General features: G+C 40.7%; 2 protein-coding genes across 2 annotated transcripts; both read left to right on the plus strand.

Moving 5' to 3' along the window:
• The first annotated feature begins 3,368 nt into the window (after nt 1–3,368).
• Nucleotides 3,369–4,046, plus strand: LOC137620364 (zinc finger protein 862-like). Its single transcript, XM_068350591.1, has one exon. The coding sequence runs from the start codon at nt 3,369–3,371 to the stop codon at nt 4,044–4,046; it is 678 nt and encodes a 225-aa protein (XP_068206692.1).
• A 6,708-nt stretch (nt 4,047–10,754) lies between these two features.
• Nucleotides 10,755–30,205, plus strand: RpS26 (ribosomal protein S26). The gene is made up of 4 exons (XM_068350455.1): nt 10,755–10,848; nt 20,651–20,828; nt 22,247–22,380; nt 30,160–30,205. Exons 1-4 carry the CDS (start codon nt 10,846–10,848, stop codon nt 30,181–30,183), a joined length of 339 nt encoding a protein of 112 aa, XP_068206556.1. The 5' UTR covers nt 10,755–10,845; the 3' UTR covers nt 30,184–30,205.
• Nucleotides 30,206–72,089: the final 41,884 nt, after the last annotated feature.

Raw genomic sequence — 72,089 nt, forward strand, 5'->3', positions numbered from 1 at the left:
TACAAAATACCGCTAAAACAGTGAGACATTCCGAAAATATGAGGCACGGAAGAAAATGTATCTACGGGGCTGACAAGTTAGATTTGTGACTACACTAAGGAATAACTAGGACTCACTTTGTTTACATGCCAAACTGTGTCCAACTTCTTCTGTGACACTTCATTTGTCCATTTTTGGGCACCATGCACTGCACAATGAATTGCCGAAGTAAAAATTCACTTAAATACTAAGCACCAATTCAACTAATGTTTGTTTTCAATGGCGGGCTCCAATACTCGTGTCACTCTGGTGGTCACAAAACAAACTACGTAGCGCATGCGCAGTTGCGCTCACATGTACAAGCCCGGCCATTCTATTTCCTTATCTGTGATGCGATAAGATTGTCCCACACGTGTTTGGGATTCGTGATTTTGCGATAAGATTGTCCCACACGTGTTTGGGATTCGTGATTTTGCGATAAGATTGTCCCACACGTGTTTGGGATTCGGGATTTTGCGATAAGATTGTCCCACACGTGTTTGGGATTCGGGATTTTGCGATAAGATTGTCCCACACGTGTTTGGGATTCGGGATTTTGCGATAAGATTGTCCCACACGTGTTTGGGATTCGGGCTTTTGCGTTAGCAAGCCGTAGATATATAAAAGAGTTGAGATAAGATTGTCCCACACGTGTTTGGGATTCGGGCTTTTGCGTTAGCAAGCCGTAGATATATAAAAGAGTTGAGATAAGATTGTCCCACACGTGTTTGGGACTCGGGCTTTTGCGTTAGCAAGCCGTAGATATATAAAAAAGTTGATCAAAACTTCATATGCGCAAGAGTTCATAGTTGGATAATGGGGAACGACAACCGTGCTTAACCTAGACGGGGAACACGGAAGACTGGCAGGAACCCAGGGCTGCCGGATTCTATTATCCGTATCGATGACGTAAATTCCAAGTTTCGGCAGCTGTGGAGAATCCGGGATCCCAGGGCTGCCGGATTCTCCACAGCTGCCGAAACGTGGAATTTACATCTTGATCAAGTGTGGAATGTGTCATCGAGTGTTAATAAATTCCACACTTTGTAAAGAGATGATGTATGTCGATTAAAATGTAATAAAAAGTAATAAATAATTAATATGAGTGTTTTACTATTTATAAAGAAAGAATGAATAAAATGTTCACCAAAAAGTATATAAATTATTGTTTTTGAGTAACTAAAAATTAAAATCAAGATGTGATGTTGTAAATTGTTAAATTAGATGGATTTGTTTATAGAAAAATGCAATTAAATGTAATTATACTGTAAATATTGTGATTGTAAAGAAGATGTAATTTAACTTTTTAATAAAAAGATAAAAAAAGAGATAAAAGAATTATTTTCCCCGTGATATCTTTAAAAAAAAATTACAATAATTGTAAAGTCTGTGAAAGTGTGGATGCTATGGGACTAGGAGGCTCAGAAAAATCTAAAGTTTTTTCTTTTTCATGTGAGTGTCTTTTTGCAATTTCTGTAGACAAAATACTGTGAGGATTATATGAAATAGGCTTACCTACTCATACTGTCGTTTCATAACTTTAATTTGCTCCTATGAATGCATTTTTATGGTTTGCACTATACAAAGCTCTGTAATAATGTAAAAAGTGATGTTCGTGTAAAATTAATTTAATCACATCACTACTATGATATTTTAATATGGACGAATTATAATATTTTTTTTCTGTAAATGGCTAAAAAATCTTAGCCTAAAATACAATATAGCAGTACTCTAGAAGTTTTATTCCAGCTGTTACCAAGATGTGGAATGATCTTCCTAATCGGGTGGTTGAATCAGTAGAACTTCAAAAGTTCAAAGTTGGAGCAAATGCTTTTTTGTTGACCAGGCGGACATGAGTCTTTTATAGTTTGTTTATGACATATTTGTTTTTGATGTTGTTAATAGTTTATATTTAACATGTCTGTTTTGACGTTGTTACTGTTTTTAGAATGATTTATTGTTAATTTGTTCTCTTCATTTATTTATTTCCTTATTTCCTTTCCTCACTGGGCTATTTTTCCCTGTTGGAGCCCCTGGGCTTATAGCATCTTGCTTTTCCAACTAGGGTTGTAGCTTGGATAGTAATAATAATAATAATAATAGTCTAATTGATGTTCATAATCTATGTTCGTACTTCCATTGTTAATTTTAATTGCTCTTAATAATTTTATATAGTTATGAAATTGAGTTATGTCATTGCAATGTCACTTTTATGATAATTTATCTATAGTAACGGCATTATATGATGTAGGGGTTTAGAAATACAGTAGTTACTTTCTTACGTAAACTTATAAGCCAAAGGCTTTTAGCTTACAGTATGCCTAGGCCTAATCTATATCCGTTTTTCCTTTATTAATGGTCATAGTTTTCACTATATTTGTTTGGTTATGATGTCATGCTATAAAATTTTCTCTAAAGGAACAGCATTCCTCAATTCAGTGGTAATCATTTCCTTACGTAGACTTATATGGTTGAGTTTTAGTCTACGATATATCATCGGCCCATTCCTCGTTGTTGTAAAAACAATGCTGATTCCATCATAATATTTTCGCTTGGAAGATGTAATCATAATGCCTTATATCACTGATCTTAATACTGTGAACGAAATGTAGCAGACATAAGAACTTATTGCTCGCATTTATATAGGAGATATTTATTGTTGGTACTCTTCTTAGAATATTTTATTTTCCTTTTTTCCTTTCCTCACTGAGCTATTTTCCCTGTTGGAGCCCCTGGGCTTATAGCATACTGCTTTTCCAACTAGGGTTGTAGCTTAATAATAATAATAATAATAATAATAATAATAATAATTTACTGTCTTTAAATGTAAGCCATATGCCACTCTATTCGCCTGTGTTCTTTAAAGGCTGCCAAAACTCTAACCCGTCATAGAAATTAGGAACTAGGTTCACGATTTGAAGTCAAATATGTATGTATATTATCTGTTGAATTTTAATTAGGTTCCCTCTTCATTCTTATTTTACATATGCCGTCACATCTCAATGAAACATTGCTTACAGCTAGGTATGCCTGGTAAGCGGAAGTTCAGAGAAGCATGGATACAGCCAGATTTTCACCCATGGTTGAAACAGGTTGAAGGAGACCCAGAGAGGGCTTTCTGCACTGCCTGCCAAAAGGCATTTAATGCCGAATTAACATCAATCAAAAGGCATAGCATCAGTAAGATTCGTCTTCAAAAGGAACACGAGCTTGATCTTGGGCAGAATGAGCTGGAAGGAAACATAAATGAAAAAACACCCCATGGTGTAGTAATGGCTACCATTCTATTTGCGTGTTTCATTGCAGAACATAACTTGCCTTTCACTACTGCTGACAATTTGGTGGATTTGATGAAAAGGATGTTCCCAGACTCTGCCATAGCTCAAAGTTTATCCATGAAACGTACAAAGTGTACGGATGTAATCAAAACCATGGGGAGGACCATGACAAATAGCCTAGCAAAAAAGTTGAGGACCAGCAAATTTTCTGTCATCATGGATGAGTCAACGGATGTGAGCGCAATTAAGCCCTGTGTTGTAATTGTTAGGTTTTATGATTCCTCTGTGCAGAAAATCACCACTGCTATGCTAGACCTTGTTAATTTAAATGACTCAGACAATAATGCCCAAGGGTCTACTGGACAAAATTTATATTCCCTACTGATAAATACATTAACAAAGTATGACATCCCCCTTAGTAATTTCATAGGGTTTGTAGCTGATGGTGCTTCTAATATGATGGGCGAGCATAATTCCCTATGTAGCAGACTTAAACACTTAGTGCCTGGATTTACTGTCTTTAAATGTATATGCCATTCTATTCACTTGTGTTCTTCAGAGGCTGTCAAAACTCTACCCCGTCACTGTGAGGATTTGCTTCGCAGTATATATAAATTTTTTGCCCATAGTTCAAAAAGGCAGTATGATTTTAAACTCTCTCAGGAATTTTGTAATACTAAGCCTCACAAAATACTCCATCCCAGTCAAACGGCTGGCTTTCGTTACATGAGGCAGTTAGAAGAGTTCTAGAGCAGTGGCAGCCTTTAACCTTGTACTTCAGTCGAATTGAAGGTAGAGAACGGTTGACAGTAGTACACCAGATAGTTGAAAGGATGAGAGATCCTGCTGTCTTTTTATATTTTACCTTTTTAGATTACATTTTACCAAAATTTAATGCCTTCAACTTACTCTTTCAAAGAAATTCCCCCGCATTCCATTTGCTTTTTGACAGAATAACAAAATTATATAGATCAATATTGGGCACTTTTTGTCAGCCACACATTCTTCAGAAACAATCATTAATGACAATTGATCCATGCAATGAAAGCAACTATGTTCCACTTCACCAACTTTATCTGGGAGCAGAACTTCATACTTTGTTTCAGAAAGAGTCCTTGAAGAATCCTGAAATGTTACTGGATGTTCAAAACATCTTAATTCTGAATCAAACAAGAAGTCCTTCTCGTTATCCCTGTGTGTATTAGTTATATTGTAAAATTGTGCGTATTATAACACATAAAGACAAATCATTTAGTATGATAGCACATTCCTCCTCAGTTCAATATAGTGTAACTGACAAACGTTATCAAGTGAGACTTAGGGCTCGGACAGACCAAGCGCGGCTAGCGGCGAGGTTAGCGGCAAGAGGTTCCAGCTGATAATTGAAACCTTAGGTATCTTATGTAGGTGGCCAGATAGGAGTCGCGGAAGCAAGAGGTTCCAGCTGATAATTGAAACCTTAGGTATCTTATGTAGGTGGCCAGATAGGAGTCGCGAGCAGATAGGAGTCGCGGAAGCCTCGCGACTCCTATCTGGCCACCTACATAAGATACCTAAGGTTTCAATTATCAGCTGGAACCTCTTGCCGCTAACCTCGCCGCTAGCCGCGCTTGGTCTGGCCGAGCCCTTAGAGAGGTGAAACTCGGACTAATCGGCGACACCGCTGAGCGTGGAGTTGCTAGTGTGGAGCAGGGTTAAAAGAATACTGGTGTGGAGGAGCCCGGAGCCGCAGGATTATGTCTTGACTTGACGTGATGAATATAGCCAGAAACAATCGAGGGGTGATGGCCGACGAGAGTTCGGAAATGAATCAAGGAGGTTATTTGTTAACCTCCTTGAACTGAAGTCTATGGGTGCTGGCTTTCACACACAAATAAATACACGCTTTACCCGACACCTCTCCTGTAATGATGAAATTTTCTTTTCTCATAGGACTAGAACGTCCTCTGTTTCTTCATTGGACTAAAGTAGACAGAACTGTGAAAGTATAAATGTTGACTATAAATTCGTTTTGGTATAACTAGACTGATATTAGTGTTTAGTAGTGGTAAGAATTTCCTTTGAAACGGTTCCCTCATAAGTTATAAGTTGCTGGTAGGAGAGGTTGTTAGTTTGCTCACTCTCTGGTAACGTACCTTATTATAAAAGTTTTATGAAGTTGTTTCGTATCTAAACTTCCTCTTTAAATAAATCTGTGAAAAGTAAGGTATTTGTTATGATACCATCCTTATCTTTTGGGTAAGCTTATATTTTTGCAAACATCAACATTAGTTACTAAAAATAGATAAAATGCTTTATTTATTTCCTCCCTTGATAAAATGCAGTTCAGTTTCCTGTTAATATATTCCTGTATGTTGGACAAGGCATGTCTGTGGGTTGGACAAGGCACCACCCACCCGTTGAGATACCATACAACGGCTAGAGAGTTGTTGGGTCCCCTCTAGTTACGGCTCATTTTTCCTTTGCCTACACATACACCGAATAGCCTAGCTTAATCTTTACACGTTCTCCTCTTTCCTCACACACCTGACAACGCTAATATAACAGATTCTTTTTCACTCAAGAGGTTAAATACTGCACTGTAATTGTTCAGTGGCTACTTACCACTTGGAAAGGATAAAAGAGACCCGAGCTATGGTAAGCAGCTTCTTTAGGAGAAGGACACTACAAACTCAAACCATTGTTCTCAAGTAACCTCTGTACCATGGTCTTCCACTGTCTTTGGTTAGAGTTCTCTAGCTTGAGGGTATGCTCAGGTACACTATTCTATGTTTCCTTATTTCCTTTCCTCACTGGGCTACTTTCCCTGTTGGTGCCGTGCTTTTCCAACTAGGGCTATAGATTAGATAATAATAATAATAATAATAATCATCATCATCATCATCTCCTACGCCTATTGATGCAAAGGGCCTCCGTTACATTTCACCAGTCGTCTCAATCTTGGGCTTTTAAATCAATACTTCTCCATTCATCATCTCCTACTTCACGTTTCATAGTCCTCAGCCATGTAGGCCTAAGTTTTCAAATTCTTCTAATGCCCTGTGGAGCCCAGTTGAATGTTTTGTGTAGTATACATATTGCTATTTCTATCTTTGTTGTTCAATTTGTTTTCAAGTATAATGAGACCTTTTAATTGGTTTTAATTCTTATTCTGTCTGGAGTCATTGAACAAAATCTAGGACCATTGCATCCTAAACTTCGCCAGTGTCGTCTAGTGTATTGCAATATTCGTGGACTACATGGTAATATCAGAAACCTTACGGCTGCCTCCAAACAGCAGTATGATCAACAGCAACAACAACAAATGTAGCCGTTTCTAGTCCACTGATGGCTAGGGTCTGGCCAGTTCCATCACCCCGCTGACCACTATCCACTATAGATTGGCCCTTAGATCTAGTATGGGTGGCCCTTCCTAGTACAGCTTAACTAATCCTGACAATATACAAACCCTTCTATCACGTTAAGATATTCCCACTCAAAGAGGAATATAATAATTTGACTACACTCCTTGTATTAAATTGTCTTTTTAAATCGTTGAGTTTGTTACAGATTGTACGGAATTGCGGCCAGATACTGCTAGGCCAACATTACAATCCATCTGTTCCGAGTAGAAATTTGAATATGGAAAAGTTTATATTGTCCTCATGTGGGTCTTGAACAGCAAAATCCTTCTTTAATCATCCGATGCTCCCAGCACTAGTCTTTATTTTCAATCCAGGAATGTATTCCTCATTTGGTTAAGTTGTCGAAGCTTATTTGCAATGAAACATTTTTACTAGCTATGGCTGGCCCCTATAACTACAGAAAACGTGAAAGATCGTATTATAGAAAATGGAAATTATATCAACAAATCGAAGGCAAAATTTGACAAGTTGTGTAAAACATCCAAAGTTCTTAACACTTTTACTTAATAGATACATATAACCAGTATGTTTTCTTTTAAAAAACAGTTATTTTGTAAAATTACTAGTTATTGAAAGCCATCATTAATATAATTGGCCCGGCTTTGCCTACTAAAAGGCCAACAGAAGGCCCTGAAAATAATAGGCCTAATATCCGGAGAATGATTGTACGCTTTTATGAAATAAACAATTATTCCTTCAACGTTTTGCTCTATATATCAGGCCTCTCTGGCATTTGCATTATAATCTAACGTACCAAATAGCTTATATGGGCATGGTTCATTTAAAATTAAAGACCAAGCCTACTTAATTCTGAATCAATTGCTGGACCATTTGCAAGTGGTTGAAGCCCTTCCAGATAATCAGTCTGCATATAAGCGACTGTATTCGACAGAGACAGCTTTATGTTCAGTGATGAATAACTTGCTATTATTGATGGATGAAGGGCAGTGTGGAATTCTTATCTTATTAGATCTGAGTGCTGCCTTTGATACTGTTGTACACAGTCTACTACTTGAAGACTGCAAAGCAGTTGGTATAGATGGAGATGCATTGCTTTACCTAAAGACTTACCTTGAAAATAGAACTTATTGTGTGCAGATTGGGAAGTCATTCTCAAGTACTAAACCCCTGATGAGAGGTGTTCCTCAAGGAAGTGTATTGGGTCCAATTCTATTTTGTATTTATACTATTGAACTATCACACTTGTTGAGAAGACATGGAGTCGATTTTAAGTTGTTTGCAGATGATACTCAATTCTATATGTCCTTGTGTAATGTGGGCGAAACAGAGGAAAAGCTAGATGAAATAATGAGAGATGTTAAAAACTGGATGGATGCTAAACAACTGAAGTTAAATGAAGACAAGTCAGAATGTTTGCTTGTGGGAAAGAAGAACGATCTGAGGAGACTTACGACTGCAACTCTACGAATGCATGGTACCACAATGGAAGTGAAACATGTGGTCAGAGACCTAGGGGTCTTGGTTGACTGTCATCTCTCATTTCATGATCAAATTAATAACGTAGTGAAAGCAACTGGATATCATCTAAAGAATATTGCCTTCATTAAGAAATATTTGGATGAGAAGACTATAAAAATGCTTGTTCACAACTATGTTATTTTCAAGTTGGATTATTGCAACTCACTTTATTATAGACTACCAAACTATCTGTTGAAAAGGCTACAAAATGTCATGAACAGAGCTGCCAGATTGATCAAAGGTTTACCTCGCCGAGAAAGAATAACACCAGCGCTGATTGATTTACATTGGCTGCCAATTAAGGCAAGAATTATTTATAAGATATGTCTTATGACTTATCAAGCTCTACATTTTGAAAGACCAAAATACATGAACAATTTACTGAGTGCCTTTCACCTTGACACTTCTATGATCTTGAGACATAGTGTAGATTGTCATAGATTGATTGAACCAAGATGCAATTCAGATATTGGTTTTAGAGCTTTTGCAACGTGTGCACCAAGGCTGTACAATATGCTGCCTGAACATATCAAGAATAGTGAAAATTTGCAGATTTTTAAAAAGAAGTTGAAAACCCACTTATTCACTGAATGCTACGATTTGAATGAAAAGGGCATTAAATAAGATTATAGATTTTAACTCAATGTGTACGAGGGAGGCCCTGCGGAGCGCTGCGTCAGCAGCGGAGCGGGGCCTTGAAGACTACTCACAAGTAACAAGTAACAAGTAAGTAACTTATATACACGGTATAGACTTAGTTTTTCTACAAAGAGTCGCCTGATATGTGAATGCATAATTATATGCTATTTCCAGTTTGTATGGAACTAATGGTAGTTGATTATTGTACTATCAACGTTATCCATACATTACAGAACTTTCATCTGCAATGTAAAACAAAATACTTAGGACGGGTATCAAGCATGTTCAGAAATCAAATAAGTTAAATAGTCCACATACAAACAAATGAAAATATACAGATTATTGTCACTATTATGAATTAAATTTCTAAGTTCTTCCCATTCAAAAAAATAGCAGAATCAGTTGAACTTCAAAAGCGCAAACTTGATGTAAATTCTTTGTTGACCAGGTTGATATAGCTTTCCTCTCATATTCTTTGTGTTATCTTTTTAAAATAATTATCTATCTTATTTGCTTTTGTTCTTCTGTTATTCCATCTTTATATTTTATTCTTTACTTCTCTGTTACTTCCCTCATTCACTTTGGGAGCCCTTTTCCAGTACAGTACTTACTTTAAGGACTGCTTTCCTAGTCCTATCACGCACGGGAACCCACCTCACAACAGGATTTACACGTTCAATTTATCGTATACATCCTTAGATGTTTTGCATATTACACAACATATCTGGTGTTTATTGTCAAATCCACATCATCGAAACACTTAGAGAACAAGTATGTCTTATTTCCTCTTGAATGAAATATTTCTCATTTATCAATTCCCGAATTTGGATTGTTTTGTTACCAACAGATTGAATATTTATGCAGCCGCCATTTATGACACCCTTAGTATCCATGGTCCATAGCTTCTGCTAATCTCTTCAATTCTAAATCATGAGCTTTGCAATTTCTTGAAATCACTATATGGTCATAAAATTTGTTCAACTTAGTGCAGTTCATACATTTCATCTGTTGTGAGTTGCATTCCTTGGAGGCGTGATTTCATGACAATTTCCCACAAACGATAATTAGCATTATTCCTGAACTTGTAATCTTTTTCAAAATGTCCATACCTCTGACAGTGGTGGTGGGTGACCACATGGTACCTATCACTAATATTATAATTACCCCATGGTAGCATAACTTTGTCACCATTATCATGAATAGCCTTCCGAACTTCAGGATCAGTTTAGCAACAAGTAGGCCTAGTCCTAGTGGTATGGTCCCACCTGCAACACTCATCTTTAGAACCAGACTTAAAGATACTATATTTTGAATTGGTCTAGGCAACGACTCCTTTGAATCAAAGCATCTAATATTTCATCGTCATCATGAGTGGAGAGAGAGAGAGAGAGAGAGAGAGAGAGAGAGAGAGAGAGAGAGAGAGAGAGAGAGAGAGAGCATCACCGCACTGCTGATACGTATGGACATAAAAAAATCATTTGAATACTTTTATAGTATCTATGGACAGTCATCACTTAGTTTATACCTCTTATGAAGAGATATTTGACCCAAATTAATCAAGTTGTATTTAAAGCATCCGTATGTCAATGACATTGTTAACAGTCGACAAGAGCTCCGCCGAAGAAATAGATAGATAGATTCATAATTAAACAAAAGATAAATAGATAAATATCCAAATAATTTTATATATCCACCAAGAAAGGATGAAAGAAAGCATTTATGAAAATATTTATCACATGACTCTTAGTAAGATGGCGGCTAAATCAACAAACTTTGAGATCATCGACGTCTATCACTTTCATTTTGTTTTATAATTATCCTATGGTTATTATAATAGCATATTTTTATATAAATTAACAATTATAAAAAATTAAAGTTTATAATTGTAGCTATTATATATTTTTTGATATATAAATAAAATTTACAAATTATGAATAGAACCAACCGTAACTCTCCCATCCACTCACGTTTTGTTTTCGGTCTCTTCCCAACCTCCGAGTGTATGGTGACATCGTAGCCACTAAGATATGGTTAGTGTTTAACTTTATGGTAATTTTAGAAAGACTTATTAAGTTAAACTCATCTTAACTTCACAGGAAGATGTCATTTTGTAGTTCAATCGGTCTTATTATGCCATAAATGGTGTATAATTAGAACAATTTGACGTTTAATAAGAGTTACGGTACCGCATGGGCCATGCTTTATGTTCCACGGCTGTTGTTTAGACGTGTTTATGATTATTTTTTAGCAATGTTCGTCATAAGGTTCTGTTAATGGCTTGAATTATTGTTATTCATGACTTTGGTCGTTATTAACAATAATAATATCTACCAAGGAGGTCGTATGAGTTTGAGCAAATGTCTTGGTGGCTCATCGTCGTCAAACTTGTCTACCCTATTTTCCGATATATGCAGAAGTTGATTGGCTTGGTTTTGATAATATGTTCATATACTTGCGCCAGATTTACGTGTTTATTGACATATATTGCATGTAGATCTTCTCTTGGTACCTTGAAAACTTTAAATCACTTGTCGAGCCCACCGAGGATGATTGCAAGATAGCTTGCCTACCATTCTATTTCACCGTCATAGACTTGTGTATGCGAATTGGGAAGCCAAGAATTGGGTTATATGATTTGTTTAAGGATTCATATTAATCTCTTGTTTGATATGACTGTCCAAGAACATTATGTACTTCTGAGAGGCATGTTGGGTTACATTTTCTTTTTCCAGCGGTTAGGGGGTTTGGTTAACATAATCATTACCTGGCATATTTTGTAAAATTTAAGAATAAGTGCAATAAATGGTTTGTACAAAATAGGACATGTATTTTGAACGTTTTAATGTCTTCGGAACCTTTGTATATCGGTGGCCAGTTCCTCCCTAGTGCATAAAAATTGGACGTCATCCCTAACCTAACCTACAAGCTGTGCACTTACCTACTTACGTAAGGGGGCCTGACACCTCCCTGCAACCCCCCTTACACTATCATTAACCAGCCGTCGTCATATATACGGTTTACAGTCGCTACGGCCGTTAGTTACACCGGCCCTCAGTCACTGCGGCCCCCAAACCTAGTCACTCCGGCCAACCACCCTAGATAAAGCCTCTTCTTGATAATTCTCCGGGGTACCATCGTAAGAAGCAGGTTTAAGTTGCATACTCTTAGCCATAGGGACATCATGGTGAGAATCAAACGCCATGTCTTCCTCTTTCATCACTGTAAAAGATATGAAATAATGCAAATATAAAAAAAAGATATTAAAGAAAAAAGGACGGAGGGGAGATTTCTCACTATACCGCCAATATGTAAAAAATGGAAGATAGTACTTGATATACTGACGTACCTGTGGCTTCTGACATTGAGCACTTTGTACAAAACCATGGTTCGTTGACCATAAGTTCCCCACGTATGATGCGACGGTACTCATCCTGATTAATGCCAGTGTTACACTTCCGGTGTTGCCATTGGTCATACTCGTCACACTTAAAAGCGTGCTGGCGTGGACGGACTTCCTCAGAACAGGCAACACATGGAAAGGAAACCATGGTTAGAATGGATGGTATGCAAGGTTTTGCTAACAAAAAAAGTCGTTTTGTGATTCGAAACCTCGGTACCTCAACTCTGAGGAATGAGACATCGTTAACGACTATTGTCTATTACGCAAACTCAAATAGCTAGTATGTATTGTAATAGCAGTATGGTAGTAGTAGTCGTAAATTTCTACTACTACTAGTAGTAGGGGTAGTAGTAGTAAATTTCTACCTCGACTGTCATAATCGTTATTATCATTACTAATATTCATTATTACGGAGGAAATGAGAGAGAACAGGGGGGAGGCCGGAGTGACCGGAGCCGAAAAAACTAGGGGCCGGAGTGACTCGCTACCATATATACAGGTGGTCGCTGTCATACATAACCCCATGTTTCCTGGTGAAAAATGGTTGGAGGCAAAGGGGGTTAGTATCTCAACAGGAAATGCTATTGCTTTGCACTATCGTCATCAATTAGTTGGGAACACCTTAGTAGCGTTTGTATATCAGCGGTCAGGACTTCCCCCTTGCATAGTTGTTGATAAGGCGTGGTAGCTGTTCTTTAAGAATGGTCTAGGAACCTTGCCTACTTGACTAAAGGGCCACTAACACCCCCCTCTGGGACCCTCCTAACACTGCTATAGTCTTAGATGGCCACTGTCATACATACAGATAAGCACTATCATGCATACACCCCACAGTCATCAGAGCCTTTGTATATTTGTGGCCAGTTCCCCTTGCATAGAAAATGATACCTACTAACCTTAACTACTACACCTATGCTAACCTACAAGCCCTGTCTGCTCTGCAAAACCTCTGCACACTACCAAAACTGTGAGTGTTCTGCAAAACCACTGCACACTACCAAAAAAATTGGGAGCCTTTGAAGTTTTTGGGGACAGGCCTTTGACTGGCCGAAAATCGAGTAAAAAAAAGTCCAAAATCGGCTCTTCTTTACGGGAATGATCACGGAATGAAATAATATTAATTTCACTAGTTTTGTAATTGCTTGTCCCAACAATCTACATACTAGGACCACTCTGGTCATGGATGTCGGAAACGTGCGAAAAAAGAAGTTCAAAATCTGCTCTTTTTCGCGGGAATGATCACAGAATTAAATATTAAACTCGCTAGTTTTGTAAATGCTTGTCCCAACAATCTACATACTAGGACCACTCTGGTCATGGATGTCGGAAATGTGCGAGAAAAATGGACAACTAACCCAAAATTCCCCTCCCAACCTGACCTACAAGCCATGTCCTTACCTTCCTCGTGAACTAACCGGGGGGGCTAACGTCCCCCTGCGACTCCCCCAAACACTGTCGCTAACATACAAACCCAACCTAACCAAACCTAGTAGTTCCCAGGTCACTACCCCTACCCTGGGCCAAGCCCCCGGACCCCCTTCGTAAGTCTCTCTCCTACACAAAAAAAGGTATGGGCAGCACTGAAAATTATATCTTAACCACATTGTCATAATAAAAAAGTACTCAGGCTTACCTTAACATTCGATGTCGCAACATCAATTGTACACTTCTCACATGGACCCCTAAAATCCCTTAAGAGGCCTTCTCGAAATAAATAATGAAAGAATTCGGGGTAACTCGAGTAAAATCATGTAGGTGTATATACCTTAGAGTCTTAATCGAATCAATTTGATCAATATGAGTGATAAACTCAACAATATCGCGCAGAGTAACTGTACGAAACACGTCTACCCATTATGGCGGTTAGAGTTAGAAAGGGTCGACTCCAGGTCAATCTCGGGTAATGTGGGGGGGGATTAAAAATTTGAAATCACGCAGCCAACGAAAGGTTTAGTTCGGTTGCTATGTTTGACACTGGCTTTATCTACCGAAATATCTTAACTAGATGTTGGCTAGCCTAACCTTTGGTTGTATATAAAACAGAATAGTATTCTGCATAATTTTAGGACGTGTCCCAACGAAATAACAATCTTAACAGTAAGTTAAAAATGAAGATTGTTGGAATTAGCGAAAACATAAGTCTGAACATCGATAACTGTTCAAGCTTGCGCCACCAGCTGATAGGCGAACCGAGCGCCGCCAAACGGTTGTTATTATAGTCAGGCAGGAAATAATGCTTGCGGGAAATTTTACGATCGAGTGTTGGCCGTGGCTTCATCGGACGACGATTGTAACGACCTTTTCCTAACCTAACAATTCATGATAATTATCATAGCAGTATCAAATATCACTATAAATGACGTGTCCCTAAAGACTACTAACTTAACGAGGATGTAAATATGTAGATTGACGGGACAGTATTAAATTGTAAAGACGAACGTTTCTTAGACTGGGATGACACGGGCTCTATCTATCGGGAAAGTTGGAAACTAAGCAGGAGCTACCCGTGACTTGCGTTCGGACCATGCTGAACTTAGAAAATGTTGCCGTGGTAAAGGTAAATTGTGCTATTATTCAAAACGATAAAATAACATCATATTATGGTATGTTAGATCATTGTAAAGAACATCTTCCCATAATGAAATACGATTTGGCTAGTAATAAGAAAGATATCGCCCTGTCCCCAAAAACTACAGATAGCCCAAAAATTGTTTGTTGCTCTGCAAAACCTCAATACTACAAGAATTGTGTCCTTTGTTCTACAGAACCACTACATAAGAATACCACCTAACCTAAACTTCCCCACTAAACCTACAAGCCGTGTTATTATCTAATAGGGGCTTAAAGCCCTCTGTGACCTCCTTTACAGTGCCAATTTTCAGCATACCCAGTGCAGTTCATATCTTGTTTCACTCCTAGTTAGGTAACACAATCAATCATATTTTGTTAAAGAAAGGTATTTTATAAGTAATAGGGAAGTTCACACTTGTCCTATCCAACTATATGCACCCCTATGTATTAATGTATATAGGTGTACTTACATTAGCCTCTGCGATGATTTGTAACCTTTGCAACTGTGCCATTACTCGAAGTTGAAATCTTCGGATGGTATCATCTTTTCAAAGGACAATTTTCTTTTTCGTGGTGGATGGGATGGACCGGAAATTGGCGAATTGCACTCGGCCAAAAAAAATTAGGTTTGCCATTGTTGGAGGATTTTCCATTATTTTTAAAACACGTTTCACCAAAGCGATTATACAACCACGGGAAAAATCTCTGACCTCATTCTTAGTAAAATTCAATTCTAATAATTTGAGGACTTGATCAAATTGTAAAATGAATCACAAGATATGTTGCCATCTTTGTGTCTTGTCAGTTAAGAACGAGCATCTTGTACCCAAGGGTGATGCACCCATTACCCTGTTTGAATTTTGGAAATCTGTGATTGGTTGGATTTAAAGAAGCCCTCCAGTAATTTCCCAGGTGAGCGTGGTCTAATTGGATCATATCAAATTACCGCTACTGCTAATTTATGTATTCCGCTGCTAAAGCGCTCTTGAATCAATCAAAATGTCACTTACAATGAAATTGGTGAACTCTGGGAACAAGAATGTGCGTCAGGGTTCAAAGCTTGTATAATTCACGGCAATTTTGATGGTTTTCAGAATACTATATATAACATTCTGAACAGTTTTTATTCTATACAAGGTTCCAATGGAGTTGGAAAGAAAGGGAGTTATGGGGTATGGCCGTCATCATACATAGTCTAATTGTATGATATTTAAATTGTTTTTAAACTTAGTTGTTTCTGCTACTCATCATAAACAAAGTCATTGTATTAAAAAAAATCCAGTCGCCATAATATTTATGAAACAGGATCAAAACACTGGAGCTCTTGTTTGATAGGACTTCTGGACGCACAGAAAACGTGACTCTCCATCCCATTTTCTATGGAGTCGTTCATAACAAGTGTTCCGTCGTATTATCAATACTTCCTTACTTAAGCTAATGATTTATTGGCTTTTGATCTGCTGTAAGCATGCTTCACTAACTATGAAACATTTTCTCATTGCTCCTGTGTTCTGACAAGCGAAACACTTTTTTTTACGCTCGTCAACCCAGTGGGCTAGTATCTTGGCGATAATTATCAATTATACACTTAACAAAATGGCGAGTTATAGTTTCGCACTTCAGCCTCTGTTCGAACATCGACTGTTCTTCCATTTCCCATTATCATACTTGATATTGTATAAAACGCCCATTTTTGCCCTGACGTATTATTATTAACAGAGTAAAGAAATTAAGGGCTTTCATTATATTGTATATTTCAATATTGAAAACTATTAACAAAGGTTTTGAAGATAAACGTGACCTGTTTGTTCCAACAAGGAACTTACTTGCAGAAGAACCACCTATCAGATTATCTTGAACTACCTTTGGAAGGTAGGCCTTTGTGCCCTGTGCTAAGGTGACAAAAGGAAAAATCGGGAATATTTTTATTAAAGTCTAACTTTTAAGAGGTTTCTGTTAGTAGTAAATGGGATTCAAGGTAGTGCATTTGCAAAGATCTATTCAATTATGCGAGCTCCAATGTCCAAACTAATTGCAGTGTTCTATAATTAATCCACCTTTTTAAGCAAGTGTAAATATCCAGATGTTTCTGCACGTTACGGAATTATTAATATTACTTTTTTATTTTTTTTTTTACCAAGAGCCAATTGTTTTTACCACCACTTTAAGACCAGAGCAACTACATGTTTCCCAGGTAGACAGTCAATATATTTTGTAATTAACCATAAAGTCGTTCTAGTTCAGTAATTTGATTGTTAAAAATGCTGTCCGTTCCGTATATAGCTATTGTTGCTCATGTGAAAGTAGTAAATGTCCCTCTAAATAATGACCCACATGATTGTTATGCATGGCTCGTCCATGTACCACTTGCCAGAGCAGAGAAGCTGTGAGATTGTTTGCGAGTTAAGCGAGTCAAGATGTAGCGAAAACCCTGTGAGGGACATATGAATTCTAGGCAATTAGAATACTTCGTTAGTGACCCGTGGGAATGAAGTGCACATCACATTCATTTACAGCTTGCTAGAAGAGGAGCAATGAGATTATTTGTGAGCTAAGCAAGCTACGGCTGAGCAAAAACTATTTGAAATATAGATAATTTATTTTCCCACCAGATGCATATAATTTTTCAACTGGATATTTTGTAATTCTGGCCTTTATTATACCTGCATATTTCCATTTTAGGTGCCGTTTTTAGGATAAAAATAAATTGCCTTAAATTTTTTTCAATCTGATACAATAAGTAAAATAATTGAATGCATTACAACATTTACATATGCACAGTAAACTCAAAAGTTCTAGATAGATGGGTAAAAGATTTTCAAATGAAAGGGCCCTAATGAACTGTACAAGAAAAGCCAAATTGTAGAAGGAAAATTTGGAAGTATGTTACTTTTTTTTTTTTCCTCCTCTTGATCCCCACTACCTTGTATTCTGAATTACTACTAGATCCTCAAATAAGTTTTATAGAAACATTATCAACACAAAAATCTGAAAGTTGAGACCCCACTATGCTCTATCTACTTACAACCATAACATGTGTTTTGTTATGGTTCAAAACTTCATACCCCATAATTTGCTTCATAATTGCTCTGCAACTTGCTTTTATTAATCTTACCATTGCACATGAATGGAGTCTTACTTTAACCTTATAATTAAGTGTTAAATGTAGATTTGACATTTTACTTATGTTAAGTCTACATAACAGTACAGAATAAAGTAGTTACTTTTGATTGCCATAGAAAATAGCCTTTTTTTTTTTTTTTTTTTTTTATAAATATTCTGAATCATTGAACAACCTGACTAGTCACCATAAACAGAAGTCATTTGTCAGATTCTCAGCATGATCCTCGCTCTCCAATTTATTAGGAAACACCTGATGCGGTTTTTCGCACAATTCATTGCTGAAAACTGTCCAGTTGGGAGTCTCATCACATGACTTCGTAAGTAGTCATCATAAAAAATGAGGCTAACAGTAATCATTGGCAAATACTTCTGTAGTATCTAGTTTCTGATATGTTAGTGCAGTTATCTTAATCAGATTTCCTCTTAAGCTAGTGCCACCAGTGGTTGGAGGCATTATTTATGTGGGCCTTTGCAGTGTTCATTTGGCCCCTAGCTGCACTTGCTTTATGTACTACTCATACTTGCCTCCATTCCTACCTCGCCTCTATTTCCACTTCCTTTCTCACATCAAGAGAAAGGAGCCTATAGAGCTTACATTGCCGGGGTGTTATGATTTGGTGCCGTGTAGGGTTCCCTAGTTGTTTGGTGCATCCTATCGTAGGTTGGAGGCTTTTTTCTGGTAATGCTACCGCTGGTGACTAGTGTTACCTAAGAAAGGTTATAGCCTCCTTAGAGCAATCGACTAAACTCCCCAGTGCCAGTTTCTCTTAGTGACGTCAATGAAGGGCGTGGTCAGTGTGACCCTGCTGTGGGTGACTCTTGTGATGTCTGCAATGGTCTCTGTCTTAGTCTTCCACTCTTTGAGATGTCATCCCAAGATGATGGGGAGGTTGGAGGAATATTTACCATCCTGTAGTCTCAGTCCTGAGCCAAGAGGTTAAGTGAAGACTTTTGACAGGTTGGGCCGGGGCCCCCATCTATCGACTAACTGCTAGTTAAAACAATTCAACAGCTGTCTACCTCGCACTGAAAACCGTGCCTTACAGAAAGGACTCTTTGTATATGATCACTTACTGAATCTTCTCAACAGAATAGAATATGATATATGCATTTTAGGTGTTTTATAAATCACACCATGTGTGGGCCTATGAAATCATTTACCACCCAAGTGTATGTAGGGTAAAATCCTAGAAAAATGGAGATAAAATTTAAGGCTATTGTGAAGGTAGCCATCAAGTTTTGTCTGCAGGGTATGTCAATAATTATACACTTTTTTTCCAAGGATAGTACTGTGATACAGTATTCAATTGAATGTGACACAGGTTGGAAAAATTGGCTATTGTGGTGTAGATGAAAATTTGTCAGACTTTGAGGTTCTGTGGATAAGTTCAACATCGGAAAATAATTAATAATTCGGTAAAAAAATATAAATGTTTGTGTGAAGTGATGAATGGCCCTTCCGTTTGCAAGCTAGAACACTAACTTGTGGTTCTGCAAATGTGTTTTTGTGGCCACTTGCATCACCATTTGCTTTGATCTTCATTTTTCCCAAGTGTCCTAACTCGGTTTTTTTTCTCTTCTTATCCTAATATGATAACTGCCTTACCTTCCTGTATTAATTTTTTTTTTCTCTTTTGGGACAAGGAAGCTGAATACATTCAGCTACCGCAATTATAAAGGATATAGATAAAATTGATTTCACATTTTTAATGTAGACTATAGAGCGAGGGAGTCATTAAGTCATATTTTTATACTTGGTAACAGTACGTTGCAGTAATTTGGAAAACAAACTACTTTCTCTATTGGTATCCATTCTCATTTGCTTTTGATTCCCATTTATCTTGAACTGCATAAACAAATTATGGTATTCGTAAGGGAAGATTTGGCAACGTAGAACGATCTAACATGCAATATTGTATACTACTTTCAATTCAAGAATTCTTTGTAGGTCTAATATTTGCATAAATTTCAGAATCTCTTCCCAGATTGTGTTATTCCTATTTGCATCTCTTCCTACCATACTTACCTTTTATTGTCTTATTAATGTCTGAGTTTCATTAGGAACATATTTCTTTTTCTTTCTTTTAGCAACTAATCTGTATGATTAGTTTTTACCAGATATATCAAAGCTCAATGTTATGTAAATGAAATATCAGTTCACAGTCGTTTTTTCATAGTCACAAGTGATAGGTAGTACTATGCATACACAATTGCCTAAATTCTGTAATAATCAAACTTCCATAATGGAAAGTGGATACGAGTAATGCGGCTAACAAAAGTCAAGTGGATTTATTGTTCAGGTTCAAAAGATTTTATTTTTACCTAATTTAACAAAAGTACAGCCAGTTCTTAAAAAGTTAGGAAATATGCCAATACAAAGCCAATAGCAGACTAGAAATAGCCACATACTGCTGAATATACTCTACTAAGTTAAGAACGTTTGTACAATAAAAGTTATTGCATATTATATATTTATTAATTGATTTAATTTGTATTGAGCTGATTTATAACTATGTAAAACAATGTAGTTCATATCAGTATTTTGTAAAGAATAATTACGTATATAATGTAAATTGCTAAGATGTAATTGTGTTTTTATAATAAAAGATAAAAAAAAATTGTTTAGTATGTCAAGAAGTCTCTTAGGATACAAGCACTGTGATGTACTCCACTACCTGATCATCAAAATTATGGACTGAAAATTTAATAAAATTTAATGCATTTTTATCTTATTTCAGACTTCTAAACGCCGTAATAACGGAAGGTCCAAGCACGGACGTGGGCATACCAGGCCTGTCCGTTGCACCAACTGTGGACGATGTGTACCCAAGGATAAGGCTATCAAGAAATTCCAGATCCGTAATATTGTTGAAGCAGCAGCAGTAAAGGATATTAATGAGGCCTCAGTGTACCAGGGTATGATTTATTTTCCTTAATTATGTTAAATTGATTCGTGAAGACAGCATAGAACATATCCTAATACATAATTATTTGAGTCCCCTGTTGATCGTATTCCTTCATTCTAGAAGCTTTGCTTATCTACATTACCCCAAAATACTAAGACTTTCCTGTTTTCCTTTCATCAAGCTTAGGCCTCTAGTACAGCATTGAGATAATTTAACCGCTAATCGTAATACTGTAATCGCTTGCTTTTGTAATTGTTTGTACTTAACCACTGTCTTACCCACAGATTGTGAAGTATTTTTAATTGCGTAGATAATTGAGTATAAGCGATGTTGTTTTGGATTTGTTTAGAACCAATACTGATGAGTTACTAGATTACGGTGGTGGTGAGGTGGTGATAATGATAGTGACACTCAAACCTTTAACTGGTGGTAACTTCATTATATTTAGGTCTTGATATTTCAAGGCCTTGGGTAATCACAGCAATATTTAATCATAGATGTAATTACAGTACAGTATTTATACAATCTATCTCTTGAAGATCTCACAGCTAATACTCTTTCTGTTGCCCCTAGCATCTGCTAAATGCATTAGTGAACTAAACGTAGCTTTTGGAGAAAATATTTGATTTTTCTCTTCAAAGAAGGATTTTAGGATAGGTTTATAGTTCTTATTATTTGCTGCAGACTTTATGGCTTATGTTGCTAGTTTGTTAAAGATTTCCTGTCAAAAAATGCTGTCTTTCCTTGTTAAGGATTGGTCACAATGAATTGGACCCAAGTTGATAAAGGACTTGTAAGGTTAGGGCTCATATATACATCTTAATTTTGTAGGAATCTTTCACTGGAAATAGTTTTAACAGCATTACAGTGGCACACCAAATATGTACGGTATTTGCTAAGCATTATCTTCAGGAATTTTTTTTTTAATCATCAAAGTTACTCATATTTAAATGCTGTACTATCTGCTGGTGGCATGGTCCAATAACCTAGTTTGCTGTACGAATAATTTTTCCAATTTGAGTACAATATAAGTCTGCAATATGGTCTTCAAGGTTCATAGAAATAAGCCAAATTTGGATGAAGTTCGTTATGTCTATACTTGCCCGCCTACCTCCCCGTTTACTAGTGATGTTGGGAGGATAGGAAATTAATTTATACTTTGACGGGGTTAAAATAGTAGGTGCGGCGTACCGATGTCAATGTTATTTTAATTAACTGCTTAATTCTCAATAGTCTGCTAAAGTCCAAGAAGGAAAGAAATGGGCATTTTGTTATGGTTAAATGTTGATATAATTAAAGTTTCGAGAGAAGCAATAAGAATATCAGGTTAGTTTAGAAATGTTTTATTAAAATGCTATTATGAGATATATGTTCAGAATAGGAGTGTATTTGATCTGTGCTATAATTTTTTTAACTTATTTTCTACAGTGTACCAGCTACCCAAGTTGTACATCAAACAACATTACTGTGTGTCATGCGCTATCCATTCTAAGGTTGTTAGGAATCGTAGCCGACGTGACAGGAAGATCAGAACTCCACCACCACGTTTCCCAAGGGCTCAGGTATGATATATTTGTTCTTTATGGAAGCTTATAAAGATCTGTTGTGGCTCATTGATTTAATTCTCAACATAAACGTCTCTCTTCCTTGTATAACACTTTATTTAGTCAAAAGGATGACTGGTGAGTCACCTGGAACACAGGAGATACAAACATAAGTAATAGAATAAACCGAGGTAAATGACATCTATAAAATTATTTATAGATATTTTGTTAATATGGATAGATTACAATATTGGACTACTGTGAATACCTGAAGGTACTCCATATTGGACGTTGAATGTTATATCATGTTATCATATATATGGGTTACTCTTAGTACTATGATTTTTCTTTGCCATTTCCCCAAGGCAAGCCAATTACTTAAAGTTTACTATAATTATTGTTAAACATTCATAGATAATATGTGGAAGGAAAGAAGCCACTTTTGGTATCATGAGATGGATGGATGTTAGAATATATCTGATGCAATTAAATGCAAAGGTTTTTTTTACTTCTATCAATACTGTAATTTGCACAAAAACCTCTTTCTAAGAGTAAGGGCCATTGTAAATTTACTTTGAAGTGGTTAGTTAGGCTAGGATTGGTTGTAGGGCTCTCATCTTTCTTCAAACCCGTTCATGGCATTTCAGGTTACTTTTGACCGTTGAAACTACCAATCAAGTTGCAATACTTTACTTTTTTAATTTTGGGGAAGTAAGAATTCATTGGCTAATGGGATAACCACTACATTTATTAGTGTAGACAAAGTAGTGTAATTCAGTCATAATTTTAATGTTAGCAAAAGTTTGAGAATTGAAGTACATAATATAAAACTGAATTCTAATTTCAATGAGTGTTTCTGCTACCGTGCTTAAATTTTGTCATGGCCATCAAGGTTTTGGGCATGAATGTAGCACGAAGATCAAGTGTGAATAGCATGCAGGTACCTTTGAGAAACGGTTAAAACTGTATAATTTACCACAAACAAGTAGTTGTGTATATAGTACTTATTGTATAAAGAATTTTAAAGTTTTTTTTTCATGGGTTTTTTATTATGCAAAGTAATAATAATAATAATAATGTTTATTGGACAAAAAAATATTTACATACAAAGATTTACAAAAAGAAAAAAAATACTCAGTCCAAGCCCATGTGGAGCAGAGCTCTTCGGGCAATAATACAACTAAAATAATATCAATTAAGTAAAAATAAAAAATAAAGTAAATATGGATATAGATATACAAAATGTACGCATACATATACATAATCATATGTATACAAATAGATACATATAAATGAGATTCTTAGCCTAAAAAGTCAACCAAAACATCAATGGTTGTATAAAGTTAACCAGAGTTTTGATGGGTGGTGTAAAAAAAAGTTATTACTAACAAGAGCAGAAATGAATATTTCATTAGATTGTTATTACCTGTCTTCGATGGCTAGTTTGGGAAAGTTGAGAGAAATTTTGCAAACTGATCTGGTCTAGTCGCTGTGGTAAAAAAGTGATTTTGACGAAGGAAAAATCTATTTCTGGGAAGAGGCCTATGACGCCCGGTGAAAAGTCTTTCTTTGTACCTTTTCTAATATAAATCTTCCAAATATACTAGAGAAAGATAAAAGCATGGAATGCAGAGGTTACAACCCTCGCGCGAACACCTTGTAGGTGTCGTGTATTTAACAAGGGCGTGCGAAAACCACAGAAAAAAATAGATGATTTGTTCTATTGGTAAGAAGGGATATGATGATTTGGATTTAATTAGGATGGAATTAGTGGGACAAATACTTGTATATTATGAAAAATTTTTATGAATCTAATAGTCATATAGTTGTGCATGAAGAGGGAAGGGGAGAGCATATTTAGCAATAGGCTTCCAATATGGTAAAGTTCGCATGTAAAAGTAATAGATTATAAATATGGTAGATTATATTTATCAAGGTGCATTAATTTTCTGTTTGTATTCTCAGTTGTGTGTGTTTGCTTTACCTTGAAGTTTAATCTCTAGTTTGTATTCTCAGTTGTGTGTGTTTGCTTTACCTTGAAGTTTAATCTCTAGTTCAGTTTTGCTTCAGTACAGTGTCTAATCTTCCTTCCACATGATTTCCAAACATCTTGAATGTTGTTTGTTTGATTGCATGGTTATGGAAATATTCACTGCTGCTGTGAATTTTTCTAATTAAGTTGCTTAGTATATAGCTTTTGTAATTATTTTCTTGTAGGGTTTATTAAATGCATTTAATCCAGTCCCCATGCTAAAAGGTTTTAATACTTATTATTGTGAATGGGCTTAATTATCTTTCGCTTTGTTATAGAAACTGATTTTTTTTTTCTTTCTCATAATATACTTTGCTTTTGTATGAAGCGTTTCACATTAATAATACTGATTGGCACCATTATATAGAGATGGAAGTGTATGGTTGTTTGTGCATAATCGAAATTAGTTTAGTATGTTTTTGTTTTAAAGCAGACTAGTTTCATGTACAGTAATATTTTACCATAGTAAGAATAGTGCATTATCTATGCTCTGTTTACTATCACTTTTCTGTATCACTGAGTAAAAGCATGAAAATTATCAGAAAAGCTCGAGTGTATCACTATTTTCAAGGTTTTTTTTTTTTAGAACTTTGGTTTTATTTTATTTTAAAAGCTTAACACCCTAAGAGTATTTTGGAAATGTGGTCACTTCTGTAATTGTTCCTATTCCGTGCTTGACTTTTGTGCAATAATAAAAGTTGTTGTCACTGTCAAAGCACGAAAATCATTTGTGAATAACTCGAGGGTATCATTCTGTTAATGAATATCCGTTACGATTCATGGACAAGTGCTGTTCCGTTTGGTTTGAAATAACCATGGGCACGTTTAGTTTATTGGTTTTGCGGTTAATTTTCCTTGTGCTCAGAAGAGGTTTGCCTATAGTTTTCCTTGTGCTCAGAAGAGGTTTGCCTATAGTTTTCCTTGTGCTCAGAAGAGGTTTGCCTATAGTTTTCCTTGTGCTCAGAAGAGGTTTGCCTATAGTTTTCCTTGTGCTCAGAAGAGGTTTGCCTATAGTTTTCCTTGTGCTCAGAAGAGGTTTGCCTATAGTAGACAAACCTCTTCTGAGCACTACTACATTGTCCTGTTTTTGATAATGTTGTCTCTCCCTTTTTGGATGGGAGAGTTCTTGTATGTTGGAAAACAGACTGCTTTACAAAGGGACCACTTTAGTATATGTACAGAACCTTAAAGTGTTTACTGTACATTGGATTTTTAATAATTGATTTGTCCCTGGACTTAGTCGCAACGTCATAATAGTCATTGTGAAAGCACAAAAATTAATTGTGAATAGCTTGAGTGTATCATTGGTTTGTGCTTATCGTCTACATTTTCATGGACAGGTGTTGTTTCTTTTGGGATATAATAGCCACATTTACTTTAATGGTTTAGCATTGAATTCTCAATCCTATGTTTGTCTTGAAGTAAAACTAGTTTGATAAGCTCCCTACTTGTTCTTTACATTGCATATTCCCAATTTTTTTGTGATTAACAATCCTTAACAGCTGGGGAAAATTGGTCATCCTTTACAATATGCGTGCTTGGATTTTGTCGCAACCCCATGATAGTTGTCGTCACTGTGTAAGCACGCAAATTAACTGTGAATAGCTCGAGGGTATTATGGTTTTTTGTATATCCTCTACATTTTCACAGACACTTATTTCAATAGTATTTTATTACCAAGGGTTATTTTACTATTTATAGGCTATCGTCTTGCATAATTTTGTAGCTCACCCTAATTTGCTGATTTTTATGGCATGGATTGTTTTGCAATTTGTCTGATAAGTTTAGTGGACAGAGAGGTATGAGAGGGAAATTACATGCACATTGATACAGTACTGTACCTTCATCTGTGTGTATCTACCATAATGACAATTGTAATTTGCTAATACCTTGAAAATACTCTGATTTGTCCTTTTCATATTTGGCATGAATATGTTTGAACCACTGTACTAAGCTGTTTTCTACGGAAAGAATGACTATCTTTTATTCGTGCCAGGATTTTGTCGCAACCTCATGATAGTTGTTGTCACTGTGAAAGCACGAAAATTAACTGTGAATAGCTCGAGGGTATTATGGTTTTCTGTATATCCTCTACATTTTCACAGACACTTATTTCAATAGTATTTTATTACCAAGGGTTCTTTTACTCTTTATAGTGCATCCTCTTGCATAATTTTGTAGTTCTCCCTAATTTGCTGATTTTTATGGCATGGATTGTTTTGTGATTTGTCTGATTAGTTTAGTGGACAGAGAGGTATGAGAGGGAATTAATGCACGTTAACACAGCACTACCTTCATCAGTGTGTATCTACCATAATGACATTTGTAATTTGCAAAAATTTGCTCGAATGTCACTACCTGTAATAGCTTGAAAATATTCTAATTTGTCCTTTTCATATTTGGCATGAGTATGTTTGAACCAATGTACTAAGCTGTTTTCTATGGAAAGAATGACTATCTTTTATTCGTGCCAGGATTTTGTCACAACGTCACAATAGTTGTTGTCACTGTGAAGGCACGAAAATTAATTGTGAATAGCTCGAGGGTATTATTATTTTCTGCATATCCTCTACATTTTCACTGACAAGCATTTTTTCACTTGAATTTTATTGAGTGGTTAGTTTCCTGTTGCAGAATTTTGTAGTGCTGCATTAATTTCATGGTTCTTTTCATTAATGTTTTGTGACATTAAGAAATTTGGCAGACCAGTCTAGGGTACTGTACATAGTTTTGTAATTGGAAAATTACCGAACTTACACAAAGTTGTTGGTACCTAAACCAGACTATAATTACTATAATGAAAGTTGTAATTTGCTATTTTCCACTGATTTGTCAATTCCTCTAACAGCGTGAAACTACTTATTTTGCTTTATTTCGTGATTGACAGCTAAATGTGTTTGGACCCTTTATACAGCACTAAAGAATTTTTTCTGTATAAACAATTGTAATGTTTTATCCGTGCTTGGATTTTGTCGCAACTTCATAATAGTTGTCGCCACTGTGAAAGCACGAAAATGAACTGTGAATAGCTCGAGGGTATTATTGTTTACTGCATATCCTCTACATTTTCACAGACACTTATTTCAATAGTATTTTATTACCAAGGGTTATTTTACTAGTTATGGGCTATCCTCTTGGATAATTTTGTAGCTCACCCCAGTTTGCTGGTTTTTTCATGGCATGGATTGTTTTGCAATTTGTCTGATTAGTTTAGTGGACAGAGAGGTATGAGAGGGAAATTACATACACATTAATACAGTACTGAACCTTCATCAGTGTGTATCTACCATAATGACAAATGTAATTTGCTAAAATTTGCTTGAATGGCACTATCCGTAATACCTTGAAAATATTCTGATTTGTCCTTTTCATATTTGGCGTGAATATGTCTGAACCACTGTACTGAACTATTATGGAAAGAATGATAATCTTTTATTCGTGCCAGGATTTTGTCGCAACGTCACAATAGTTGTTGTCACTGTGAAAGCACAAAAATTAATTGTGAATAGCTCGAGGGTATTTTCTGCATTATCCTCTACATTTTCACTGACAAGCACTTTTTCGCTTCGAGTTTTAATAACAGCGGTTAGTTTCCTGTTGCGAAATTTTGTAGTGCTGCAGTAATTTTGTGGTTCTCTTCATTAATGTTTTGTGATATTAAGAAAATTGGCAGACCAGTCTAGAGTGCATAGTTGTGTAATGGGGAAATTACTGAACTTACTCAATGTTGTTGGTACCTAAACCAGACTATAATTACCATAGTGAAATGTAATTTGCTATTTTTCACTCTGATTTATGAATTCCTCTAACAACCTGAAACTATACTTTTTTGGCTTTATTTCGTAATTGTTAGCTAAAGGTGTTGGACCACTTATACAGTACTAAAGAATTTTTTCTGTTTAAACAATTGTAATGTTTTACCCGTGCTTGGATTTTGTCGCACTCTCTCTCACTCTCTCTACTCTCTCACTCTCTCTACTCTCTCACTCTCTCTACTCTCTCTCTCTCTCTCTCTCTCTCTCTCTCTCTCTCTCTCTCTCTCTCTCTCTCTCTCTCTCTCTCTCTCTCTCTCTCTCTCTCTCTCATGACATATAAATATGTTTGGACTACTTTTTACTATACTGAACAGCGTTTGCTTTAGAAAGAATGGTAATGATTTATCCGTGCTTGGATTTTGTCACAACTTCATAATAGTTGTCGTCACTGTGAAAGCACGGAAAAATATTTGTGAATAGTTCGAGGATTTCACTGTTGTGAAAATCCTCTACATTTTCATGGACAGTTGTTAATTTTCTTTTGTTATAATCATGGTCTGTCATTTTTATCAAGACTATACAGAAGTACTGTATTAAAGTGTATGTGCAATTAATTGGGATTGTTCTAGCATTGCTATAATGTATTTTTTTTTATATAAATCCCTGTGGCTAATTGGTATATGGTTGTTTTTACTATAAAAATCTTTCTTATTCCTAATATTGATTTTCCCTTTGAAATACTCTACTATGAATATTTCACTATAAGCATATGTATTAATATGGAGGTTTTCATTCAAAAGTACTTTTTTTTTTTTTCCCCCCATGCTTACCTTTACAAGAATCGGGAAGTCAAGATTTTTTTTTATAAAGCAATATAGGAATTTGAATAACGTGCTATTTTTTGGCAATAACCTCACAAGTATTAGTGTTGTAATATCACAAAGCTCATTTGTGAAAAGCTTTTGGGTATTTTTCTTTGAAATTTATCCTTAACATTGCCATGGACAGTGTGTTTTTTAATATTAACTACAACTGTCCTTTATGGAAATAGTACTATTTCTCAATTTATTTTTTTAAAGTATAGTTATCCTTATAAAGAAATTAAACATCTTGATAATGAAAAAATACAAATCTTTTATAGACCAATACAGTGTACTGTAAGCTATAATGGGTAGAAAGGCCTTAACCCTTTTACCCCCAGGCTATTTGGAAATTTCCAACCCTTAACCCCCAAGGGGTTATTTTTTCCCCAGCACATTTTGCAGTATATTTATTTTAAATTGCTCTAACAGCCTTAATTTTTGTCATAGAGAGCTCAGGTTGGTCTCATTCTCTTGGAAAATGCTTGAATTTTTAAAAAAAAATTTATCAAAAATATGAAAAAAATAATTTTTATAGTATTTTTTTGCAAGGACGTACCGGTACGTCCATGGGGGTAAAGGGATGGCTTTTGTGAAATGTACCAGTACATCCTTTGGGGGTAAGAGGGTTAAACAGACGTGTGGTGGGACCATTCCGAGGCTTTGGCCATGTAGTGGACTAGTCACGGCTGATAATGATTATTTACATTACTGTATTCACTAGTAGGCTTTTTTCTGTTGTTTCTTTCATGGCATGATGTCTTTTTAACCCTTTAACCCCCAGGCTATTTGGAAATTTCCAATCCTCAACCCCCAGGGGGTTATTTTTTCCCATCACATTTTGCAGTATATGTTTTTTTAAATTGCTCTAACAGCCTTAATTTTTGTCATAGAGAGGTCAGGTTGGTCTCATTCTCTTGGAAAATGCCTGAATTTTTTTCAAAAAATTATCAAAAATATGAAAAAAAATTTTTTTATAGCATTTTTTTGCAAGGACATACCGGTACGTCCAAGGGGGTAAAGGGATGGCTTTTGTGAAACGTACCAGTACGTCCTTTGAGGGTAAAAGGGTTAAAAGATCAAATAAAATTTTATTTTCAGGTTTGCAATTTGATTCAATGTTACTAATTGAGTTTTCTTTTCTTTACAGGAGCAACGTCCACGCAACCCATAAACTGAAATATAGTGGAAATTAAGTCTTTGGTGTTTTTGTCCTTACATGTTTATCATAAGTGTGGTTGGGTTTTTCATATAACTACTACCTGTGTTTATAGTGGATGTTGTGTATACTCTCAAAACTGCCAAGTCTGGTACTATGAATTTCCAGGTGGTAAATGATTAAGGAAAAATATAACCCAGCACAAGGTATTTCAACTAGATATTTTAACTTTTAATATGGATGAACCATTTTATTACCATCAAAAGGTATAATTTAATACCAAAACCAGACGGCAAAATATTAAAACCAAATGGTTGCTGTAACATCAAGGCATCACAATGATTTATCTATTACTAACAAGAATGTTCCACAAAAGCCATGTTTATCATGGTGATGGAGAATTTTCTGAAAAGGTAAGTAGATTTGTCTGAAATGTACAGTATATGAAAATATTTGAATGTGTGAATTATGGTTAGTACTAAATGCACAAGCCCATATCAATCCTAGTAAGGTGCTACAGGCTTTAGAATGCCCACTTAAAATCTAATGCTTTTGATGTTAAATAATTTGATAATATACATGTAATAAGTGTCATGAAACCCTGGGTTTTTTTGGTGAAATGTAAATTTGATGGACAATGTAATGATAATTCAACTGTGATTACGGAATAATAATGGTAGAATTGTTGAGTTCATAGCAGTTTTGTTGGGATTATTACTAGGTAAGTTACAACCCTAGTTGGGAAAGCAAGATGCTATAATCCCAAGTGTTCCAACGGAAAAATAGCCCAGTGAAAGGAAATAAACAGGATGAATGGTTGAAATTAAATATAATTTGGCAGTCTGGTGTGGCTATATCTAAATTTGACATCTTTTTAGCAACTCTATACTACTTGGAATCTTGTTTCAAAAACATATTTGTTCCAACACGAATACTTACCTCGAACTACTTTCTTTAGGAGTTACTGGTAATCTCCTCTCTACCGACCAGAGTTTTGCGTAGGTTACCCACCACCCCGCTTTCTAAGGAGGCCTACCCCCGGCATTAAGGAATGTGCCCCGAGGGTAGGCTCAACGTAGGTCGCTGCCCGGCTGGGTCAGACTCATCATTAAGTTCTCTGGTCGCGCGGTGTGAACACCTCGCTCTCGTTCTCTATCGATCCTTTGTGTGCGTTCTAGTGCCCCATGTGTTCCCAGCTTGGTAACTTGCGTTTTCCAGTGTACTTTTCCCGGGTGTTCCTGTGCGTTCACCTTCCACCCGTGTGCTTACCCAGGGTTTTCATTGATTCCCTTCGTGCTTGTGTCGTGCGTTGTGTGCATTGTGGAGCAAATCCGCCGTTGTCCTGGGCCTAGAGCCGGAAAATCGTGTGGAGCGTTCCTCTCCAAGCCTGAAGTGGATCCTCACTCCCTTTGTTCCTCCTGTAGGGGAAGGGTTTGCTCGTCAGCAGATACGTGCCCCGAGTGTGTAGACTGGAGCGATATCCAGTGGGTACGTTACGGTACCAAAAAGAGAAAATCGGCGAAGCGTTCCCCCAGGAAAGCTAGTGTTTCTTCGTCGCTACCATCACCCAGTGAGCGGTCCGACGGGGCCTCGGTTTCACCGTCCCCTACACAGAGTAGGGGACGAGGTAAGTCTAGTGTTGAAAATGAACAAGGCGTCCTTTCCCAGGAGCCCAGTGTAAGTGCAGTGCCAATTGCGGGCCCCTCTAGGGCTAGTGAAGGACCCAGTAGTGCGTCCGGAGAGTCGGCCCTTGTGCTCGGGGGGCACGCTTCCTCCGATGACCCCTTGTGGGGTAGTAACGCGGTGTCGGTATCTCCGCTGCCCTCGTGGGCCTGTGCTTCTGGATCGTCGTTAGGGGGAGACAACCGGAGGAAAGTTCGACCTTCAGGTAACGATGCCTTCGGTTGGAGGCTCCCGAAGACGCCGGGTTGGTCACCCCTAAGGATGGATGTAACCCTGGCTCCCTGGCATGGAACGTTTTGAGTCGTTCCCGACCCTCCCCACGGAAGTCCCCGAAGACTTCCTCCAGCCCTCGACCTCGGCGTTCAACGCCCGAAGAAGTCCCCCGCAGTCCCCGCTACCAGCCGACACGCGATGAACACAGTGTCGTCGGGTTCATCGGACGTCTATTCCTCGTCAGAGGAAGAGGTCAGGGTAAAACACCGTCGTCGGAGGGAGCGAACGTTCCCGTTCGAGTTCGCGTTCCCGGTATAGCAGGAAGCGCTCCCGCTCCCCAGGCCGTAAGTATAGGAGAAGTAGATCTCCCGGTGGCGCCTGGATCTACGTATCTCTGGACTCAAAGGTGCTTTGTTCCCCGGACCGCCGGTCCAGTGAGCGGTCGCCAAGGCTGCCGTCCTCTAAGCACAGCCTTGACCCTCGCGACCTAGCCCGCAGGAAAGACCTCTCTAGAAGGCATAAGTCCTCGAAGCCTCCGGTTCACCCCGCCCAGCGGGGGGAAACGCGCTTCTCGTCAGGCGGCCTGGCCGAACCAGCCCAGCTGGTGCGGCCTTCGGGTCGGAAGGAACGGTTCCCGCTGTCTGGTCAGCCCACGGGAACCGCGTTCTCGGCACCCAGAGCCCTAGGGCGGATGAGAGTTCCCGCTGAACCAGCGATGCCTGTATTATCCCAGGCCCCTGGTGCGGACATACCCGCTGATGAGGTCCAGTACCTCGGCAGGACGGTGCCCCTGGCCCCAAGAGCTAGACGTCCAGTCGGCGTGCCCGGTAACCCAGCTCCCCGGCCCCAAGCCGAGACCTCGGCTGACGGAGGGGAGGGTTCCCCGACGGAGGACTCTGCCTATAGGAGAGTGGTTAGCCTTATCAGAAGGCACCACAAAATAGCAGAACCTGCGGCTACGGATGAAGATTCCTGGAGGTCAAGCCTTTTGAGGATCATGCAGACTCCCTCCCAACCTAAGACGTCCCTAGCACTTCCTCTAGCCCGAGATCTAGTCCTAGGGCAGGAGTATGTCGACAAGGTAGTGGCCAGCAATGCCTAGGCCCCCAAAACCCAGAGTTCCTCGAAATTGCTCCAGGGCCTCAGAACCCAAGGCAAAGTCTATGTGCCAGCGGGACGACGCCCAGGCCCCTGTAAGGTGGAGTCAGCCGTAGACATCCTTAGTCAAGGTGTCTCAGACGATAGAGCCTCTTCGGCCCCAGTCTGTTTCTCGCCAGCAGAAGCCTCCATGATGGAGGAAATGTCGAGGGACTTGGTAAACGTCTCCTCTTGGCTGGACTGGTGGGTTTCCACTTTGGTACCCTCTCAATGAGAGAATGCCTTGATGAAGTCATTGAGCTTCAGCACGGCATTTCATTCCCGTGCTGAATCTTGGTGACGGGCAAGAGGGCTCTCGAACTTGGGGAAATTGCTCCCCCAGTTCGAATCTAAATTTCTCTTTCATCTTTTTCTTCCTCTTTATATGGCTTCAACCTTCTAATATTATAGACTTTCCTTCATGTTGCTGTCCCAACCCTATGAGTAAAATTTCCCATATGTATGTGTATATATTTACATATATATGTGTTTATTATTTTTTTTTTTTCTCTTTTTATGGCATGGATGTTTCTACATCTGTTATTGCCACTTGGGCGGATGTTTCTACATCCCGGTATTGCTGCCTGCTTTGATGAATGGGAAAGGTGTCACGGTTGGGAGGTGTTTGTGCTCAAAGCTATATGTGAGAGTATTGGATGATCTCAGCCATCCCGAAGATGGTTTGGACCTTTTTGGCGGAACTATTCTCAAGTGTTGGGTCTTCGGAATCCAGGGGGATCCAACGCTTGGGGTAGGACTCTCGGCTTTTAGCCGGAAGCCCGTCATTACAGATATGGGGAGGATGATTCCATAGTTTCTTGGTCTCAGTCCTAACAGGCGGGTTCAGCTTACACCTGTGCCTCTATATCTGTTTTGATGCTATCCTTCGGGTAGGGTATGGAGTGGACCATCTGGGAAGTATACTCTCACTGTGCCGGTAGTGGAGAGTGTAAATTTCCTTCCCAACATGTGATGCCTTAATGTTCTCAAGCAGGTAAATCAAACTTCAAAAAATCACACTCTTCTTTTTTATGATGGAATCTTGTGAAAATGACCCCACCTCCCCCGGATATGCTGACTCGCCCCCGGCACTGTTGACGACCTCTGGCAATTCATTTAAAGAAAACTCCGTTGACGACGTAGGAACTAAAAAGGACTATTCTTTAAACACTCGGAAAAAGGGTAATTTGGGCAACACAGGAAAATTGAATGTCCTGCACATTACCCAAATCCCATTAGAAACTAATTATATGCTACATAAAATATTTGATTGTTATGGTTTAATAAAAGAAATTAGAATGAAACTTCGAGATGATAATTGGGAATCTTGGTTATCATTTAATTGTCATGAGGAAGCATTTAATGCAAGCCGTAATATTGTTGATATTAAAGTAGGTAATATGAGTGTTAAGGGTGCTCTGTGTGATGGGGCACCTAAAGATCTGGATGTCTACAAACCAGCAGACTGGGCTGATGAAGATATAGAGGCGGATATGCCATCCCAAAGAAAGCCAAAATCACTAATGTGGCTTCTTGCTCAATCTGTAGGAGGTACGGAAAATTATTTCAAGGTCTGCAAATTTCTTCAGAGGAAGGTAGGTACGATCGCACCTGGAGATATATCTCGATTCGGTAAGAAAAGTGACTTGATAAAGGCCAAGTCATACACACAGTCTGTTATACTGTCCAATTTGAAGACAGTAAATGATATAAAATTGGACATCAAACCCCATCTAAACTTTAGCTATGGAAGGGGAGTGGTTTTTAATAGGGATCTGTTTGAATTTACTGAAGAAGAGATATTGACTATGTGTCCTCTATCAGTGTGGAAAGTACATAAAGTACCTGGAACATCAATGATTGTTCTTACTTTCCAGGATGCCGATGTACCTTCCCACATAGACATAGAAAACGAAAGGATCAGAGTTCAACCTTTCAAGCAAAAGCCACTGCAATGTTATAATTGCTTTAAATTTGGACATCCTTCCAAAGTTTGCAATAGTGAAAGAATTTGTAATACTTGCTCCAATATTTACCATGGGGAATGTACATTTGAGGCAAGGTGCTTAAACTGCAACTCTAATCATAAATCTAATGATAGGAGCTGCCAGTTTTATAAGTTAGAAGAGGCTGCCCTCAATAAATCAATTATTGAACATGTAAGCGTGGGGCATGCCAAGAGATTATTAAGGGATTTTGACGAAGGAAAAATCTATTTCTGGGGAGAGACCTGTGACGGCCGGCGAAAAAGTCCTTCTTTGTACTTTTTCTGATATAAATCTTCCAAATATACCAGAGAAAATTAAAAGCATGGAATGCAGAGGTTACAACCCTCGCGCGAGCACCTTGTTGGTGTCGTATATCTAACAAGGGCGTTTGTAAAACACTATTCACAGGCTGTCTTCCATTTAGATAATCCCTTCATCAAAGGGGGAGGGCCGTGACAGGCCCTAGAGAATACAGTTGGGTTACCCTACCGACACCCACCACTCGCGCTCACTAGGTCATCCTTCTGTGTTGGACTTGCCAGCAAAGTTTATAAGTGTTTTGCCCAGTGTTTTTCGAAGTGATTGTCGTTATGCAAAGACATTAAAAACAGGAGAAAAAGTTCCTCGGGAATCATCTCACCCACCTACTACTGTAGGTAGTTCTCGAAAAAGGAATTCACCATCTATTGATAAAGTGCTGCATAAGACAAGAACATCTCCTCCTAAAGATTTATCATTGAGTATCAACCAAAAGACATTGCCCACCACTATCAAACCTTTGTCCCCCATTACAAAGGATAGTACTAACCTCTCCCAGGCCATATCCTTGCCTGATTTAATGGAGATTCCACCTGACACCAAGTTATCAGGTGTACCTGTAGTGGGGAAGGTACAAAAACCTGGTAACTCACAACCTACTAATCGTAAAAGAGAGAAACCTCCATCTCTCTCACCCCCTTCCATAAGAAATACTAGAATTATGACATCAAATAAATATGATGTTTTGTCTGTTGATGTTGCCGATCAACCAGAAGATAATTTAAATAAATCAGAAATTCAAGTTGAGGTCCACCATCCCCCTCAACAAATAGATAAGAAAGATACAAAGAAAAACACCAACGTAAAACCCAACATAACAAGACCACCTCTGAAGAAACCTACAGGTAATAATGTTAGATTAAAAACTGCTAATGGGAAGACCTCATCCAAGATGTCTTCCAGAAATAATCCATAGTTTTCTCCTCCATTTTGCAATGGAACTGTCAGGGTTTGAGAGCGAAATATGAAGAACTTAAGCTCCTAATTCATGAGCATTCCCCCATAATTGTATGTCTACAGGAAAGTATGCTTGATTCTAACACTCCTAGTCCTCGAGAGTATGTTAGCTATAGAACACCATATAATCAACAAGCAGGGAGCCATGGCGGAAGTCTCATGTACATTCGTCGAGATGTTCCCCAAATACCCATGTCTATACGTACAACCCTGCAGGCAGTAGTTGTACAAATTGATATAGGGAGAAAATATACAATATGCTCTCTGTACTTACCTCCAAATGATAATATTTTATATGATGATTTAGCAGAGGTCATTCAACAACTCCCTCAACCTTTTCTCTTACTGGGAGATATGAATGGTAGACATCCTTTATGGGGTGATATTTTAGCAAACACAAGGGGCAATATTATCTCATCAATTGTGGAGAATGAGGATGTGGGACTCCTTAATACAGGAGAGCCCACACACTTCCATGTTCAGACAGGTACTTTGTCATGCATTGACCTTTCAATTGCAAGCTCTAACTGCCTTCTTGATTTTGATTGGAGGACATTAGATGATTGGCATACTAGTGATCATGCACCAATCATTATAAACACCAACAAGGGTCCGCCTTTGCAAAGATCGCCACGTTGTAATCTAGACAAGGCAGACTGCGTTAAATTTTCCGAGCTAAGGGAGAGCAGAACAGTTTGAAAGTGTTGATGATGCCATAGACCTACTGAATGGAACTCTTCATACAGCAGGAGTCAATTCAATTCCCAAAACAACAGGGTTATTCAAACGACGACCAGTCCCGTGGTGGTCTTCAGAACTAACTGCACTCCACAGAGCCACAAGAAGATCTCTAACACGATTGCGTAGACGCAGAACTGATGAGAATTTAACTATACAAGAAATGTAGAGCACAGTTCCGTCGTGCCATGAAAGAAGCAAGGCGCCAGTCATGGATGTCTTTTGTTTCCTCCATTAACAGTAGAACACCACCATCTTCTGTGTGGAGGAAAGTAAAAAAGATAGCTGGCAAATTCACCCCCAACCCACCACCAGTGTTGAAGGTGAATGGCCAGTATGTAACTGAAGCCAATGAAGTTAGCAATGCCCTGGCTAATCATTTTTCAAATGTATCCAGCAAGTGTGAAGGAGCCCCTGGTCACCAGTATAGGAGCACTGAAGAAAAGAAAATTTTAAATTTTGCAACAAGAAGGGAAGAGTTGTACAATTCTCCTTTCACTGAAAGATAATTTGATTCCGCACTTGCTCATTGCAACGATACAGCCCCTGGACCCGATGGAATTCCATATGCAATGATTAAATATGTACATTTTAATACAAAGCTATTTATTTTAAGCATTATTAATAGAATATGGCATGATCATAGTTACCCAAGTGTTTGGGAACTAGCCATTATTTTAGCCTTTTTAAAACCCGGTAAAGACAAGTTTTTAGCAGCAAACTATCGTCTTATTGCATTGACATCTTGATTATGTAAAATCATGGAGAAGATGGTCAATGCAAGGCTGATATGGTACAGTGAAAAGAAAGGTATTTTATCACCGATTCAATGTGGATTCCGAAAAATGCACTCAACGACTGATGTGTTGATACGACTTGAGTCTTCTATTTGTGAAGCCTTTGCTTCCAAACAGCACCATGTTACAGTATTTTTTGACCTTGAAAAGGCATATGATACCAGATGGAGATATGGTATTCTTAAAACCATTCATGAATTGGGATTGAGAGGAGAGCTGCCACTATTTATTCAGGCATTTCTTTCACGTAGAGTTTTTCAAGTGAGAGTGGTGGAAACTCTATCAGAGAGTAAGTGCCAGGAAGAAGGAGTTCCTCAGGGTAGTATGCTGAGTGTAACCCTTTTTGCACTAGCAATTAATGGGATATCCTCAGCCATTCCCCGGGATGTTCTCTCAATATCATTTGCTGGCACTGGAATGGCAATGGTTGAGAGAAAAATCCAACTCTCTATTGATAAAATTATCCAGTGGCTGACATGAATGGATTTAAGTTCTCGACAAGTAAAACTACCACTGTCCATTTTTGTCGTATCCGGGGAGTACATCCAGACCCGGATATATACATTAAAGGTCAACTGATACCATGTGTATCGGAAACCAAATTTTTAGGTTTGATATTTGACTGTAGACTTACATGGGTTCTCACCTAAAAGCGCTAAAAGCTAAATGTGTTGAAGCTCTGAATATATTAAAAGTATTGTCCCATACATCATGGGGGCAGACCGCAATACTATTTTAAAATTATACAAGGCCTTGATTTTTTCCAAAATTAGTTATGGTTGTGAGGTATATTCTTCAGCCACCCCAAGCCGGTTAAAAATATTAGATTCGATACATCATGCAGGTATTAGATTGTCTACTGGAGCTTTTAAAACCTCGCCTATCCCAAGTCTCCTTGTTGATGCTGGAGAGTTACCTCTAGACCTTTACCGAATGTCTTCCATTCTTCGTTATTGGTTTAGATTGCAAAGACTCCCTAGCTCTCTAGCCTTTCAGACTGCAAGCCTTGTAAGACACGCATCATACTTTGAGTTGCACCCAAAATCTCCTCAACCTTATGGCTTTCGGGTGAAACGATTATTAAATAGTCTGGATATAATTAGAAATAAGGTACTTCCATTCAAGGTATCATCAACGCCTCCATGGAAGTTACCAGAGATATCTTTTTGTAAATATTTTATTGGAGATAAGAAGAATATGTCAGACATAGAAGCCAGGTCTCTTTTTTAATGAACATGTTAAAGAACATAGAGGATCAACTTTTATCTATACTGATGGCTCCAAATCTGATGCTGGCGTTGGATTTGGAGTACATAGTAATGGTTTTAATTGTAGAGGTGCACTTCCTCTGACCGCTTCCATATTTACTGCCGAACTGTAAGGCATATTAACCGCTATTGAGAAAATAGCGTTGGAGAAGGGTAATTTTACAATTTTTAGTGATGCAAGGAGTGTCCTTCAAGCTATGGAAGTTTTTAATTCTAATAACCCTCTAGTTATAAAGATTTTAGAATGGCTTTTCCTTATTGGACGGAGAGGTATAACAGTTCAATTTTGTTGGGTTCCAGCACATGTAGGTGTGTCCGGGAATGAGAAGGCAGATTCACTGGCTAAGGAGGCTGCATCCGAGTTGCTGCCAAGAAGGTATCCCATTCCCTGTAATGATTTCTTACCTGACATCAAGAAATTGGTTTGCAATAAATGGCAACAGCAATGGGATAGTCAATATGGCAATAAAATGAGGGAAGTAACAAATGACATATCTCCTTGGAGGTATAATATGATGCCCCGAATGGGAGACGTCTCTTTGTCGTCTCCGTATTGGTCACACTCGGTTGACACATGAGTTTCTGCTGAAGGGCCAACACCAACCGTATTGTGACAACTGTTTAGTACCTCTAACAGTAAGGCATTTGTTGACCGAATGCCCCAATTATAACATCTTGCGGAATAGATATTTGTTTGAGGCTCGAGGTGAGGGTGGCAGGTTCATCCTTGCCAAGATTCTTGGAAATGATGTGTCCTACCATGCAAGTGGCATTTTTAGATTTCTTTCAGAAGCAGGTCTTCTGAAAAATATTTAACTTTTATGACATTCAATTTTTATGATTTTAATTGAATACTCTTTAATTTTTTATTTTTTTTTCATTTTTTACTTTTGTATACATAAATTAAATGTTACCGGCGTCAATGACCTTAGATGTCAGGATGCCTGAAAACTTTAAATCATTCATTCATTCCACTTTGGTAGGTGTACAAGCCTCCTTCGACCCCGAGGACCCTGACCAGCAAGGCCTACTGAGGGACCTCATTTCCTCCGGGGGTAAAACCCTTAAGTTTTTGACATATCAGTCTCTCGCACTAACAGCTAACTGGGTGCTCCGTAAGCGAGACACGGTTCTAGCGAAGGTGTCTCGGAAGGTACCAGACAGGGAGGCGCGAGCCATTTGCAGCTTACCCCTGTGGGGAGAGTCTTTGTTTCCTCTGAAGGAACTAGAGGCCATAATGGAGAAGGTCTCGCAAAAGGAGGCGGCTAACGTCCCCAGGCCTACGACTTCTAGGAGACCGCCCTACAAGAGGTCCGTCTCGGATAGTGCCGCGACGCCCCAAGCCTCTACCACCACTACGAGGAGAGAGGCCCCCTCTTCCTCCTGGTCCGCAACGCCAGCTCCAGCGCCCTCAAGCTCCTTCAGGTTGGGTTACTCCGCCTCTAGGAGAGGCAGATCAGGCCGCCCCTCTAGAAGAAGAGAGAGTGGAAGGCCCCCTATCCCCGCCCAAGCCTCGGGTTGGGGGATGCCTCAGACGTCATTGGCAAGCATGGAAGGCTCAAGGAGCAGAGCCTTGGACAGTGTCCGTACTAAAGGAGGGCTACAGACTTCCGTTCCTAACGGAACCACCCCCTCTTATTCTGGCCAACCGGACAGAATGGCTAGCTCCCAAAGACCCGTTAAAGAGGACCGCCCTTCAAGAGGAGGTATCCTCCATGTTAGAGAAGGGCGCCATGGAAGAAGTTCTTCTCCCAGGGCCAGGTTTCTACAGTCGCCTGTTCCTGGTGGAGAAAGCGACCGGGGGGTGGAGACCGGTTATAGATCTGTCAGCTCTCAACAAGTTCGTCAAGAAGACGGACTTCAAAATGGACACTCCGAAGTCAGTCCTGCTATCCTTGAGGGAGAAAGATTATATGATGACCATCGACCTCAAGGACGCATACTTCCAAATTCCGGTCTACCCCTCGAGTCGAAAGTTCCTCCGGGTGAAATGGGGTTCCCAGATCCTGCAATTCAGGACCCTTTGCTTCGGTCTGTCAACAGCGCCCCAGGTGTTCACGAGAGTCTTCACGACTGTCTCAGTGTGGGCTCACGAACGAGGCATTCGCTTTATCAGATACCTGGACAACTGGTTGCTTCTTTCCGCCTCAAAGGTCCTCTTGGAGGAACAAGGGAGAAGTCTCCTCCAGTTTTGCAAGGATCTGGGGATCGTAATCAACCCGTAGAAGTCAAATCTATCCCCATCCACCAGAATGAACTACTTGGGAATGACATTAGACACCATTCGGGGAAAAGTTTTCCCTTCGGAGGACAGGATAAGAAACCTCAGGCACATCATTCAGCCGTTCCTGTCAGAACACCCCAGGAGAGCGAAAGACTGGCAGAGGCTGATAGGTCACCTGGTCTCATTGGAGAAACTAGTTCCCCAAGGGAGGGTAAGGCTCAGATCCATCCAATGGAATCTCAAGAACCTCTGGTGCCAGACGGACTCACAACAGGTGCTAATCCCAGTCCTTCCAAACACGAGACCCTCCCTGGAATGGTAGCATTGCCAGTCGAACTCACTCAAGGGGATGCCCTTCGGGACCGGCCCGCCCGAGTTACTACTGTTCACAGACGCCTCCAACCAGGGATGGGGAGCCCATCTCCTCGACGAAACTGCACGAGGTACCTGGTTGGAAGGGGAGAGGCAACTCCACATCAATATCCTGGAGTTGAAAGCAGTCCAGAAGGCGTGCCTACACTTCGCAAGTCTGCTAAAGGGAAACACCGTGGCGTTGATGTGCGACAACGCCACGGTAGTAGCTTACATAAAGAAACAGGGAGGCTTGATATCGAAGGAGTTGTGCGATCTCGCCATAGAGATTCTAGATTGGGCAGAAGATAATCAAGTGGTGATGTTAGCAAGGTTCATTCCCGGGAAGAAAAACGTTCTGGCCGACGGCCTCAGCAGAATGGGCCAGATAGTAGGGACAGAATGGTCCCTTCTCCCAGAAGTAGCCAAGCTCATCATTCAACGCTGGGGTTCCCCGGTGATGGGCCTCTTTGCAACAAAACTCAACGCCCAACTCCCAGTTTATTGCTCCCCTGTACCAGACCCGAAAGCAGCCTTAGAAGACGCCTTTCAGCACAAGTGGGACAATCTGGATGTGTACCCTTTTCCCCCTTTCACGTTGATAAGACAAGTGCTCAACAGAGTAAGGACAGCCCGAAACCTAAAGATGACTTTGGTAGCTCCCTGGTGGCCGGAGAGAGAGTGGTTCGCGGACCTAAAAGACCTATCGAGTCAACCGCCGTGGCCTCTGCCCGCCAGGTCAGACCTTCAGCACCAGCCTCACTTTCTCAGGCTCCACGACAACCCACTCTCCCTACGTCTTTACGCCTGGAGACTATCGAGCGGCTCCTGAAGAAGGAAGGATATTCTTCCTCCACGGCTAAGAGAATGTCTCTATACCTGAGAAAGTCGTCAGCCGCGGTCTACCAGGCAAAATGGGCCTCCTTCACGAAGTGGTGCTCTGAGAGGCACATTAGACCTCTTAAGGCCTCTGTCCCAGACATAGCAGATTTTCTGGTGTTTCTTAGGGACAAGGTGGGAATGTCAATCCCAGCCATAAAAGGAGTTCGAGCCTCCTTAGGCCAAGTTTTCCTCCTGAAGGGCATCGACCTGGGGGCCTCGAGACACATAGCGATGCTTGTCAAGAGTTTCGAGCAGTCTTGCCCCCCACAGGCGAGTAGGGTGCCCCAGTGGGACTTAGCCAAGGTCCTGAAGATGCTGTGTCGTCCCCCCTTTGAACCCTTGAAGGATATCGTAGACAGAGATCTCACCCTCAAGGCCGTCTTCTTGCTGGCCTTGGCGTCCGCTAAGAGAGTGGGAGAGATCCATGGTCTACCATACGACGTTTCTCATTCAAAGGGGTGGAAAGAAGTATCCTTCAAGTTCGTGCCTTCTTTTGTGGCCAAGACTCAGAACCCAGCAGTCTGGGACCCGAAGTTTGAGGGTTTCTCAATTCCTGCCATCCCTAAGACAGGCAAGGCAGAAGACTTAAAATTATGCCCTGTGCGAACAATTAGGAAATACCTGGAAAGAACAGCGCATCTCCGACCAGGCATCAAGAGCCTCTTCGTTTCCACAGGTATTAATAAGAAACAAGTTTCCAAAAACACCATTTCCTTCTGGTTGAGACAAGTTATCGCCAGAACCTACAAGGAAGATGGCATAGCAGTGCCAGGCACCCCCCGGCCTCATGACATCAGGGGCCTGAGCACCTCCTTAGCCTTTGAGAAAAACATGGCATTGGGGCAGATCCTGCGCGCAGGTACTTGGTCGAACCAGTCAACCTTTACTGCCCATTACCTCAAGGACTACTCAAGAAAATCCTTAGATGGGTTCTCCATTGGAACAGTCATCTCCACCCTCCAAGCGGTGTAACGGTAAAAACCCCAGGCGCGATCAAGACTAGCAACTGGTAGGCACAAGTGCGGTTTCCTACCTCCTACCCAGTTGCTTACTTGCCTCTTCGGGGAATACCGACTGATACCATAGGATAACACATTCTTCACGACTACACTCCTGGAAGGAACGTCAAAAGAAGTTTTTCAAAGGGTGAGTACTTAGACACTAATGTGAAATTTTGTGTAGTTACCCTCGCATCCGCTTTCTAGTAGGTCCCGTTATCCCTAGGCCTCTTGGCCTCCACGTCCCGGGTCAGGGGGTCAGAATAGCACTCCCGCCTCCTAAAGAAAGTAGTTCGAGGTAAGTTTATTTTTCCTAACATACTTACCGAGAACTACTTTTGGGTAATGGCCCTCCCTTCCTTCCCCGAGTGCCTCTCTTCCCTTGCTAGCATTGTGCTAATTCAATAGAACTTAATGATGAGTGACCCAGCCGGGCAGCGACTTACGTTGAGCCTACCCTCGGGGCACATTCCTTAATGCCGGGGGTAGGCCTCCTTAGAAAGCAGGGTGGGGGGTAACCTACGCAAAACTCTGGTCGGGAGAGAGGAGATTACCAGTAACTCCTAAAGAAAGTAGTTCGAGGTAAGTATGTTAGGAAAAATAAAAATTACTTAAAATTTTGATTCTAGTACAATTTTTCTGTAAAACTAAAGCAAAACCACTAGGCTACAGTGTACGAATTATTTATATGCTCTGTAATGGATTGATCTGATCTTTTTCTTATTGGGATGTGTGTTCCTCCTTGAACTCTAATGACAAGGTACCTCTACTACTTAGTACAGTTATTATTAAATTAAGTTCCTCTTTATCAGAAGTTCATATTTTGAATGACACGTCATTTAGATTTTCCCCTGTCAATCGTTTCTATGAATTGTCCCAAATGTTCATATTGCTTTTTTCTAGAAGCTTTGCACATGCAAGTTTTGCCAACAAAAAAGTGAAACTCCAGTTTTCATCCTTTTGATAGGCTTGGTCAATAATCGCAGTTGGTACTCTGTTCCCGCCTTTCTCATGTTCTTTCGTTGCATTCTTATTGATAATATTACTTGCTAAGCCACAACCCTAGTTGGAAAAGCAGGATGCTATAAGCCAGGGTCTCCAACAGAGAAAATAGCCCAGTGAAGAAAAGAAACAAGGTAAAATAAAATATTTTAAGGAGAGTTACATTAAAATAAATCTCATATAATCTATAATAACCTTAACAAAACAAGAGGAAGAGAAATAAGATGGAATAGTTGTCCAAGTGTACCCTCAAGCAAGAAAACTCTACCCCAAGACAGTGGAAGGCCATGGTACAGAGGCTATGGCACTACCCAAGAATTGAGAATAATGATTTTATTTTTGAGTGTTTTTTTACTACAAAGAGCTGCTACCATATCTAAAGTTTCTTCTACCCTTAGCGAAGAGGTAAGTAACCACTGAACGATTTCAGTGCAGTAACCTCTGGGGTGAATAAGTGTTTGGTAATCTCAGGTGTATGAGGACAGAAGAATATGTAAAGAAATCGTCAGACGATTCATTGTGTGTGTAGGCATAGGGGTAAATGAACCGTAACCCGAAACTTACCACCAGACAGCTACCATTAGGCTTCGGAATGTGAAACTTAAAATAAGGGATTTCTATTTTTGCTGTTACATGAGAATGAATCATGTATAACGGTATGTTAAGTAAAATTCAAGCCAGTATTAGATTTTGAAAACTTTAACCTGGCCATCTCTTTCTTGTGTTAAGGTACGGGTCACGAGCTGAAGATTTCACTAGAGTCCAGACTGGCATGGGCTTTTCAGTTGGGTTGGCTGTTAAACAAGGCTGATGACCAGCATGCTTGCGAATCAAGCCCCTCTCATTTCATAATTTATCTCGGCCTATTGACGCCAGGAGCCTCGCTTTGCCAGTCGTCTTATCGTGAGCTTTTAAATCGATACTTCTCCATTCATCATCATCTACTTTATGCTTCATAGTCCTCAGCCATGTAGGCCTGGGTCTTCCAACTCTTCTAGTGCTTTGTGGAGCCCAGTTGAAAGTTTAGTGAATTAATCTCTCATGGGGAGTGCAAAGTGCATGCCTAAACAGTCTTAATCTACCCCTCACCATAAGTTCATCCATATATGGCACTTGATTAATCTCTTATAGTTTCATTTCTAATATCCTGCCATTCAACTCTTGAATATTCTTCTGAGGCCTTGTTCTCAAATATGCTATATCTGTTGGATATTGTTTCATTATCATACCACAACTCTCGTCCATACAGTAACACTGATGCGATGAAACTGATACAGTATATAGCCTGATTATTATGTGTAGTTTCGTGCGCTCTGAGTTTCAAATTTTATTTAACCTAGCCATTGTCTGATTTACTTATTTTCAATCTTTCATTAAACTCATTCTAAAGATCCTGTATTAGAGATTGTAGTTTCTAAATGTTTAAATGGTTCTACCTCCTTAATCCCTTCTCCTTCCAATGATATTTCATCTTCCATTGCATATTCCGTTCTCATCAGCTCGGCTTTTCTTCTGTATATCTTGAGCTCAACCCCATGTGATATTTCCATGTACAGTACTGTGGTGTTCTACTATTTAGGACAGTATTATCAGATAATTTCCTGATATCAATCCAGTCCAATCCTCTACCATTCTCAAGTGTTCTATGCATTACAAAATTCATGAGAAGGATAAACAATATAGGTGGTAACATATTTCACATTCCCTTGGAGTATTCCACTGTTCACCAGAAATTCATTCAACAGAACTCCACTAACATTAACTTCTTTACATTTCCTATGCTCATGAACAGATTGAATCAAAAGTAAATCCATGATAATGCAAGACTCGCCACACTTTCAAAGGCTTTTTCATTGTCCACAAATGACATCTAAAGTGGAGTAATGTATTCTACATATTGTTGTACCACATGTCTTAGAATTAAAATTTGGTCAGTACAACTTATACCTTTTCTAAAAACTGCTTGTTTGTGTCTCAGCATTTCATCAACCTTTCTCTCTCGTCTCTAGAATGAACATGCTCTATATTTTCATGACAACTGATGTAAGTGTTATGACTGTAATTATTAATTATTGCAATCGGACAGTTTTTTTGGGTGATTTTCACCGAGACTCGTAACTCCCATTCTTAAAGTTTTGCCTTTTCACGCCACATTCTACAAAATAATCTTGTAAGTTTTCTGGGAGTCGCCTCATTTTCGAGCAATATCATCTCGGCAGTTATTCCATCGTATCCAGGGGCTTTCCTTCACTTGAATATTTTAATTATAGCTTTTTCACGCTGAATTTATTCATGGGCACATCAAATTCCTCCTCAGCTTCTGGTATATCAATCACATTATTCCCTTTATATCTCCTATTCATGACCAGTACCAGCTGAACTCGGTCGAGTCCCTTGTCAGGCTGGGAGGAACATAGAGAGTAGAGATCCCCTTTTTGTTTTGTTTCATTTGTTGATGTCGGCTACCCCCCAAAATTGGGGGAAGTGCCTTGGTATATGATGATGATGATTCATGGCCTCACAAAAATGTTCCATACAATGTTTTCTTTTTTCATCTGTTATAACATCTCTCTCTCTCTCTTGGATATATGCTGCTGCTTTGCCCCAGCAGAGATTTCATTGATAATTCTATGAGCATTTCTTACACCAAAACCATTTCCTGAATTCATATCCTTGTCAGCTTCATCTGCTTTCTTGTCCAAGTATTCTTCAGTCATTCGTGACTTTTCTTTTGACCTCGCTACTAATACGATAATATTTAGCATGCTCTACCTTATAGCAACTTTGCCAAGACCAAGAACACCCATCACATTCTCTATAGCTTTATTATTCCTCTCAACTTTAGCATTGTAGTCACCTATTACAATTTTCAGATCTCTATGGGATCTCATCTATTACACTCAGCAGTTCTTCATAGTATTCATTTTTCCTTTCTTCAGGGGAATCATTTGTTGGTGCATCATCATCATCATCGCCTCCTACACCTATTAACGCAAAGGGCCTTGGTTAGATTTCCCCAGTCGTCTCTATCTTGAGCTTTTAATTCAATACTCCATTCATCATCTACTTTCCACTTCATAGTCCTCAGTCTTGTAGGCCTAGTTCTTCCAACTCTTCTAGTGCCTGGTGGAGCCAAGCTTAACGTTAAATGAACTAATCTCTCTTGGGGAGTGCAAAGAGCTGGCCCAAACCATCTCCGTCTACCCCTCATCATGATCTCATCCACATATGGCACTTGAGCAATCTCATGGTTTCGTTTCTAATCCTGTACTGCCATTTAACTCACGATATCTTTCTGAGGGCTTTGTTCTCAAATCTACTAAATCTATTGGAGAATATTTCATTGTCACACTATAAAATCGTGTCCATAGAGTAACACTGATCTCACTAAACTAATATATCTAGTCTGATTTTTATATGTAATTTCAGGCGATTTGATTTCCAAATTTTACTTAACCTAGCCATTGTCTGATTTGCTTTTTTCAATCTTTCACTAAACTCCAATTCTAAAGACCATCTATTGCAGATCATAGTTCCTAAATACTTAAATAATTCTTTCTCATTAATCCTTTCTCCTAATGATATTTCATCTTCCATTGCATATTCCGTTCTCCTCATCTCTTGTCTTTTATTGATCTTCAACCCAACCTCATGTGATATTTCATGCATTCTGGTAAGCAAGCTTTGCAAGTCCTGTGGCGTTCTGCTAACAAGGACAGCATCATCAGCTTACTCTGGGTCTACTAAATTCATATCACCAATTCAGTCCAATCCTCCACCATCTCTTGACTGTTCTACGCATTACAAAATCCATGAGGAGGATAAACTAAGTAACAACACATGCCCTTTGGAGTACTCCGCTGTTAACGGGAAATTTATTTGATAAGACTCTGTCAACATTAACTTTGCACTTGCTATGCTCATGAACTGACTTAATCAAATTTACCTAAAGATTAATTCCATAATAACAAAATCCATGAGGAGGATAAACTAAGTAACAACACATGCCCTTTGGAGTACTCCGCTGTTAACGGGAAATTTATTTGATAAGACTCTGTCAACATTAACTTTGCACTTGCTATGCTCATGAACTGACTTAATCAAATTTACCTAAAGATTAATTCCTTAATAATGCAGGACTCTTTAACAAAATTGGTCGGTGCACACTATCAAAGGTTTTTTCATAGTCCACAAATGCCATCAAAAGTGGATTTCTGTTTTGTGCATTGCTGTACAACATGTCTCAAAATGAAAATTTGGTGCATAGCAAACTATAATATTGTACTCATATTGCACTGCTTTGATTTAAAGTTTGCAAGTAATAATCTACTAATTACAGCTCTCCATTCCATTAATTCCTTTTTTTTGCTCTTGGTGCCATCATCTTTCTTACCCCTTCTCTTTCAATTCCCTCCTTTTTTTCGGAGTAGATGTATATATTCCTTGGTCTAAGATTTCTTTACCAATCACCTTACAACGTTTTCCAGTTACGGACAAGAAATCCAGACTAAATTGGACAAAATCCAAACTAAATTTCCTAAATTAATTTTCCACTTGTTGTAACATGCCAATCTGATTCATGGTTCTAACATAACAATTACCAATTTTAAATTTTTCTTAACTATTTATAAACAGCAGATTCTTAGCACCCTGCTATTCCTAGGACTGTGGGCCATTCTGTCATTTTTGCTTTCCATTGACTGACTAAATCCATGAAGGATTCATTGGCTAAATTCGTCAAAGGATAGCCTGTTCCTTGTAGTGGGCATTGCTATCTAAGGCAAGTGACCCCTGTTGCTTCATACTTATTCAACTAAGATCAACCGCCAGGCATCGTAAGTAGAAGCCGAAAAGACTACTTCTCTGTCGCCTGAAACCCAATCCGTCACCTTGCTGCCAGTGACTTCATCGAGATTTAGTAGGGCATTTTCTCCGCACCCACAGGTCTCGACTCTGTCGGATTACTCGTGCACTTATATAACCGTTGGCAAACCTGTATTACTAAGATATACTGCATTGCTGATTAAGACAATCATGTTGTCTTTATTCCCATTTTCTCCATTTCTTTCCAAGGAATGCTATTCTGAGCAAGCTAGCTTTGCAAGCAGCTGACCTTTAGGTGTCGTTACATGGGGACGTACACTGTTGATTTTGGCACTACCCAAGACTAGAAAACAATGGATTGGTTTGGAGTGTCCTCCTAGAAAAGATGCTTACCATAGCTTGTCTCTCTTCCACCCTTACCAAGAGTAAAATAGCCACCGAACAAATACATTGCAGTAGTTAACCCCCTGGGTGAAGAAGAATTGTTTGGTAGTCTCAGTGTTGTCAGGTGTATGAGGACAGAGGAGAATCTGTAAAGAATAGGCCAGACTATTTGGTGCATGTGTAGGCAAAGGGAAAGTGAACCATAACCAGAGAGAAGTATCCATTGTAGCGCTGTCTGGCCCGTAAAGGACCCATAATACTAGCGGTAGTATCTTAACGGGTGGCTGGTGCCCTGGTACTGATAGAAGATGTAAACAAGAGATGATACTCATATCATATATAATAGGTTTAACAGTGAAGAAGGAAAAGCTCGGCCTTGGGCCCAACTCAGAAGACTGGGGTGGTTGACAAGGGGCTTGAATTCACCATTGCAATATTTGTGAAGTAGCACGGTGTACTCGGTCAATATAGCCGCTTGTCTCCTTGCATTGACTTGGACTGGATGGACGACTAATGTGATGGTGAATGTAGGGCCTCATAGATTATGCCAGATTCGAATTATGACGACATTTTTCTTAGAAAGCCAGACTCACATGCCTTCGGGATCTTATACTTTACAGTAGTTCCATTTTTGCTAAACCCTTGTAATCATCAATCCTAGTCGAACTGTTAAACATTAAATTGTGAGGCAGAAGACAGAGGGGTTGTCTTGATCTTAATACCCCTTCACTCATTAAGATAAGCTCTTCTAATCAGTCTCATTATGTGGATGGCATGTCATGTCATATATGGTTCCTTTAAATTTTGTTCAGGGGAACGAAGATTCTGATGACACTACACCATTCGGTTGCAAGCTCAGCCACTAGCTCATTACAAAACGTTAGCGGAGTTAATGTAGGCTCTAGTATACATCTAAGGGCAAAACAGGTCCTCTATTATACTGTACACTTCTGTAGTTAACGCCTTTTCAAATGTTTGAACCAAGTTTGCTAATTTTCACGTGGCTTATGCCATACAGGAAAATGATGAAGAAAACTGAGACAGACAATCAAAGTAAGAAGGCATCATTCTACCAAATCTATGAAAATGGCTACAGTACTTCCAAGACAGTTTACACACCTGAATTCTCCAATTTCATCATGGATAGTTAAAAAAGCTGTCCGCTGAATTCGAAAGCTGTTAATTCAGGTTCACATTTAATACTTGGAACTTCTTTAACTGAGAAGTACTGACTTGTCGTCGGCGCCCACTCGTGTCCGAGTATTGGGTTCTGTCGTTAGCCATCAGCCTCCTATCAGAAGAAGGGTGGAGAAAACGACAGAATGCCAGTAGCTGGGTATATTGTTTTGGGTGGTCGTGGCTTTGCAACGGCCACGCACACACACTTGGCCCACATCGTTTTCACCGCGGCTCAAGACATATGAGACAGGCGGCTTCTCCGATGTTGGTTGCATCGGGCTGCTGGGTTCTTGTTATGTCAAGGCCTGCCTTGTTGCCTGCCCGATAGGCATTTCCCTCTTCCGCCGGCGCTGGGAAGCTCCGCCGTTGGGGTCTTGTACAAGACTATTAAAATACTTGGCCTTGACTTGAATTGCTCATAAAAGAGAAATTTGCATGGCACCAGGAGAAGGGACCTCTGAAGCATAATGAGCCCTTGTGAGTTATTTTGGGAGGGGTTAAATGGAGTTGACATTGGCAGAGTAATATAGGGGTTTGAGTAGAAAGCAAAACTCACACCGATGTCCTGAGGTCAGTTTCTAGAGTTAGTCCGGTGGCAGAATGGCTCGGGTGTGTTTTTTGGCGTGCATACAGCCTTTAATTGGTGATTCCAAATCTGCATGATGCCACTATAAGGTTGGTCTGGGCACCAGCCGCCCGTTAAGATACTTCCGCTAGAGGGTTATTTGATTCTTTGACTGGGCAGACAGTAATACATTGGATCCCTCTCTCTGGTTACGGCTCTTTATTTCTTTGCCTACACATACAGTACACGGAATAGTCTGGCATATTCTTTACACATTCTTGTCTTTCCTCATACACCCGACAACACTGAAATTACCAAACACTTCTTCGCTGAAGGGGGCTAATTACTGTACTATAATTGTTCAATGGCTACTTTACTAAGGGCAAAACAGGTCCTCTATTATACTGTACACTTCTGTAGTTAATGCCTTTTCAAATGTTTGAACCAAGTTTGCTAATTTTCACGTGGCTTATTATGCCATACAGGAAAATGATGAAGAAAACTGAGACAGACAATCAAAGTGAGAAGGCATCATTATCCTATCAATCATTGCTGAAGTATACTTTAAGAGGCTCAATAATGTTAGTTTGTTTTATTCTACCAAATCTATGAAAATGGCTACAGTACTTCCAAGACAGTTTACACACCTGAATTCTCCATTTCATCATGGATAGTTAAAAAAGCTGTCCGCTGATTTCGAAAGCTGTTAATTCAGGTTCACATTTAATACTTGGAACTTCTTTAACGGAGAAGTACTGACTTGTACAAGACTATTAAAATACTTGGCCTTGACTTGAATTGCTCATAAAAGAGAAATTTGCATGGCACCAGGAGAAGGGACCGCTGAAGCATTATGAGACCTTGAGTTATTTTGGGAGGGGTTAAATGGAGTTGACATTGTCAGAGTAATATAGGGGTTTGAGTAGAAAGCAAAACTCACACCGATGTCCTGAGGTCAGTTTCTTGAGTTAGTCTGGAGGCAGAATGGCTCGGGTGTGTTTTTTGGCGTGCATACAGCCTTTTATTGGTGATTCCAAATCTGTATGATGCCACTATGAGGTTGGTCAGGGCACCAGCCACTCGTTAAGATACTTCCGCTAGAGGGTTTTTTGATTCTTTGACTGGGCCGACAGTAATACATTGGATCCCTCCCTCTGGTTTACGGCTCTTTATTTCTTTGCCTACACATACACGGAATAGTCTGGCATATTCTTTACACATTCTTGTCTTTCCTCATACACCCAACAACACTGAAATTACCAAACACTTCTTCGCTGAAGGGGCTAATTACTGTACTATAATTGTTCAATGGCTACTTTACTCTGGGTAAGGGTAGAAGAGACTCTTTAGCTATGGTAAGCAGCTCTTCTAGGAGAAGAACAATTCAAAATCAAACCATTGTTCTCTAGTCTGGGTAGTGCCATAGCCCCTGTACCATGGCCTTCCACTGTCCTGGGTTAGATTTCTCTTGCCTGAGGGTACACTTGGGCGCACTATTTTTTTTTTTTTTTTTTTTTTTTTTTTTTTTTTTTTTTTTTTATTTTTAAATGCAGTGTTGGATAGGTTTGATAGAAAGGCCATGAATGCCGGGTGGTTTATCAAGAGGTTTTCTTTTTCTTTTCAAAACCATCCTTACTGTCCTCCCTTCACTTGAAGTGGCTATCCTGGTGGTTGTTTAGCCTTGCCTGGCATATCGGCTCCTCCATGTTGACCAGTTTTTCCGACTTTTTCTATAGTCTATGGGTTTGATCAATCACTATATTTATATTTCTGTCTTCTTTGTCTGCATCTTTTCCCCCATCTATGTGGGGTCGATGTTTCTGGTCAGCTTTCTCCATCTACCTCTGTCCCACACCTCATCACTGGTTACTCCCTTAGATCGAAGGTCATCCTTGATACAGTCCATCCACCTTCGGTTTGGTCTCCCTCTCCTCGTTCCCTGTACCTCCATTTCCATCACTCTCCTCCAAATTTACTGTTCATCTCTTCTCATGACATAACCATACCACCTCAGTCTACTTTCTTGGATCTTATCTGATAGTTTTCTAACTCCTGTGGTACCCCATATTACCTCATTCCGTACCTTATCTCTTCTTGTCACCCCACCCATCCATCTCAACATTCTCATCTCTAGCCACATCCATCTTCTCTTCTGTCTTCTTTATTGCCCACGTCTCCGCTCCATACATCATTGCCGGTCTCACAACTGTCCTGTGTAATTTACCTTTCAACTTAACCCCTATTTTCCTGTCGCATAGTACTCCACGCACTTTTTTCCAATTCTTCCACCCTGCTTGTATTCTGTGGTTTATTTCTGCCCCCAGATCACCATCCTTTGCAACTGTTGATCCTAAATAGCTGAAATTTTCAACTCTTTTTCAATCTCTCCTTGTAAACTAACTTCCCCATTCTCGCCGTTTTTCAATCTCAAATACTTTGTCTTTTTCTTTCTGATCTTCAATCCCCTATTTTCCATTTCTCCTCTCCACTCCTCCAGTTTCTGTTCTACTACCTCTTGCGTAGTGCTACACAGTATAACATCATCAGCAAAAAGCTTACACCAAGGAGACTGATCTCTAATACGTTGTGTTACTACATCCATGACCAGATCAAATAGGTAAGGGCTCAATGCAGACCCCTGATGTAGTCCCACATTTACTGGGAATCTTTCTGTTAGGCCTATACTGCTCTTAACGTTTGCTTCTGCCCTTTCATACATATCTTGGGCGATTCTTACGTATTTCTCAGGGACTCCCTCTTCTCTCATACATCTCCACAGCTCCTGACGTGGTACTCGATCGTATGCCCTCTTAGTGGCTGGCCTACTTTATTTATATTTCTGTACATATTGTTTTTGTTATCATTCTTGTTAATTTGGTTTTTAAGTATAATGTATCTTTTATTACCATTAATTCTTATGATCTCTGGAGACATTGAGCTCAATCCAGGACCAGTACGTCCTAGATTTTGTCAATGTCGTCTACTGTATTGCAATATTCATGGTCTTCATGCAAATATTCAAGACCTTACAGTTGCGTCCAGACAGTATGATATTCTTTTGTGTTCAGAAACTTTGGTTTCTAATGTGAGGCACTCATCTGAGCTCCTTATAACTGGTTTTAAGAAGCCAATAATGTTGAAACGCAATGCCATCCCTAGGGCCGGTGGAATGGCAGTGTATATCAGGGCTGAATACTCTGCTTTTCGTAAGTCATGCTATGAATGTGAATGTCATGAGATTCAGGTAATAAAAGTTTGTGGCAGGCATAACAACTTCTTTTTAAATATTTAACTTAGCCGGTGAATATATAATAGCTGCAACTCTGTTGCTCGACAGACACATACATAAAAAACTCGCGAGCGATTGCTATGCAGGTTGCGGGTGTGCCCACCAGCGCCAACTGTCGGCCAGATACCACTCTCGGATGTAAACAAAACCTTCAATTTCTTCTCTGTCGACGTGTCGACAAGACGTACTTTTACTCGCTGTAGAACCTGGAGTTTTTCCCATCATATTTGGTGAAGTACTTTAATTTGGTTTGAGCTTTCGCAGTACAGGTGTTTTTCTTCAAATAAATCCTTGAACTCTTTTTTGAATCGGATTAATTGTTGATGACTTAGATCGTTTTTTGGAATTTTCCCTTGACTAATTCAAAATGGCTGACCCTTCTCAAGTTCCCAAGTTTCGAAAGTGTAATGCTAGGGACTGTAATAGGCGTCTTCCAAAGGCTTCTCTCGACCCTCACACTGTTTGTTCCAATTGTCGGGGTAAAACCTGTCAATTGGGAGATCGGTGTGAGGAATGCGTGGGCCTTTCGGAATTCGATTGGATCGAATTTGATAAATATACACGCAGACTAGAGAGAGATAGGGTAAGGAGAAGTTCTTCTAGGTCTGTAGATTTTTCCTCTCCACATGCCCCTGAACCTAATCCTTCCCCTGTAGTGGTTGTTCCTAACCCCCCTCCTAGCACTCAGGAACCGTCTATGCAAGACATGATGCGTGCTATTCATGCCTTGGGGGAGAGAGTTGAGGCTTTAGCAAGTGACCGGAATCAACTCATGGCGGACGTGAAGGAACTCAAGTGCCAAAGTGCCACGGCGGAAAGTGTCAAAGTGCCTAGTGTTACGCAAAGTGTTGTGAACAGTGTTGCGACCGAGGGTTCGTCTGTTCGTGCCTGTCGTCCACCTAGTCCGGGACCTCTTGCAAGCTCCCAAGCCCAGGGGAGAAGCAATGTCGTACGACTCATGGGTTCGAGAGGCCTTGATCAGCGAACAGACGTTCCCTCTTTGGTATCAGGCGTATCTCGTCAAGATCGCCCCTACCATAAGACGAGAGAGCCCATTTTTACCTCGTCATCCGAAGGTGTTTCACGTAAGAAACCTTGGTCCAAGGTCTCTAGACCTTTAAAACGTAAGTCGGTCCCTTCAGGACAAGTCCAACGTCCCGGATGTAGCCACTGGGACAGTTCGGACCCGTTGCCGTCATCTGATGACTGCTCGCCGCCTAAGAGAGGCAAAGTTGTGCCGTCTCATTCGCTAACCCCGTCTGTTACCGCACCTGCTTCCGTAGACCCTAAATGGGTGTTACTGCAAGACATGCAGTCTAAGCTTGCGTCCTTGATGGAGGACTACAACGCTGAGAAGGTTTCCGTTGAACCTACTGGCCATCAGCCATCCAAGCGTTCTGTTGTGCGTCCTGTTGACGTGGATGTAGCTTTCTCGCGTCAACCAGTTGGGGTTGTACCTCCACCGATGCGACCCAGTGTGGATTTCCAGCCGCACGTTGACGTTAGGCAACGCACTGATGCGATTGGTGACGTTCAGGACGTTCACCAACCATCAGAGTTGCCTTGTTTTGACGCGGTGCGTCAACCTCCGCAACCCGGTATGGTGTTGACTGCACAACCCAGACGGTCTAAACAGTCTCGGGTGGACGCTGTGCGTCCTCGCGCACCTGTTGTTGTTGACAGTTCCCAGACTGTTCAGCAGTTCCAGGACGCTGCGTCCTGCTCCGTCACGTATGCACCAGTGCGACCGGACTCTGCGAGTCAAACGTTGCCTACACCTTTGCCGTTTTCTCATCAGTTATCGGATGAGGAACTGTCAGATGAGGACGTTGCTGAACCACAGCCTGAGGATCAGCCTTCAGAATTAGATGAGCCTAAAGCAGTTCAACCATCCTTGGACTTTAGAAAAGTCATGGTTGTTTTTAAAGAGTTGTTCCCTGATCACTTTATTTCTGTGGCTCCTCGTTCGCCGCCGTCCGAGTTTGTCTTAGGCGTTCCTGCTACCATGCCTGCCTTTACGAAACTCGTTCTCTCTCGCTCATCCAAGAGAGCTTTACGGCTGTTAGGCGATTGGTTAGAGACCAAGAGGAGTTTAGGGAAGACGGCTTTTGCCTTCCCCCCATCTAAACTCTCGTCTAGATCGAGCGTCTGGTATGCCACGGGAGAAGTTCTCGGCTTGGGAGTTCCTGCCTCTGCCCAGGGCGACTTCTCAAGTCTTGTAGACTCTCCCCGCCGCCTTGCCATGAGACGCTCGAAGATTAGTTGGTCACCCTCGGACCTGGACCACCTTCTTAAAGGCATATTTAGGGCGTTTGAAGTCTTTAACTTCCTGGACTGGTGTTTGGGAGCCCTGAGTAGGAAAATCTCATCTGCCGATAGGGATGTTTCCTTACTCATTATGTCCTGCATGGACAAGGCCGTCCGCGATGGGTCCAACGAGCTTGCCGCTTCATTCACGTCCGGAGTCCTTAAGAAACGAGAGTCTCTGTGCTCTTTTCTGTCAGCAGGAGTGACGCCATGCCAAAGATCTGAGCTACTCTTTGCGCCCTTGTCTAAGTGCTTGTTTCCTGAAGTCTTGGTTAAGGAAATTGCCTTGTCTTTAGTGCAGAAGGACACCCACGATTTAGTTGCGTCCTCGGCTCGCAAAGCTCCCCCTTTGCCTGCCTTGTCTGCTAGACCTAGTATAGACACTCCAGCGTCCAGGTTTATCCCGCCCTTTCGGGGCAGAGCCTCCAGCAGGGGAGGTGCTCGTGCCGAAGGGAAGAGAGGAAAGAGGAAAGGATCCAAGTCCTCTAAGGGCAGAGTCTGAGTGCCCGCAACTTCAGACAGCAGTAGGTGCCAGACTCAAGAACTTCTGGCAAGCCTGGGAGAAGAGAGGCGCAGATCAACAATCTGTGAGGTTGCTCAGAGAGGGGTACAAAATCCCTTTTGTACGCAGACCTCCTCTAGCGACGTCCCCCATCGATCTCTCTCCCAGGTACCGAGAGGAAGAAAAGAGACAAGCCCTGAAACTGGAAGTGTCTCTTTTGCTAGAGAAGGGAGCGGTGGTCAAAGTCTCGGACCTTCAATCACCGGGGTTTTACAACCGTCTCTTCCTAGTATCAAAGAAGACAGGAGGTTGGAGACCGGTGCTAGACGTCAGTGCTCTGAATGTCTTTGTCACAAAGACGAAGTTTACCATGGAGACCACAAAGTCAGTCCTAGCAGCGGTCAGAAAGGGAGACTGGATGGTCTCTCTAGACCTAAGGGACGCTTACTTCCACATCCCCATTCACTCAGACTCCCAACCTTTTCTGAGATTCGTCTTCGACGATGTGGTGTACCAGTTTCGGGCCCTGTGCTTTGGCCTAAGCACAGCTCCTCTCGTGTTTACGAGGCTTATGAGGAATGTGGCAAAATTCCTCCATTTATCGGACATCCGAGCCTCCCTTTATTTGGACGACTGGCTTCTCAGAGCCTCTTCCAGTCATCGCTGTTTGAAGGATCTCAATTGGACTCTAGATCTGACCAAGGAATTGGGACTCCTAGTCAACTTGGAAAAGTCACAGCTGGTCCCATCCCAAACTATTCTGTATTTAGGGATGGAGATTCACAGTCAAGTTTTTCGGGCTTTTCTGTCGGCCCCCAGAATAGATCAAGCCCTGCTTGTCATCCAGAAGATGTTGAAGAAAGAACGCTGCTCAGTCAGGCTTTGGATGAGTCTGGTAGGAACGCTGTCATCCCTGGAGCAATTTGTCTCGCTAAGAAGGCTACACCTCCGACCTCTACAATTCCATCTGGCTTTTCAATGGAAAAAGGACAAGACGCTAGAGGCGGTCTCGATCCCGATTTCCGAAAAGATAAAGACTTGTCTGACTTGGTGGAAAGACAATATAAGCCTACGAGAGGGTCTTCCCCTGGCAGTTCAGAGACCCAACCACGTTCTCTTCTCGCACGCATCGGACTTGGGCTGGGGCGCGACGCTGGACGGTCGGGAATGCTCAGGTCTGTGGAACTCGAGTCAGAGGAGCATGCATATCAACAGCAAGGAGCTTTTGGCGGTTCATCTGGCCTTGATAAGCTTCGAGAATCTCCTTCGAGGCAAGGTGGTGGAGGTCAACTCGGACAACACCACGGCCTTGGCGTACATTTCCAAACAGGGAGGTACCCACTCATCGACTCTGTACGAGATTGCAAGGGACCTGCTCATCTGGTCAAAAGATCGAGGCATCTCCCTAGTAACGAGGTTCATCCAGGGTGACTTGAACGTCCTAGCGGATTGTCTCAGTCGGAAAGGTCAAGTAATTCCAACCGAATGGACCCTCCACAAGGATGTGTGCAAGAGACTTTGGGCGGCTTGGGGTCAACCCACCATAGATCTCTTTGCAACCTCGCTGACCAAGAGGCTTCCAATCTATTGCTCTCCAGCCCCAGACCCAGCAGCAATACACATAGATGCCTTCCTCCTAGATTGGTCTCACCTAGATCTTTACGCATTCCCACCATTCAAGATTGTCAACAAGGTACTGCAGAAATTCGCCTCTCACGAAGGGACAAGGTTGACGTTAGTTGCTCCCCTCTGGCCCGCGAGGGAATGGTTCACCGAGGTACTTCGATGGCTGGTAGACGTTCCCAGAAGTCTTCCTCTAAGAGTAGACCTTTTACGTCAGCCACACGTAAAGAAGGTACACCAAAGCCTCCACGCTCTTCGTCTGACTGCCTTCAGACTATCGAAAGACTCTCGAGAGCTAGAGGCTTTTCGAAGGAGGCAGCCAGTGCGATTGCTAGAGCGAGGAGAGCGTCTACCATTAGAGTTTACCAATCGAAGTGGGAAGTCTTCCGAGACTGGTGCAAGTCAGTTTCCGTATCCTCGTCCAGTACGTCTGTAGCCCAAATAGCTGATTTTCTCTTATACCTGAGAAAAGGACGATCCCTTTCAGCTCCTACGATCAAGGGCTACAGAAGCATGTTGGCCTCGGTCTTCCGGCATAGAGGCTTAGATCTTTCCAACAATAAAGATCTGCAAGACCTCCTTAAGTCTTTTGAGACCTCTAAGGAACGTCGTTTGGCTACACCTGGGTGGAATTTAGACGTGGTCCTAAGATTCCTCATGTCAGACAGGTTTGAGCCTTTACATTCAGCCTCCCTGAAAGATCTCACTCTTAAGACTCTTTTCCTGGTATGCTTGGCCTCGGCTAAAAGAGTCAGTGAGCTTCATGCCTTCAGCAAGAACATCGGGTTTTCGTCAGAAAAAGCTACTTGTTCTCTGCAGCTTGGTTTCCTAGCCAAGAATGAGCTACCTTCTCGTCCTTGGCCTAAATCTTTCGATATTCCTAGCTTATCGGAGATCGTAGGCAATGAACTAGAAAGAGTATTATGCCCTGTTAGAGCTCTTAAGTTCTACTTAACTCGTACTAAACCTTTACGAGGCCAATCTGAAGCTTTATGGTGTTCGGTTAAGAAACCATCCTTGCCTATGTCAAAGAATGCTTTGTCATATTTTATCAGATTGTTAATACGAGAAGCTCATTCGCACTTAAGTGAGGAAGACCGATCTTTGCTTAAGGTTAAGACGCACGAGGTTAGAGCTGTAGCAACTTCCGTGGCCTTTAAGCAAAATAGATCTCTGCAAAGTATCATGGACGCAACCTATTGGAGAAGCAAGTCAGTGTTCGCGTCATTTTACTTGAAAGATGTCCAGACTCTTTACGAGAACTGCTACACACTGGGACCATTCGTAGCAGCGAGTGCAGTAGTGGGTGAGGGCTCAACCACTACAATTCCCTAATTTCATATCCTTTTAATCTGTCTCTTGAAATGTTTTTAATGTTGTTTTTATGGGTTGTTCGGAAGGCTAAGAAGCCTTTCGCATCCTGGTTGATTTGGCGGGTGGTCAAAGTCATTTCTTGAGAGAGCCCAGATTAGGGGTTTGATGAGGTCCTGTTGTATGGGTTGCAGCCCTTGATACTTCAGCTCCTGGGAGTCTGTCAGCATCCTAAGAGGATCGCTGGGCTCCGTAAGGAAGACAGACTTACAAGGCAGAGTAATCGTCTAAGTCGACTTCCTTACCAGGTACCTATTTATTTTGGTTTTGTTTTATTGATAACTGTCAAAATGAAAAAACTCTTAGCTTATACGATGTAAACATATTTAACTCTGGTCTCTACCCACCTCCTTGGGTGTGAATCAGCTATTATATATTCACCGGCTAAGTTAAATATTTAAAAATGATATTTTAATTATAAAATAAATTTTTGAATATACTTAGCCGGTGAATATATAAATTAAACGACCCTCCCTTCCTCCCCAATAGAGACGCAGTGGGATGAGAAGAAATTGAAGGTTTTGTTTACATCCGAGAGTGGTATTTGGCCGACAGTTGGCGCTGGTGGGCACACCCGCAACCTGCATAGCGATCGCTCGCGAGTTTTTTATGTATGTGTCTGTCGAGCAACAGAGTTGCAGTTATTATATATTCACCGGGTAAGTATATTCAAAAATTTATTTTATAATTAAAATATCATATTTATGGTCGATTTACTGGAATCCAGATATGGATGATTCTATCTTCGATTGTCTTCTTAATATTATGGCTAAGGTACAAGATGATGATAGAAAGGCCTCTTTTGTCTTTGTTGGCGATTTCAATGCTCACCATAGGGAATGGTTGAATTATGTTTCTCCTACCAATCACCATGGCTTAAGAGCTTTCGACTTTGCCTCTGAATCAGGCTGTGAGGAAATCATAAGCGAATCTACTCACAGGCCTGGTAACTGCTTGGACCTCATATCATATACACTAAATCCCCTGCCGTTATAACTTGTAAGATTGGTTCTCCAGTCGGGACATCTAAGTGTGTTAAGATTGCCTTACCTCACTCAGATGTCCCTACTGGAGAACCAACCTTATTTGTTATAACGGCATGGGATTTAGATCATGCCTTGATTTCATTAGTAGTGAAGACTGAGCAACCTGTCCCTGATGTATCATACTCATGTAAGATTTATGTGAAATCTGAAGCAGACTGAAATGGGATTTTGCATGATTTTTTGTGCTTGAATTGATCACGATTGTATAGTAGCGTTGATCCTGCTGTTCCTTTGAATGACAATCTAGTGAACATAATTGATAGGTGTATCCCTTTTCATCTGCTAATGTATCGAGTGAAGGACAAACCATGGTTCAATGATAATTGTAAACGTGCTTGTTTGGAGAAGCAGGAGGCCTATCATCTTTGGAAGGGTAACAGATCAGATTTGACCTGGAATAACTATACTCAACTGAAAGGAATACAATTTAACCATAAAAGAAACCCTTTCGGGTACAACCCAGGAGCATAAGTGGTAGACTACCCTTAAATCTGCACTCTTTGGTGTAGATGAAACAGTTCCTCCTTTACTTAAATCAGATGGCTCTGTCACTCACTGTCCAAAGGAAAATGCAACCCTTTTGGCAGATGTGTTTGACAGTAAGGAGAGTAATGAGAAACTCGAACTTCCTCATTCCTGTTTTCCTGAGGCTAAACTAACTAGTTTTGCTTTTCGATCTCGTGAAATTAAAGCTCTTTTGATGGACCTTGATGCTTATGGAGGTGTAGACCCAAATGGTATTTTTCCTTTGTTTTTTTATAAAGACTACAGATTTCTTAGCTCCAAAGTTATCTATTATTTTGCGCAAGTTAGCAAGAAGAGGAGCTTTTAGCACTTGTTGGAGGATTAGCCGCCCGTTGAGATATTACTGCTAAAGAGTTTTGGGGTCCTTTGACTGGCCAGACAGTACTACATTGGATCCTTCTCTTTGGTTACGGTTAATTTTTCCCTTTACCTACCCATACACCGAATAGTCTGGCCTATTCTTTACATATATTCCACGCTGTCCTCATACACCTGACAACACTGAGATTACCAAACAATTCTTCTTCTCTCAAGGGGCCACTTTCCTCTTGGTAAGGGTAGAAGAGACTCTTTAGCTATGGTAAGTAGGTCTTCTAGGAGAAGGACACTCCAAAATCAAACCATTGTTCTCTAGTCTTGGATAGTACCTTAGCCTATGTACCATGGCCTTCCACTGTCTTGGGTTAGAGTTCTCTTTCTTGAGGGTACACTCGGGCACACTATTATATCTTATTTGTCTTCCTTTTGTTTTGTTGAAGTTTATATTGTTTATATAGGAAATATTTTTTTGTAGTTTACGTAGGAAATTTTTAAATATTTAACTTAGCCGGTGAATATATAATAGCTGCAACTCTGTTGCTCGACAGACACATACAATAAAAACTCGCCAGCGATCGCTATACAGGTTGCGGGTGTGCCCATCAGCGCCAACTGTCGGCCAGATACCACTCTCGATGTAAACAAAGACTCAATTTCTTCTCTGTCGACGTGTCGACAAGACGTACTTTTTACTCGCTGTAGAACCTGGAGTTTTCTCAACATATTTGGTGAAGTACTTCATTTTGGTTTGAGCTTTCGCAGTGCAGGTGTTTTATCTTCATCTTAAATCTTGAACTCGTTTTGGATAGATTTAATTTTTGATGACAAAGAGAGTATGGACTTTCTTTGACTTTTAAATGGCCGACCCTTCCCTTAGACGGAAGTGTGTTTAGGCTTTTAGTAATTATCTTATCACGTTATAAATTAATTATAGATTTTCCTCTATATATTTTATATCTCACCGCCTTTATTAGGCCTCTTCGATTAACTTTCCATTTATAATAAACATAAAAAATAAATTTTAATGTTTTGTTTATATGCGACCTTTCCTGAGAGTAGGCGGTCCTAACTTGGAAACCGAAGTTAAACAACGTTGAGCCCTTTCAATCGTAAATAGCTTTTAAAGAGCTAATGATTTAAAACTTTTTAAATGAATATTTTTAATAAATATTTTATGAAAGATTTTCTTTGAATAGTCTTCGTACTGTTTTCAAAGATGAACTAACGTTTAGTTTATTTATGCTACGCAGTTTGCGCTCTATCGTTACGATAGAGAGAGAGAGTATCACGGTTTCACTTTGCAGAAAGAGTAAATCGATTCTGACGTTTTGTTCATTCTTCTTTCAAAGCTTAAATGTTTTAAATTCTATTTTAAGGAACTTTTTAATTGAAAAACCTTTCAGTTTTTTCCTTTGGTCAAATAACATGTTTTTTTTTTTGACGAAACGTAATTGGGCTCTTCTCTTAGGTGCGAAATCAAGAGAGAGAGAGATAGAGACGGAGGGAGAGAGAGGAGAGAAAACGTTCCGTTCAAGCGGGTAACGTTGTTCTCGAGTTACTCTTGTCCCTAGTCTCTGTACGGGGAGAAAGGATAAAAACGTTTTTAGTTTTATTCTCGTCCCCAGGCAATGTACGGTGAGAGATTGAAAACGTAGTTTTGAATGAACTAGTGTTTAGTCTCTTCCCCAACCACTGAATTTTTTTTTTTTTATCTTAAAAGATGTTTACTGTTTTTTTTGCTGGTATTAATGTGCTTGCATTATACGACTGATTTCGCATTTACTACCTTTTGATGAGGGTAGAATTGCGTGCTTCAGGTAGAAATCAGTAAAAGTTTCGATTTCAGTGAAATAAGTGCAAAACAGAAAATCGTAGTGATAAAGTGATATTGCGCAAAGTGTTACAGTGTTGCGTCCGAGGGTTCGTCTGTTCGTGCCTGTCGTTCACCTAGTCCGGGACCTCTTGCAAGCTCCCAAGCCCAGGGGAGAAGTAATGTCGTACGACTTATGGGTTCGAGAGGCCTTGATCAGCGAACAGACGTTTCCCTCTATGGTATCGGGTGTATCTTACCAAGATCTCCCCTACCATAAGGCGAGAGAGACAATTTTCTCCTCGTCATCCGAAGGCTTTTCGCATAAGAAACCTGAAACAAGGTTTCGAGGCCCTTAAGCGAAAGTCAGTCCTTTCAGGACAGGTCCAGCGTCCTGGTTGCAGCCATTAGGACAGCTCTGACCCTATGCAGTCATCGGAAAACTGCTCGCCGCCTAACAAAAGCGTAACACAGACTCCGAGAGTCTTTTTGTTGGCAAAGTGTTGCGGTCACAGACGTTACCCTCGTCTCTTACTGCAACCATTTCCGTTGATCCTAAATGGGTTGTACGGCAAGACATGCAGAATAAGCTTGCCTCCCTTATGGAAGACTATTCTGCCGATTAGTCCGTTGGGCCTAGCCGTTTATCTCATCGAGATCCTGGCTTTCAGCCAACCTAACGTTCCTTTGTGCGTCCTGTTGACGTTGGCGTAGCTAAGTCACGTCAGTCAGGTTGTTTAGAACCACACTCGATGCGGTCTCGTGTGGATTTTCAGCCACATTTGGACGTTAGGCCACTTGCTGATGCTCCTGTTGACGTTCAGGACGTTCGCTAACAATCGGAGTTGACTTGTTTTGACGCTGTGCGTCAACCTCCGCATTCTAGAGTTGTTTTGACTGCTCAGTCTAGGCGGTCAAAGCAGTCTCGAGTGGACGCTGTGCGTCCTCACGCACCTGTTGTTGTTGACAGTTCACAGACTGTCAAGCAGTTACATGACGTTGCGTCCTGGTCTCTCGCACCTGTTGTTGTTGACAGTTCACAGACTGTCAAGCAGTTACATGACGTTGCGTCCTGGTCCGCTACTAATGCACCAGTGCGTGTGGACTCTGCTTGTAAAGCATTGCCACCACGGTAGGTCTCTCCCTTGCTTGAGACTCAGCTATTATCGGACAAGGTTCCTTTAGATGAGGAAGTTGCTGTTCCCCCTCCTACTGATATTCCCTTGAGGACTCTGTCAGACGAAGAGGAGCCTAAAGCTGCTTAGCCCTCTATGGACTTTAAATAAATCATGCTGATTTTTAAGGATCTTTGTCCGGATCTTTTTGTAACTGCTGCTCCTCGTTCGCCTAAACGTCAGAGCTTACACTAGGCCTAGCTACTTCGAAGCCGTTGTTTTATAAGCTAGTGCTCTTTCGCTCTCCTAGAGAGCTTTAAGTTTGCTAGGCGACTGGTTTATCACCAGGAGGAGTTTGGGGGATACAGCCTTTGCTTTCCCTTCTTTTAAACTGGCTTATAGAGCGAGAGTCTGATATGACACGAGAGAAGTTCTCGGCTTGGGAGTTCCTGCCTCTGCCCAGATAGACTAATCAAATCTCGTAGACTCTCCCTGGCGCCTGGCCAGGAGACGCTCCAAGATTTTACAGGTCAACTTCACAACTGTTTTCGAGCCTTTGAAGTTTTGCTGTACAATTATGTCATGCATAAACAAGGCTTTCAGGGATGGCTCCAATGATCTGACAGCCACGTTCTCTGCAGGGACAAGTCCCTCAGGGATGGCTCCATGATTTGGCAGCCATGTTCACTGCAGGAGTACGTAAGAGGCAAGTGCGCTCAATGTGTTCATTGTCAAGACAAACTTCACGATGAAGTCTACCAGGCTGTCTTGACAGCATTTATGGAAGGCGACTGGATGGTCTCTCTCGACCTTCAGGAGGCATACTTCCACATTCCTATACACCCGGATTCCCAACCGTTTCTGAGGTTTGTTTACAGGAATGTGGGGTACCAGTTTCGAGCTATCGGAGATCAGAGCCTCCCTGTACTTGGACGACTGGCTTCTCAGAGCCTCTTCCAGTCATCGCTGTCTGAAGGATCTCAATTGGACTCTAGATCTGGCCAAGGAATTGGGACTCCTAGTCAATTTGGAAAAGTCACAGCTGGTCCCATCCCAAACTATTCTGTATTTAGGGATGGAGATTCACAGTCAAGTTTTTCGGGCTTTTCCGTCGGCCCCCAGAATAGATCAAGCCCTGCTCTCCATCCAGAAGATGCTGAAAAAGAACGCTGCTCAGTCAGGCTGTGGATGAGTCTGGTAGGGACGCTGTCATCCCTGGAGCAATTTGTCTCGCTAGGAAGGCTACACCTCCGTCCTCTTCAATTCCATCTGGCTTTTCACTGGAAAAAGGACAAGACGCTAGAGGCGGTCTCGATCCCGATTTCCGAAAAGATAAAGTCTTGTCTGACTTGGTGGAAGGACAATATCAGCCTACGAGAGGGTCTTCCCCTGGCAGTTCAGATACCCAACCACGTTCTCTTCTCGGACGCATCGGACTTGGGCTGGGACGCGACGCTGGACGGTCGGGAATGCTCAGGTCTGTGGAACTCGAGTCAGAGGAGCATGCATATCAACAGCAAGGAGCTTTTGGCGGTTCATCTGGCCTTGATAAGCTTCGAGAATCTCCTTCGAGGCAAGGTGGTGGAGGTAAACTCGGACAACACCACGGCCTTGGCGTACATTTACAAACAGGGAGGTACCCACTCACTGACTTTGTACGAGGTCGCAAGGGACCTGCTCATCTGGTCAAAAGATCGAGGCATCTCCCTAGTAACGAGGTTCATCCAGGGCGACTTGAACGTCCTAGCAGATTGTCTCAGTCGGAAAGGTCAAGTAATTCCAATCGAATGGACCCTCCACAAGGATGTGTGCAAGAGACTTTGGGCGACTTGGGGTCAACCCACCATAGATCTCTTTGCAACCTCGCTGACCAAGAGGCTTCCAATCTATTGCTCTCCAGTCCCGGACCCAGCAGCAATACACATAGATGCCTTCCTCCTAGATTGGTCACATCTGGATCTTTACGCATTCCCACCATTCAAGATTGTCAACAAGGTACTGCAGAAGTTCGCCTCTCACGAAGGGACAAGGTTGACGTTAGTTGCTCCCCTCTGGCCCGCGAGAGAATGGTTCACCGAGGTACTTCGATGGTTAGTAGACGTTCCCAGAAGTCTTCCTCTAAGAGTAGACCTTCTACGTCAGCCACACGTAAAGAAGGTACACCAAAGCCTCCACGCTCTTCGTCTGACTGCCTTCAGACTATCGAAAGACTCTCGAGAGCTAGAGGCTTTTCGAAGGAGGCAGCCAGTGCGATTGCTAGAGCAAGGAGAGCGTCTACCATTAGAGTCTACCAATCGAAGTGGGAAGTCTTCCGAGACTGGTGCAAGTCAGTTTTCTGTATCCTCGACCAGTACCTCTGTAGCCCAAATAGCTGATTTTCTCTTATACCTGAGAAAAGGACGATCCCTTTCAGCTCCCACTATCAAGGGCTACAGAAGCATGTTGGCATCGGTCTTCCGGCATAGAGGCTTAGATCTTTCCAACAATAAAGATCTGCAAGACCTCCTTAAGTCTTTCGAGACCACTAAGGAGCGTCGTTTGGCTACTCCTGGGTGGAATTTAGACGTGGTCCTAAGATTCCTCATGTCAGACAGGTTTGAGCCTTTACAGTCAGCCTCCCTGAAAGATCTCACTCTTAAGACTCTTTTCCTGGTATGCTTAGCCTCAGCTAAAAGAGTCAGTGAGATTCATGCCTTCAGCAAGAACATCGGATTTTCGTCAGAAAAAGCCACTTGTTCTCTGCAACTTGGTTTTCTAGCCAAAAATGAGCTACCTTCTCGTCCTTGGCCTAAATCTTTCGATATTCCCAGCTTATCGGAGATCGTAGGCAATGAACTAGAAAGAGTCTTATGCCCTGTTAGAGCTCTTAAGTTCTACTTAGCTCGTACTAAACCTTTACGAGGCCAATCTAAAGCTTTATGGTGTTCGGTTAAGAAACCATCCCTGCCTATGTCAAAGAATGCTTTGTCATACTTTATCAGATTGTTAATACGAGAAGCTCATTCACACCTGAGTGAGGAAGACCGATCTTTGCTTAAGGTTAAGACGCACGAGATTAGAGCTGTAGCAACTTCCGTGGCCTTTAAGCAAAATAGATCTCTGCAAAGTATAATGGACGCAACCTATTGCAGAAGCAAGTCAGTGTTCGCGTCATTTTACTTGAAAGATGTCCAGTCTCTTTACGAGAACTGCTACACACTGGGACCATTCGTAGCAGCGAGTGCAGTAGTGGGTGAGGGCTCAACCACTACAATTCCCTAATTTCATACCCTTTTAATCTGTCTCTTGAAATGTTTTAATGTTGTTTTTATGGGTTGTCCGGAAGGCTAAGAAGCCTTTCGCATCCTGGTTGATTTGGCGGGTGGTCAAAGTCATTTCTTGAGAGCGCCCAGATTAGGGGTTTGATGAGGTCCTGTTGTATGGGTTGCAGCCCTTGATACTTCAGCTCCTGGGAGTCTGTCAGCATCCTAAGAGGATCGCTGGGCTCCGTAAGGAAGACGTACTTACAAGGCAGAGTAATCGTCTAAGTCGACTTCCTTACCAGGTACCTATTTATTTTGGTTTTGTTATATTGATAACTGCCAAAATGAAATAAAAAACTCTTAGCTTATACGATGTAAACATATTTAGCTCTGGTCTCTACCCACCTCCTTGGGTGTGAATCAGCTATTATATATTCACCGGCTAAGTTAAATATTTAAAAATGATATTTTAATTATAAAATAAATTTTTGAATATACTTAGCCGGTGAATATATAAATTAAACGACCCTCCCTTCCTCCCCAATAGAGACGCAGTGGGATGAGAAGAAATTGAGTCTTTGTTTACATCGAGAGTGGTATCTGGCCGACAGTTGGCGCTGGTGGGCACACCCGCAACCTGTATAGCGATCGCTGGCGAGTTTTTATTGTATGTGTCTGTCGAGCAACAGAGTTGCAGCTATTATATATTCACCGGGTAAGTATATTCAAAAATTTATTTTATAATTAAAATATCATTTTTTTTGTAAAGTTACTGTTCTTAAAATATTTTATTTCTGGGTCGACCTGTGACGCCCGGTGAAAAGGGTCCTTCTTATCTCTTTTCTGATATAAATACTTCCAAATATACCAGAGAAAGTTAAAGCATGGAATGCAGAGGTTACTACCCTCGCGCGAGCACCCTAAGGGCGTCGTGTATAAAGAAAGGGCATGTGATAACCACTATTCACAGGTCGTCTTCCATTTAGATCAATCCTTCCTCAAAAGGGGGAGCCGCCCTAACGGCACCAACCGAACTCACCTGATCCACTCAGCGACGCCTGCCTCGAGCGCCCTCTACACATCTTTCTGTTGGACTTGTACTAACGACGATTGCTTTGTTTTGTGTCTCGCTTTTTAGCTGTTTTTGTGGATTTCTTCATCATGGCTGAAGCTCTCCTTACTCCTGCACCAATGTTAAATACCATAGATTGTTTTGACAGTTTTTTAAGTACCGGGCAAGTTTGTGTTAGGTAATAGGTAGTGTTTTTAATACGTTCGGCTTTGTGCCTTCCGAGGCCCACGCGGCCATTTTTATTGTTTACGTTCAGTGCGTTTTCTTTTTGCTATTTCGTTGCCCTTTTGGTACTTTTGTCTTGTTAGGTTCATTTAATCTTAATTTAAGATTGTAGGCTGCATGCCTCTGTTTTAGAACCGATTATCATTATTTTTAGTGGTACTTATTAGTCGTTTACAAGTCCGTTTACAGTTAACGAAGGATAGCGTTCGGGGTTTTATTACAGTTTAGTACTGCCACTTCGGTAGGCATTTTATCATTATGATTCTTTTTTGACTGTGTTCATTCCCCTTTCGCTATTCTTCGTTAGGTTTTTTATTATTATTCTCGGACAGATGTGTTTATATTTTTGAGGTTCGTGCTTGATTAGATTGATCGTTGTAACCTCCGAGTCCGAGAGGCTGGAGTTCCCGTTTTCTTTATTATAGACTCGGGGGCTCCCTCTCTCTGTCTCCCCCTTCTGGGATTTCTACGTCATGGACGAAATTGTTTGCAAGGTTACGGCGTTCTTTCTTGGCTTATAGTTGGTTTTAGGTCCTTTTCGTGTTAGAGTCACTTATAGGTAAATCGACCTGCCTGGCGCGGCCTTATGTCCCCCCCCCCTTAGTTCCACCCTCTCTTCGCTCCGGCCTGGGAGTTGGGTTGGGACATTATTCATACTCCGCCATGAGTTTCACTCTAGAGCCAGGAACGCTCATTTACCTAATATCTATTGCGCCCCTTCGACAGGGAATCCTCCCCTCGTTGGCTCTCCGCACCTTGACTCCAGCTACGGCCCTTATTGCACACGAATCAGATGTATCTACCTTCCCCCCTTTTTCTTGTTTTTACTCTCCGGTGCGTCCTACCGGAGTTCTATGGGAATTTATTTACTACATCATGTTAATGTATCCCTTACTTGGGTTAAGGATCTATTACCACCTTCCAACCCCCCCCCCCCCCTCATGCACGCTGGGCCTCCGTCGCCCTCCGGTGCTTTCCCATTACATAAGCCATACTATTAAGAGTAATTACTCCGGAGCTCCGGCTCCTCCATATGCACATTCTATATCAGAATCTTTTTGTAAAGTTACTGTTCTTAAAATGTTTTATTTTTCATTATTTCTTTTCGTCACTGGGCTATTTTCCCTGCTGGAGCCCCTGGGCTTATAGCATCCTGCTTTTCCAACTTAGCAAGTAATAAAAATGATAATACTCCACTATGTAAATGTGTTTGTGGTAGCTTAAGTCCAACTGATTACCGACCAATTTCCATAACTCCCATATTATCTAAAGTTGTTGAACGTCTTTTGGCAAAACATCTTAATAGGTTTGCTGAAGGTCATCTCCTAGTATGCAATTTGGTTTTCGTAAAGGCCTTGGAGCATGTGATGGCCTTCTTACAATCTCCAATGCTGTACAGAAATCCCTTGACTGTGGTCAGGAAATTCATATGATTGGTCTTGATTTTAGTGCTGCCTTTGACCGTGTTAATCATGAGGGCCTTGTTTTCAAACTCAAACAGTTAGGAGTGGTTGGATCGTTTCTTAGCATCATTACTGAATTTTTAAGTAATAAATTGCAAGGTTGTTGTTGATGGGCACCATAGTGAGTATAGAAATGTAATATTTGGTGTTCCTCAGGGTAGTTTTCTTGGTCCATTACTTTTCATACTATATGCACATGACATGAGGTTTAACCTAGAAAAAAAGCTTGTTGCATATGCAGATGATGCTACTCTCCTAGAAAACAAGCTTGTTGCATATGCAGATGATGCTACTCTCCTAGAAAACAAGCTTGTTGCATATGCAGATGATGCTACTCTCCTAGAAAACAAGCTTGTTGCATATGCAGATGATGCTACTCTCTTTGCATCAATTCCATCCCCTGAATGTAGATCTGGGGTTGCTGAATCCCCTTATAGAGATCTAGCTAAAATTAGTGTATGGTGCAAATTATGACGTTGAATCCTAACAAAACTCAAAGTATGAT

The sequence above is a fragment of the Palaemon carinicauda genome, chromosome 26, assembly GCF_036898095.1.
Source record: "Palaemon carinicauda isolate YSFRI2023 chromosome 26, ASM3689809v2, whole genome shotgun sequence".
Classification (NCBI taxonomy): domain Eukaryota; kingdom Metazoa; phylum Arthropoda; class Malacostraca; order Decapoda; family Palaemonidae; genus Palaemon; species Palaemon carinicauda.

Bases quoted from the DNA above. Each gene is read 5' to 3' on its own strand.
- RpS26 (XM_068350455.1), top strand. The intron at 20,829-22,246 runs GTATGATTTATT...TATTTTCTACAG, and splicing joins TGAGGCCTCAGTGTACCAGG to TGTACCAGCTACCCAAGTTG. The intron at 22,381-30,159 runs GTATGATATATT...TTTTCTTTACAG, and splicing joins CACGTTTCCCAAGGGCTCAG to GAGCAACGTCCACGCAACCC.
- LOC137620364 (XM_068350591.1), top strand. From the start codon at position 3,369: ATGAAAAGGATGTTCCCAGACTCTGCCATAGCTCAAAGTTTATCCATG.